Source organism: Gadus chalcogrammus, chromosome 19, assembly GCF_026213295.1.
Source record: "Gadus chalcogrammus isolate NIFS_2021 chromosome 19, NIFS_Gcha_1.0, whole genome shotgun sequence".
NCBI classification, from domain to species: Eukaryota; Metazoa; Chordata; class Actinopteri; order Gadiformes; family Gadidae; genus Gadus; species Gadus chalcogrammus.
The window spans coordinates 691039-763127 of record NC_079430.1 but is presented as its reverse complement, the minus strand read 5'-3'; positions in this window follow the sequence as shown (position 1 = coordinate 763127).

Below are 72089 nucleotides of genomic sequence, written 5' to 3'. Positions count from 1 at the left end.
TTTTAGTGTTGACAAACAAAGGCTAATTAGCCGCCCCTAGCCTCCAGTCAGGTGGGGTTTGTTTAAGTAGCCACTTGACTGCTTTTACAGCCGAAGCAATTCTGGCTCCCATAAATATTAATTGATATCTGATCATTGCCGGTTAATGTGGACTGGAATAAATCACTCTCGGCTCTCATCTTATTGGAAAATAATTTGGGAAAAAAGGGGCAACGCGGAGGTCGCTTTACACCAGAAAATGACATGGTGTGTTACTGTCGCTCATTCCTTACATATTCGGTTCTACTATAACTCTGCATCGTGATGCTGTGTCATATTCTACTACATTCTATCATTGGATGTTGTGTGACGTCATGGAATGTCATGTTTATTATATTCCATTCCATTCCATTCTGTTTTGCTCTATAATCTTGACCTCATGTGATGTGATGTGATGTCATGGTATGTGATGTCATCGAGCTGGCTGTTTAACCTCAGCCAATCAGTCTCAATCTCAGTCCGTGGGTTAGCATTGGTTATTCAATATGTTGAGTGGTTTCATGTTATCGTATGTTATGTTGCATAAGGGGCAGGTATGTCGCGTGCTGCTCTGTCATGGTACATTATGCTATGTGATGTTATGTTATGCTGTGCTGTGTCGTATCATACTTTGTTATGTAATGACTCTGTCCATCTCAGCCGATGTGTCAGTAGTACAGCTGGCTAGCACATCTCTGCCGTCGGTGTGTCGCTTTGTCTCAGTGTGTAGTTTTGTGTCAGTGTGTAGTTTTGTGTCAGTTTTGTGCCAGTGTGTCGTTTTTGTGCTTTCTGTTTGGCAGGGGCCAAGGATTACTGTCCCAGCAGGGGTCCCAGTCGCTGAGAGGACACACTGGAACTGTAATTGCCTGTCTCTGCCTGTCTCTGACTCTCTCTCTCTCTCTCTCTCTCTCTCTCTCTCTCTCTCTCTCTCTCTCTCTCTCTCTCTCTCTCTCTCTCTCTCTCTCTCTCTCTCTCTCTCTCTCTCTCTCTCTCTCTCTCTCTCTCTCTCTCTCTCTCTCTCTCTCTCTCTCTCTCTCTCTCTCTCTCTCTCTCTCTCTCTCTCTCTCTCTCTCTCTCTCTCTCTCTCTCTCTCTCTCCCTTCATCTCCCTCCCTCTCCCTCTCTTTCTCTCTCTCTATTTCCCTATCTCTTGCTTTCTCACAATCCCGCCTTTCGCTCCCTCCCCAGTCTCGCTGTCTCTCCAACCCCTCCCACTCTACCCCCCCACCCCCCTCTCGGTCTCTCTATATCTCTAACCCTCTCCTCTTCCTCCTCCTCCTGTCTTCCTCCTCCTGTCTTCCTCATCCTGTCCTCCTCTTCCTCTCCTCCCCTTCTCCTTCTCCTCCTTCTCCTGCTCATCCTCTCCGTTCAAAAGAGCTCCTCTGTCTTTCATCGGTCTGTGTGAAGATGAGACTCACATGGGGTTAGGCTTGGCGCAGAATCTATTAATTTATTCAGCCTGACACAAATATTGTTCAGAACATTTTTGTGTCATCACATATTGGTCCAGTCCATCAAGAATTTCTCTGTATCTCTCCCAGCATTCTGCCAAGGTTCCCATTGCTCTGTGTATGTGTGTGTGTGATTCTATATGTGCGTATGTGTGTGTGTGCCTGCGTCTGTGTGTGAGTGTGTGTGTGTGTGTGTGTGTGCCTGCCTGCCTTTCTACCTGTCTGTCTGTCTGTCTGTCTGTCTGTCTGTCTGTCTGTCTGTGTTTGTGTCTGTCTATCTGTGTGACTGTCTGTGTGTGTGTGGTTAAGTGTAATGTTGTATTAGTACTCATGTGCCATCCATCATGTCTTACAGCGTTTAACCGTTGAATTCTTGACCAGTTTAACCCTCATCACCGTTGAACTCCTTCAGTCAGACGCCCGTACTGATTTCGCCAGAGAGAAGCTGTCCACCTTCTACCATAATATTATTATTATTATTATTATTATTATTATTATTATATATTATCATCATGTTTTATTTCCAGAGAACCTAGCAGGTAGGTCAAAGTGGGAGTGCCTCGCCCTGATGTTTTCAGCTTTAGAAGATGGGCATAACCCACGTCGACGACCGCTACGCCCATGACTGGAAGCCCCGCCGCATTCCCACGGTGGTTGTTTTGCACCGGACCATCATCCACCACCCTGGGCCCCGTTTCCCGATAACGATGGATCCACGCTCGTATGATCATTCTCACGATGGATCTTGCGATCCATCGTCAATTTCTTTGGAGCGTTTCCCGAAACTCCTCTTAACGTGAACGCGCATTCGCTGCACTCACGACGTCGTAGGATTGTAACTGTCTACTGACACGGTGCTGAAATGGGCTCCGTAGGAGGGGGAGACGCAGGAATGTCGCAGGAAAATTGTGTTAAAAAGGGTTAAAATATATACCCATCAAGGACAACAGCAGAGTAGCCTACGAAAAAAATAGACTGCAATTATATTAATGCTAAAGACATTAAAACACAATTGATTAGGCTTAAACCGACATATATCAGTCCTAATCCTGAATGCACAGTGCGTTTCACAGCATTTTCCCCCCTTAAATAATTCCTCTTCACACCTGTGAATAACCCGGGAGACGTCCATGATGAGGAATACAACGAAGCCCAACGTCTGGCCCGGTGCATCGTTGAGTGCACGATCGGGAGGTGGAAGTTGCGCTTTAGATGCCTTCACAAGTCAGGCGGAGGGCTCCAGTTTTCTCCGGCCAAGTCATGCGCCGTGATATGTGTGACGGCTATGTTGCACAACATTGCAGCTAAGGCTGGGGTGGCATTGCTTGAACCGGAGGACGTTGAGGACGATGACGATGAGGAAGATCGGTGTGAGGACGGCCTCCCTCATAACTACGCGGCTGGTTTTCATGCGCGTCGAATAGTGATTGAGACTTTTTTTTAACCCCCTCCACCCTCCCTCATGTCACTAAACATTCCCGTCAACGTGACCAATCCCCACCATATCCCAGCCTTTTGCCTGCTCCTTTGCTTGTTTTTTATAATTTTTTTTATTTCTTTATTTTCTTATTTTTTTTAATTTCTTTTATTTCGTTATTTTTTTTTTTTTTTTATTTGTTTAATTTAATTTATTTTTTACATTATTTTATGCTACGTTTTATGAGTAGCCTATGTCAGTCTGCACAAATCCCCCCACTTTCTCTCACACATTTTGAGTGCCCTGCCTGCGCAAACATTTTCTGGACTGTCCCGTTTTATTTTGGCCATTTGAACATCTTTATTAATAAATTAATTAATAATCTTTATTAATTACCAAACTAAGAACATAAAGGCGCAATGCGTTTTAATAAAACGCATCCAATAGACGGAATGTCCGATGGTGTCGCCACTGAGGCTATAGCTGACGATGCTCTTAGCGTCCTACGAGTACCTACGAGCACCCCTGGAGTACTCGTTAGCTACGAGCGTTTTCAAGACGTTCGTTCCCCACGATGCTTTCGGGAAACGCGGTGAAAACTCTACGATGCCCTTTCGACGCACTTCACGATCCACTTAGGCTAACGACGCTTTCGGGAAACGGGGCCCTGGTCCAGACGCCGCCATCTGTAGTCAAAGGGGGGCCGTCAGGAAGGTTGCCGGGTCGCTCTATACCAATCCACCCTCTCTCTCCACCCATCCCCCCACCACTCACTCCTCCACCCCATCACTCACTCCTCCACCCCACCACTCACTCCTCCACCCCTCACTCCACCCCCATCTCTCTCTCTCCAACCATCCCCCCACCCCCACTCCTTCACCCCCCTCCACTCACTCCTTCAACCCCCCCCACCACTCTCTCTCCAGCCCCCCCACCCCTCACTCCTCCACGCGCCCACCCTTCACTCCTCCACCCCTCACTCCTGCACCCCACACCCCTCTCTCCAACTGCCCACCACAGACTCCTTTACCCCCCCACCCCTCACTCCTCCATCCCCCCAGCCGTCACTCCTCCTAACCCGAACCTTCAATCCTCCACCCCCTCCTCCCCCCAACCCTTCACCCCTAAAACCCCCCACCCCTCACTCCCCAAGCCCCCCACCCCTCACTAATTATTCATACATTCTAACCTCAAATCAAATAAAAACTAGCCTGCAAAAAAAAATTAACCCCCCTCAGTGTTGTCAAGGAGATATGAACAAAACATATTGACTAGAACGTTTTTTTGGACCTGGCTGTAAATAGGTTTAATAAGACGGTGAAAACGGCCTGTTTAACAAGTGAGTCAAAGAAAAATGGCTCACTTTTGGTACCACCAGAGCCCGTCTACGAAGAGCCTGGGCACTCCCTATACGCCCCATTGTACCGATCTTGGTTGTAGTTCCAGTAGACATCCACTGGGGGTGATCGCGGGCGAGTCCAGAATGAATGGGAGTCAATGGGGCTAGACGGCTAAATATGTCTCTTTCACCTGCTTGTCGTTGAAATATCGCAAATTTTATTGTAGATTCCGCAAGTTCAATATAGATTATAGGTCAAAAGTTGAATTAATGAGCACTTATGTCCTTTCGATTTCTTACAGTTTGGGCCGTTGTTAGCCGTACACGCTAGTATTCTGCTAATGAATGCTGATTGGTCAGGGACGGACTTGCGACTGATTACGACCAGAGACCCCTCTTGACGGCATCTGAAGCTGAAGAACGATCAGAAACATTCCGTCAAAGTTAATTTTTTGCGTACTGTATTTATATTTTCCTGCAGGCCCTTTTATTTTTTATGTAGTTATGTATGGTGAAAGTACATGGGCATAATGGAATTTCTTCCATTTCTTCTGTTCAATGTTCAATGTGTTATATACATGGTAGGTACGGTATGACCAACTTAAATAATACAGTCAATGTCTCGCTCAATATCATTTCATCTGTCATTGTCTATTTTTCGAAAATAAAGATAGTTTAAAAAAGAAATGCCTCGTAAATGGAGGAAACGGATTTTCCGTATTTTCGTTTCCCAAGGACAGAAAAGGGTAACGTTCTTGCTTGCTCCTGTATGAATGGTCCTAGGCTACCTGAGGCTGCACCTGGTAGGGAAAGTTGCACTGGAGCCCGGGTAAAATCTTGAGTGTCGAGACTCAAGCACTTAACTTACCTTAACTGATTGTTCCATACAAATTGTTTGTTAACGATTTAACAACTTCAACATCTGCTATTACTGTAGTTCTTTTTTTGTAGGACTTACTTGGGCTAATGACCTTGCACAGAGCGAAAACCATCTACACCACTGGTCATTGATTGCTATGCATTCACTGATCTTTACAGATGGGTTTGTTTTAAGTCATTGAATATAATTGCTCTGCCCTGCAACACATTATAAGCTACGCATGTTTGTTAAATGAGAAATATGGTCTGGGTCACATTGAAACAGTAACAGTTGTATGCCTATAACTGTTAGTAATTATACAAACATTATACCAACATTGCAACAGGCAAGTTTATTCAAACATCACAATAACAAGAACACAATAAGAACAGTAACTAATAGTATATAATGATAAAAAAGATAAATGATTTAACAACACTGAACATACAGAACAGAGGCAGGTAAAAAGGACAGAGGAAGAAGACTTGTCCGTTGTCACAGCATCAATGTCCAACTGTAGAGATCAAGAAAGGAAGAGGCATGAGGAGGAGTGTAACAGAAAACTGCTCTCTAGGAAATTGTTTACTGATTTAAACTTAATGGATGCAGTCTTAAAATTATGATTCTAATCCAGGTTTCTATTTCAGGAGAAAGAAATGGCTCATAATCGTTACTAAAAAAAAGCTTTATCATCGGCACTAGTGAGGATTAAAAAAAAACACTCTGTAAATTACATACATATGTAAAACATTCGCGCATTTCTTTTAGCTCACTAAAACTCTGTAACTAGTAAGCAAGAAAAAGCCTTACCTCCAACAGCTGGTATTATTGTTGCGGGAAGTCCTTCAGATACAGCCGTAAAGCAGTACCTCTGAAAGTATGACAATGTGTGACGTCATCGTATATTTTTAACACCTTTTTAGAACAGATACGTGACCTTAAAAAATGCAATATTCAGCTGAGTTTATTATTTTAGCCCCACCTTTTGAACGCAACTTTCAAATTACTTGACAAAAAATTACATCGTGAGAAAAGTGGATTCTGAGGATAAAACCCCGTTGCCTCCCATTCATTCTGGACTCGCCTACGAGCGCCCCGCGTTGTCAGAGATAATTACTGCAACCAGTCCAGAATACCGGAACTAACCCGCGAGTGCCCATTCTCCTCATATTAGACATTCTCTGGTACCACCTCGTAGTGGCCATCCGGTGCTACTGCAATGTTTGTCACTTCCGTATTGGATGCTGGTAGAACTCGCTGTGGTTGGGGCTGGTTCCATATCTATTTCTCTATCTACAGTATCAACTAGATTTACTCTATCCATGTGTTTGTCCCGCTGTATTTGTTCATCTTCATCATCTTATCCTTCAATATGTTTAGAGCTGTCAGTTAAACGCGTTATTAACGGCGTTAACGCAAACCAATTTTAACGGCGTTAAATTTTTATCGCGCGATTAACGCAAATATTACAAAATATATATATATATTTTTTCTTTGGCTCAAAACAAAGAAGCAGTAGCCTGACTGCTATGTTCAAATGACATTTGTTCAAAGCAGTCGTTTAATTGCACTATAGGCTCTTTTTTTGTATCGTCCTGTTTTGATCAGTATATGCCAATGTTGTTATCAATAAAAAATCATTTGCACAAGGCAAGCCGATGCACTTCACCATGTTGATAAGAGAATTAAAATTAGAAGAATTATGGGACAAAAAAATCAAGGGATATTTAGCATAGAAAAATAATTTGTGATTAATTGCGATTAATCGTGAGTTAACTATGACATTAATGCGATTAATCACCATTAAATATTTTAATCGCTTGACAGCTCTAGTTTCTATCTATCTGTGTATATCCATCTGCCTGTCCTCCACCATCTGTCTGTCAATCCATCCATCTGTCCATCTTGTATTGACATTGTGATTTACAGACCACAGCCGTCAGTGAGCTGGCTGTGATGCCTGGCAACATGCTCTATCAGAGTTCCTAATTGGCTGCCAGTTAGAAGAGTTGGCTCAACAAAATGTCACAGCCCCTCCGATAGGCTGCCAGTAGGCGAGGTTGGCTCATGCTTAGTTCATACATTTTTTTTACGGCTGGGATTAACAGCCCACCTGAGCTGTCACTCTGCCTGACAGGTGGGTGTGTAGAGAGTGTAGCCTGAGACCATTCCATTCTATATCAAAACCATTGATCTAAAGGCTTAAGGAACCAATAGTGTGCACCGAGGAACAATGGAGAGACACAATGGACGAAGGAACCACAGGTCGACATGGAAAGACAGAGAGATAGAGAAATAAAGAGGTATGGAAATAAAGGAAGTGAAACAAGTGAAGGAAGACAGGAAGGAAAGACAGACAGAATTTAAGAAGATTATAAATACATAATAATATATGAGGAATAAAGTAATAAACTAGAAAATGCATTTCCTGCAGAAAATGCGGTGAGTGCTGTAGTACAAAGTGAGGTTGGAAATATTTTTTAATAAAGACACATAGATTAAGACATAAAGAAACGTTAATAGGCATAAATCAAGTGAAGGGATTTGAACAAAAGTTCAAAAGTCTAAATGGAGTAAACAATGTAAACATGCTCACCATTTTAGAAAAGTAAATGGTTGGAAACAAATAAAGTGACAGCTGAATGAAAAGCGCAAAGCATTGCTACAAATGCAGAAATGTAAAAGGTCAAATGTATTGCCCTGCACTGCTGGTGTGTGTGTGTGTGTGTGTGCGTGCGTGCGTGCGTGCGTGTGTGCGTCTTTAAGAGAATAGCGAGCCGTGCGTGATTAAAAGTAGCTCAATAGAGTGAGGAAAACAGCCAATTTGGCAACAATGCCTGAACGTCCTCCAAAAGTAGCCCAATCCAGCGAGAAAAACCGCCCAATCTGGCAACACTGCTCCAGCGTCACGCTCCTCACGCTCCAGCGTCAACGTAAATCAATGAGACCAACTGAAAACGAAGCCGGTATGAAACTAAAACTGTGATTCTGAATAAAGTTTAAAGGCCTACGTGCAGGTTAACCAGAAGTTTTGATAAATGGGTACAAAAAAGACTCAAAATATGTGTTATCATTTATAAAATGTCTCCAAAATAGTGTTAAAGCCCAGTTTTGGGCGTTTTTGGCAGTAACGGGTGTTTTCTAAGCCATTCGGCGATGACGTCACGTTGGGGAGACGCGGTGGAAGGTAGCCTCCTCAGCCTAGTACTAGAACTACGGCGACTAAGAGGTGGCAAGAACCACAAATAACATTTATGATGGCCCACTGCCAGGGGTTGACACTGCCCGGGGCAACTAAAAGTAATATGTGGCCAAGTTGAGATTGATATCTGGTTGCCCGAACAGACAAGTGGATTTTGGGTGGATGTTAATATAAAGGCTATTTATTCAAGTGTAAAAACTGCAGAACAACCTTTTGTTCCGCAAAATCGCAGAAAATAGATGTATTTGCAATTGATCAGCGCGCTGTCTTCTCTTCTCTCGGACAGCGAGTTAACAGACACGCATCGCTTCAGCGCAAATATAGCCCCGCCTTCGGTCACTCACTCCCAGTGCGGTCTCTGGCAGTGATTCGACGGTGTTAGCTAAAGGTTAGCCAACACAGCTAGCATCTCAAGTGCAGCGCCTCCGCGACCGGTTTAGGAAGAGAAGGAAAATGGAGTAGTGATGGAGGAGTGCGGTTTGGAAGTACTTTAGATTGAGGCAATTTACCAAGGAAAGTCATATGCAAGAACACGGTTTTGGGTTTCATAACTGTGCACATGCACAGCAATAGCGATTTTTTTCACGAAATTGGACCCTCACAAACTATACATTATATGAAAGCTGAGCCTCCACTTATTCCGACAGTCCAGACCATATCATTCTGTGACTAAAACTCGCAAATAACTTAAGAAGAAACGTCCCCATTTATTTGAACAACTAAAAATGTTTTACCTTTGTGATTTTTGTCCACAAAGTTGATTCTGATCGCATAAAACAACCATAAACAGATAATCCAGTGTCTGGGCCTAATTTTGCAACTCAACATGGTGTTTACAATCAATGACTAAGAGAAGGTTTATTAGGAAAAAGGGAAATTACCTTTAATCAGAACATGTGTTCTTCAGCGCAATCTAGTGGCCATATGTGTATTTGCGAGTGTTTTGCTCGGTATCATTCGATTATATTCGCCCTGACCTTTAATGAATGAAGGATCTTTATTGTCAAAGTTCAGGTACAGGTACAGGTAAATCGAAATTTGGAAGAGCTCCCTCCTGGTGCTTAAAGTAAAAGAGAGGACAAGGAACATACATAAACTATGTTTACAGTATGATAAAAAAGACATATCTAACTAAAACTGATACATTTAATATAAATCTAACATCTAATATAAATCTAACTAACACTGATACATCTAATATAAATCTAATATAAATCTAACTAAAACTGACACATCGAATATAAATCTAACTAAAACTGAGTTAAAGTGCAGTTGAATGACTTGAAAAAACATGAAACCAAAAAAATTGCACAAGTCATTAGAAAAATAAATAAATATTTAATATAATAATATGAATAAATAGATAAATAAATAGATGGTTCGTAGGGAATTGCACAGTTCCCCAGTAGATGCCACATGTTATGTGCGTGTGCGTGATAGTACGAGGTCAGGTGTTGGCAACGTTCAACGCCTGTATGGCCCTGGGGTAGAAACTAGATATAAGTTTGTCCGTGCAGCTATAGTCCTGAACCACTTCCCTGAGCGTAGCAGCACAAAGTGTTCTTTACCCGGGTGGGTTGGATCCCTGGAGATCTTGGTAGCCTTCTTGAGGCAGCGGCTGTTGTACAGTTCCTCCAGAGAGGGGAGAGGGCAGCCGATGATCTTCTGGGCCGAGTTAACGACCCGCTGTAGTGCCTTCCTCTCTGCCGCTGTGTAACTGGAGAACCACACGCAGATACAGTAGGTGATGATGCCCTCAACTGAACAGCGGTAGAAGGTCACAAGCAACTCCTCCCTAAGGTGGTAGTTCCTGAGGACTCTCAGGAAATAGAGTCACGGTTGTGCCTTCTTAATGATGGCTGTGGTGTTGGTCCTCCAGGACAGGTCCTCCTGGATGTGCACCCCCAGGAAGCAGAATGCTGCGACCCCCTCCACGCAGCCACCGTCGATGAGCAGGGGCTGGATCGCGGTCTTCTTCCTCCTGAAGTCGATGGTGACCTCCCGGGTTTTGAGCTGGTTCAGTAGCAGGTTATTAGCCTTGCACTGCTTGCTCAGCTGCTACACCTCGTCCCGGAATGCAGTCTTGTCTCCCCCCAAGATGCGGCCCACCACGGTGGTGTTGTCCGCATACTTTATGATGTCATTGCTGGGGTGAACGGGGATAAAGTCGTGAGTATAGAGGGAGTAGAGCAGGGGGCTCAACACGCAGCCCTGAGGGGACCCGGTGTTGAGTCTGAGGGCTGTGGAGGTGTGGGAGCCTACCCGCACCCTCTGGGGGCGGTCAGACAGGAAGTCCTTAATCCAGGTGCAGGTGTCGAGTGGTAGTCCCAGGTCTGTCAGTTTAAACACCAGCCTGTCCGGAAGTATGGTGTTGAACGCCGAGCTGAAATCCACAAAGAGCATTCTGACGTAGCTACTCCTCTCCTCCAGGTGGGACAGGGGGGAGTGGAGAGCCGTCGCAATGGCATCTTCTGCGGACCTGTTGGCTCGGTAGGCAAACTGGTGTGGGTCTAGTCTGGGCGGCATGGATGAGATGATGCGACTACGGACTAGCTTCTCAAAGCACTTCATGTCACCGGGCGGTGGTCGTTGAGGCAGCTCACAGTGCTTTTCTTTAGGACTGGGATGATTGTAGAGGTTTTCAGGCAGGGTGGGACGATGGCCTGGGACAGGGACCGATTAAAGATCTGGGGGAGGACCCCGGTCAGCTGGTCAGCACCTCAGCACCCGTCCTGGGACCCCATCCGGCCCTGCTGCTTTTCTGGGGTTCACCGCCTTCAGCGTGCGTCTCACCTCGTGTTCTGTGAGGGTGAGGCTGGTGGGGGCAAGTGGGTGTGGGGGTTGTGATGTGGCTTCCCCTCCCCGGCCCCATCTCGAACCGTGCGTAGGAGTTACGACCAACTGATAATTATTTCAGTTGGAAATGTTATCTTTCACTTACGCTGTTTTCCATGGCTTTACTTACTTTAACCAAGTATTATCCACATTGAATATTTTACTTGCACAACAATCTTTCTTTTTGCACCAAGATGATATTATCGTCCTTGCAGTTGTACTCTTTGCACAAATTTGTTGGAAAATAAACCCTGCAACACAGCCTTTAAATGATATCGAAATTCCGTTAGGATATTATTGAAGATACAAGTGTGTAGATTTGTTTAACGGTTTGAATGACGGTAAACAGTTGAAATTTGACCGAGTTACGATGTCTTAGTAATTTTTGTGAAAGAATGGGCAGACGGCTTCAATGGGACCAACGGTAGAATATGACGGTTTGAAACTAAAACTGTGATTCTGAAGAAAGTTTAAATGATATCGAAATCCCGTTTGGATATTGTAACCGAGCGTTTTATTGTTGTGTCTATTTGGGCAATATATAAAAGAAGAATCAAACAACTCCACTCACTGAGCGGGGCGATCCTATTTATTATTTTCGCGCTCCCAACACACAGTCAAAACAGCGACCCACACGCAGACACTTCAGTTCTGCTCCTTCAAAATAAGAGTCCCTAACAGGAACTCGGTTACAATATTATTGAAGATACAATTGTGTAGGTTTGTTAAAGGCCCACTATGCAACTTTTTTAGCCAAAATTACATTAAGTATGCAGGTTGAGAGTTATGCTGATGGTTCTGCATCCATTTCTGGGTCGATTGGTGGGTGTGTCATTTACCCATGTCGCCTCTCCAGTGAAAAAGCGCATATGCAACTTGATCTGTTCGGACCGAGACAATCCGGATGTGACGCAGCGGAAGTATCCTCGAAAATTTAGTCCGATTGTAGTTTCGAAAATGCTTTACGGCACAGACACACACCCAAACATGGCACCGGCTAGATATAAACAGCCAGTTGCGAGGCAATTGTTGCATTCATCATGGATCAATCGACTGATAAGGGACCCAAGAGGCGACCGTCGGTGAAACAAAAGAAGAATGGACCAGAAAAGAGATCAGACACGAGTGAAAGGGGAACTATGCAACTTTTTTGGCTTGATTTACCTTAATATAACAGGCTAAGAGTCATTGCAATGGTTCTATTATAATTTTTTTTTCGATTGTTCGTTGTTTCGACTCACCCTTGCGCATCTTGGCGGAGAAAAGGAATATGTTTCTGCCGGCGACCCGCCGCCCTCTCTCGCGGGAGTCTCGGGTCTCGCGAAGTAACGAATTGCTTTACGGCACAGACCCCCAAACACGGAACCGGCTCGATAAAAACACAAGTCACTAAGGGATTGTTATATTCATCATGGATCAGCCGACTAAAAAGAGACAGAGAAACCCAATGTCGGAGGAACAGAAGAAGAGAAAAGGGAGACTGACCGACAGAGAGGCCAGACACGAGTAAACGTTGGGCAAGCTTTTCAGGAATAGCGTGAACTGAAAAAAAAAGAAGACTGCAAATCAGACGCCGACTCGGCCGTGTTGCTTTTGAAATTGAAAGTACCCTTGGGTGGCCTTTGTCTTCGTGGTATTCTTGATGTTGATAGTCTCTGTACAAATGTGTTTGCTCAACCATTTTGTTGTGAGCCCTGTAAAAATTGTTTTCTCGACCGTTTTGTTGTGAGCCCTGTATGTTTCTAGCTTGCTTGGTTGCAACCATATAAACACCTTTGTTTCCATGGGTGTTTTGCTGTTCGTCTGTCTCGTCCCCCAGATACAGACTGAATCCCCGAATCCAGGTTCTTGTTTATTTAGATTATTATGTTGGCCAAACCTCTTACACTGATTGTTCTGTTCAACCTAAGATAAAACAATTATAATCTAGGATATAAATTCTCCCCGTCAACTATAAAAAAGGATGGATTTATGTTTATTGCAATACAAATACACCCTTTTAAAAATGTATAACCTTGCCTACACTTTATGAACATCTACTTCGGACATGGCTCCACGCATTCGCCGGCTTCTTTGAAAACAAATGCACATGGCTCGCGTAGAAGTGCATGGGGAAGGGTCGTCAACGAGTTGTTACGACTGTGTTGTGAAATATCTACTACGAAGCTGTAGGGGGCGCTGTGTAGAGAAATGTGCGTGCCAAAACCAAGAAAACAGCGAAGAAATGCCCGAAGTTGCATAGTGGGCCTTTAAATGGTTTGAACGAAGATAAACGGTTGAAAATGTATTTAGTTACATCTTAAACAGTTTGAGGTACCAGAGAACGGCTCTGCCGTCCTCCCATTGAATCCCATGTTAAAAAAAAGATAATATTTTAAAAGTAGAATATCTTAATATTTAAAAACATAAATGGAGTCTCTGGTGAAAAATTTAGGAAGGAGATAGGTCCCAAAGTTTGTAGAGAATAATAAAGAAAGAAAAGAATAAAACTTATGAAGAACAATAGTTGAGCGCTGCATGCAGCACTCACCTAATGAGGCAAGAAGAGAGAGGAAGACCTTATATAGACCTTCAGACTGAGAGAGAGGATGGACAGAAAGGGTGAATGACCTTATAGACCAGGGGTGGCCAACCTGCGGCTCGTGAGCCGCATGCGGCTCTTTGCCTAGTTGCCTAGTTTTCTCTTCTCTTTTTGTATGTGTGCATGTTTTCAAACGTTTTAATTGATGACGCAAAATAACGTTCACAAACGTTTGGTGTGGATGCAACATAAAACGGCCTGCTCAGCTTGGAGGAGCTCCTTCCCATGAGTAAACAATTTGCGTCAAGTAGGCGACGCTCCAAAAATGGCAGGTAAAAAATGCACAGCAAAAAGAAAATATGAAGAGGAACACAGGACGTTTTTGACAGAGTGGGAGAGTTTACATTTTTTTGTTGAACGTAATGGGAAGCCATTCTGCCTTATATGCCAGGTGTCATTAGCGCAATTCAAGGCTTCAAATCTTCAGCGCCACTTCAGCTCACTCCATGCTAACGTCGACCAGGAATTTCGGAAAGGGACTGAACTTCGCAAGCACAAGTTAATCACTTTGAAAAGGCAGGCAGAAAAGCAGACACAGATGTTCCAAAAATCTACGACGAACTCAGAGACCCTAACACTGGCATCTTATCAACTGGCTTGGAACATTTCACAAGCTAAAAAGCCATACAATGAAGGGGAGTTTGTAAAAAAATGCCTCAGTGACGTTGTTAAAATCTTGTCTCCTGAAAACGACAAACAAAAACGAATGGTGTCAGACGTCCAACCGTCCCGCCACACTGTTGAACGCAGAATATCGGACATTAACACGGCTATTGAATCGCAGTTGCACTCCGATCTTCAAGAATGCGAATATTTTAGTGTCGCATTGGACGAGTCTTGCGACATTCAGGACAAGCCACAGTTGGCAATATTTGCACGGTCGGTATCAAGTGAGTGTCATATCAGAGAAGAACTCCTTGACATTGTGCCATTGAAGGACCGAACCCGTGGAATAGATGTAAAAGAAGCGATGGTGGCTGCATTTGCGAAAGCAAGTCTCCCAATACCAAAACTGACTGCAATGGCTACGGATGGAGCACCTGCCATGATCGGCTCTTTGAAAGGGCCTAAACGAAGCTACTCCACCCCATTACGTTAGCACCCATGTATCTAGAGAAGTTAAGAAAGGTGGTGGAGTAGCCCTGATATCTAATTCTAAGCTTAATTTAAAGCCAAAGAATAGATATATTTTCAGATCCTTTGAGGTGCTAGCGCTCTGCACCTCAGCTCCCCGAGAAGCGAAACGAGTTCCAGACTCTTTCGTTTAAGCTGTAGTATACCGTCCCCCAGGACCGTATTCAGTTTTTGTTGATGAGTTTTCTGACTTTGCAGCTGATCTGGCTACATACTCAGACAATATTTTTCTTATTGGGGATTTCAACATTCATGTGAATAACCCGTCTGATGCCCTCGCAAGGGCTTTTCTGTCCATTCCAGATACGCTTGGCTTCAAACAGCTCATCCAGCACCCAACCCACATCGGTGGAAACACGCTGGATCTCGTTCTGACCCGCGGTGTAGACATTTCACAGCTATTGGTCTCCTCCTACACCTCAGCTTTATCAGACCACATTTGCTCACTTTCCAGGTGGTGGTATCCTGCCCCTGCTACGATCAGCAAGCTACTTTCAGCTGTCGCTGCATCACACCTGCAACCATTACAGCTATGGCAGATAAGTTATCTGGTTCACTTGCACCTCTTTGTAACTATAGTGGTTCTGTGGAGTGCCTTACTGATGACCTCAACATTGCCTTGTCTGTTGCCATTGATTCAGTTGCTCCGAACGTAACTAAAAAACGAACATTGAAAAAACCAGCCCCCTGGTTTAATGCAGAAACGCGCATTCTGAAGCGAAACTGCAGGATCCTTGAACGCAAATGGCGCTCGACTAAACTTGAGGTCTTTCATCTTGCATGGCATAACAGTCTGCTCACCTATAAGGGTGTGCTGACTATTGCCAGGAACGCCTACTTTTCCAGTATTATCAACTTGAATAGAGAAACTTTTTCTTTTTGACACGGTGAGGAGTCTCACTCTGAAACAGACTCAGACCGTAGGCTCCTCGATCGTGGCAGGTGAATTCATGGATTTCTTTGAGAATAAGATTCAATCAATTAGAGAGGAAATTGATGCTTGTCCTACACATCCTGTGGGGCAGGATGGGGTCCTGCCAAGTAGGATGGTGAACTCTGACGCAACTCTCGTGGAGTTCGAGGCAATTCCTTTGGTGGAACTTGAAAGGGTGATAAAGGCATCAAAGCCAACAACTTGTATGTTGGATCCTCTCCCATCCAGGGTTCTGAAGGAACTTCTTCCAACGGTGGGGCCTGCAATCCTCTCGCTTATGAATCTCTTGTTTTCAACAGGAATTGTTCCCTCCAATTTCAAGGCTGCGGTGTTAAAACCGCTACTCAAAAAGCCTGGCCTAGATCCTGAATTAGTCAGGAACTATCGGCCTATATCGAATCTGCCCTTCCTGTCCAAGGTACAGGAAAGGATTGTAGCAAAGCAAATCGTTGATTATCTGACGAGGAACAATCTCTTCGAACCTTTCCAGTCGGGGTTCAGGAATTTCCACTCAACTGAAACTGCTATTACAAGAGTTGTAAATGACATCCTTCTTGCTTTGGATAAAAATACAAGCTCAATGCTTGTGCTGCTGGACCTGAGCGCTGCGTTCGACACGATCGACCACAGCACTCTTCTTCACCGTCTTGAGCACCATGTTGGTTTCGGGGGTACGGCTCTTGGTTGGCTTGAATCGTACCTCACATATAGAACCCAATTTGTGCTTCATGAGGGTTCAGAATCAAAGCACTGTAAATTACGCTTTGGCGTACCACACGGGTCGGTCCTTGGTCCATTACTTTTTGCAATTTACATGCTTCCCCTGGGCGATGTTATCCGCAGCTTCGGAATTAGTTTCCATTGCTATGCGGATGACACCCAGCTCTACATTCCTGTAGATTCCGGGGACTCGGCCCAGATTCAAAGGGCCGAGTCCTGTCTGGCTGCTGTGAAGGGCTGGATGTCACAAAACTTCCTACAGCTTAACACTGGGAAGACAGAGCTGATAATTATCGGCTCGAAGCAGGACCGGGAAGAGTTTGAAGATGTCTCTCTGTGGTTGGATGGCCTGTGGTTGGAAGTATAACTAGAATTGCCTTTTTCCATCTGAGAAACATTGCAAGAATCAGACCAATGTTATCTGCAGCGGATGCAGAGACACTGATTCATGCATTTGTTTCGTCAAGACCGGACTATTGCAATGCACTGTTCTTGGGATTACCGAACTCTACCACAAAAAGTCTGCAGCTGGTACACAATGCGGCAGCTAGACTGCTGACCAGAACGAGAAAGTTTGATCATATCACACCTATTCTCGCCTCTCTACACTGGCTACCAATAACTTTCAGATCAGACTTTAAGGTGCTATTGCTAACCTATAAAGCCTTGCATGGATTATCTCCATCCTACCTGAAGGACCTGATCATTCCTTATAGTCCTTCTCGGTCCCTCCGGTCTTCGGGAGCCGGCATTCTTTCATTGCCGAAGGTTAAAAAGAAATCAACAAACACAGAGAGTGTTTGTCTATCGAGCCTCCTTCCTATGGAATAGGCTACCATCAGCGATCAGGGAAGCTGACTCTGTGGAGCTATTCAAAGGAAAGCTCAAAACGCACCTCTACAATCTTGCATTTGGAATGTGAAATCGACAGATGCGAAGTGAAGACCACTCTGTTTGCTTGTGCTTTTCTTATTGCATTATACATTCCCACTATGTACTTTTCCATTCTAATTCACTATTCTGTCTCTAGCGTGTTGCGGGTACTGGACTGGATGCCTGGACTCTCCTCATAGATAACCGGCCAGAACCCCATCACCATTTTAATATGATGTGCATGTATTTACCTGTATGTCAATTGTGGCACCCATTGCACTCCTGTCCCATCCCTGGAAGATGGGATCCCCTACACTGCGTTTCTTCTCAAGATTTCGGTAACCCTTCCTTTTACAGTCCCCTAATTACTAGGTATTTACCCGGTACATGCATGGTAAATTATAGTGTATTACTGGGTAATTACCACTGGTAATAAGAAGGTAAATACAGAGGTAGTTACCCGGTAAATACATGGTAAATCATAGTGTATTACTGGGTAATTACCAATGGTAATAAGAAGGTAAATACGGAGGTAGTTACCCGGTAAATACATGGTAAATCATAGTGTATTACTGGGTAATTACCACTGGTAATAAGAAGGTAAATACAGAGGAATTATCCGGTAAATTATAGTGTATTACTGTGTAATTACCATTGGTAATAAGAAGGTAAATACAGGGGAATTACAGCTGATGTACCAAGTAAAACCTCCACTATTACCCATCAACTCAACTAAGTAGCGTGTAGTTGTAACTGTTTTAGGTTGGTAATAACTCCGATATTGTGTACTTCCTAGGAAATTAGGCAACCAATTCTTAGAAAAACCTATTATCCAAGGTTTATGTTGGTAACAGCCCAAATTTAATGATGTACTATCTAGAAATTAGCATAGTACTTTCCAATAAAATACTTTTTCTTAGTTATTATTCATAGCTACACCCATTTAGAAAGGGTTTATTCAATTTACCACTATGGAATTACTTACCTGGTAACAACCTCTGCAGGAAGTTTTCCTCGAGTGTCATGGTACATCTTCTTAAATACTGGGTACAAAGCCGTTTGTTTCCATGGTATTACCAGGTTCTTACCATATCATTTATAATAGATACATTCCATTGTCCATGCAGTCAACACAAACTTGTACCATGTACGTTCTGCGACGTTACCAAGTAAAACACGACAATTTACCCAGTAAGTAAGCTGAAACTGTACTGTAAAAGGAAGCCTCGTTTGTTTCCATGGTATTACCAGGTTCTTACCATATAATTTGTAATACATTATTCCCTTTTCCATGCAGTCAACACAAACTTGTACCATGTACGTTCTGCGACGTTACCAAGTAAAACACGACAATTTACCCAGTAATTAAGCTGAAACTGTACTGTAAAAGGAAGCCTCGTTTGTTTCCATGGTATTACCAGGTTCTTACCATATAATTTGTAATACATTATTCCCTTTTCCATGCAGTCAAGACAAACTTGTACCATGTACGTTCTGAGACGTTACCAAGTAAAACACACCAATTTACCCAGTAATTAAGCTGAAACTGTACTGTAAAAGGAAGCCTCGTTTGTTTCCATGGTATTACCAGGTTCTTACCATATAATTTGTAATACATAATTCCCTTTTCCATTCAGTCAACACAAACTTGTACCATGTACGTTCTGCGACGTTACCAAGTAAAACACGACAATTTACCCAGTAATTAAGCTGAAACTGTACTGTAAAAGGAAGCCTTGTTTGTTTCCATGGTATTACCAGGTTCTTACCATATAATTTGTAATACATTATTCCCTTTTCCATGCAGTCAACACAAACTTGTACCATGTACGTTCTGCGACGTTACCAAGTAAAACACACCAATTTACCCAGTAATTAAGCTGAAACTGTACTGTAAAAGGAAGCCTCGTTTGTTTCCATGGTATTACCAGGTTCTTACCATATAATTTGTAATACATTATTCCCTTTTCCATGCAGTCAACACAAACTTGTACCATGTACGTTCTGCGACGTTACCAAGTAAAACACGACAATTTACCCAGTAATTAAGCTGAAACTGTACTGTAAAAGGAAGCCTCGTTTGTTTCCATGGTATTACCAGGTTCTTACCATATAATTTGTAATACATTATTCCCTTTTCCATGCAGTCAAGACAAACTTGTACCATGTACGTTCTGCGACGTTACCAAGTAAAACACACCAATTTACCCAGTAATTAAGCTGAAACTGTACTGTAAAAGGAAGCCTCGTTTGTTTCCATGGTATTACCAGGTTCTTACCATATCATTTGTAATACATTATTCCCTTTTCCATGCAGTCAACACAAACTTGTACCATGTACGTTCTGCGACGTTACCAAGTAAAACACGACAATTTACCCAGTAATTAAGCTGAAACTGTACTGTAAAAGGAAGCCTTGTTTGTTTCCATGGTATTACCAGGCTCTTACCATACAAGTTGTAACTGGTTATTCCCTTTTCCATGCAATCAACACAAACCATATATGTTCTGCAACATCGTTCACCAGTAGTTAAGCACTTTAATTGTTGTTATAAAACCCCAAACCACTGTTGATGAAAGACATATTAAAATTAAACAAAATCAAAGGCTTATCTTTCAAACAATGCATATCCCACAAACAGGCACTGAACACTGAAGAAATCGGACAAACAAAAGAGCCGTCCACATCAACTCAATTTAAATGTTACTGATGGTGTTTTCATAAAACACATGACAGTGTTATGGCAAGTGACCACAAGGAAGACTGCTTCAACCTCTACAGTTTGAATAAGTGGTGAATGCCATGCAGCAATCTGCCTATGGGAGCATCTTTGTGGTCATTCGCAAACCAATGAGTCCACTCGATGAATGAGAGATGACTCTTTAGTGTCTTCTCTGTGAGGTATCCCTGCAGTCTCCACTTCTGGGATTTGAAGGCTGACCAAGACCTGACCAGGTACCTCCAAATCTCCCCTTCAAGAATCAGAAGACAATAAAATAAACATTAGGACTGTCAATTAATGAACATTTCTAGAACATGTAGAAGTCAAGGATTATTTTGTTTATCAGTTAAGAAAGGATGCTGGTCCTCTGGCCATTGTGTTTGGTCATATTGAAAAGAGAAAAAGGCATAGCCATAAATACAATTAATAGGACGGGAGGGGACAGGCAGTTAGCTCCGGTTAGCCCTTTAGCATCGAGCTAGCGGAGCTTCTGTCATTCAAATAACTCGGACATGTTTTTTTAATTAAAATATCCGGATTTAATCGGGCTCTCTCCCATAAGTACAGTTAATAGGACGGGAAGAGACAGGCTCTGTTAGCCCCGGTTAGCGCGATGCTAAAGAGCAGCTCTACCGGAGCATGCCACCTCAACAGGTGCAAGTTAGCCTCCGGTTTGATATTCGCCGGATATTCGGTTTACCACCCAATCGGATTCATCAACATAAGTGCAATACATTACGGGCTTAGTATGTTGAGGACGGTTTAGGACACCGTATCGCGAAAAATCACAAACACATGTTGTCGCCATCGATGTCTGTGCAACTACGTCATTTACGTTCTCTGGCTGCTACCTGTTTTAGGGACCGTCAACAAGTTACACTCACCGACTGGTGGCAGAGACGTTACCATGGAATTGTTTCTGGAAATAAATCATATAAAATAACATAAAAATCACAAAAAAATACATTTTGTCACCTGATTGTAGTAGTAGTTGCCAATGGTGGGCTGCTACTTACTGCAGGTAACTTTGCTAATATATTGCATTATTGTTAAACGGGATGCAATTAATAATTTCAAATATAGTTTGGTCGATTTTTGTCGAATATTAAACTATTAACTGCATTATGATTAACTATATTGCAATATATTTGTGTGATTCATTTCCTGAAACAATTCCATGGTAACGTCTCTGCCAACAGTCGGTGAGTGTAATTTGTTGACGGTCCCTAAAACAGGTAGCAGCCAGAACGTAAATGACGTTGTTGCACAGACATTGATGGCGACAACATGTGTTTGTGATTTTTCGCGATACGGTGTCCTAAACCGTCCTCAACATACTAAGCCCGTAATGTATTGCACTTATGTTGATGAATCCGATTGGGTGGTAAACCGAATATCCGGCGAATATCAAACCGGAGGCTAACTTGCACCTGTTGAGGTGGCATGCTCCGGTAGAGCAGCTCTTTAGCATCGCGCTAACCGGGGCTAACAGAGCCTGTCTCTTCCCGTCCTATTAACTGTACTTATGGGAGAGAGCCCGATTAAATCCGGATATTTTAATTAAAAAAACATGTCCGAGTTATTTGAATGACAGAAGCTCCGCTAGCTCGATGCTAAAGGGCTAACCGGAGCTAACTGCCTGTCCCCTCCCGTCCTATTAATTGTATTTATGGCTATGCCTTTTTCTCTTTTCAATATGACCAAACACAATGGCCAGAGGACCAGCATCCTTTCTTAACTGATAAACAAAATAATCCTTGACTTCTACATGTTCTAGAAATGTTCATTAATTGACAGTCCTAATGTTTATTTTATTGTCTTCTGATTCTTGAAGGGGAGATTTGGAGGTACCTGGTCAGGTCTTGGTCAGCCTTCAAATCCCAGATGTGGAGACTGCAGGGATACCTCACAGAGAAGACACTAAAGAGTCATCTCTCATTCATCGAGTGGACTCATTGGTTTGCGAATGACCACGAAGATGCTCCCATAGGCAGATTGCTGCATGGCATTCACCACTTATTCAAATTGTAGAGGTTGAAGCAGTCTTCCTTGTGGTCACTTGCCATAACACTGTCATGTGTTTTATGAAAACACCATCAGTAACATTTAAATTGAGTTGATGTGGACTGCTCTTTTGTTTGTCCGATTTCTTCAGTGTTCAGTGCCTGTTTGTGAGATATGCATTGTTTGAAAGATAAGCCTTTGATTTTGTTTAATTTTAATGTCTTTCATCAACAGTGGTTTGGGGTTTTATAAAAACAATTAAAGTGCTTAACTACTGGTGAACGATGTTGCAGAACATATATGGTTTGTGTTGATTGCATGGAAAAGGGAATAACCAGTTACAACTTGTATGGTAAGAGCCTGGTAATACCATGGAAACAAACAAGGCTTCCTTTTACAGTACAGTTTCAGCTTAATTACTGGGTAAATTGTCGTGTTTTACTTGGTAACGTCGCAGAACGTACATGGTACAAGTTTGTGTTGACTGCATGGAAAAGGGAATAATGTATTACAAATTATATGGTAAGAACCTGGTAATACCATGGAAACAAACGAGGCTTCCTTTTACAGTACAGTTTCAGCTTAATTACTGGGTAAATTGTCGTGTTTTACTTGGTAACGTCGCAGAACGTACATGGTACAAGTTTGTGTTGACTGCATGGAAAAGGGAATAATGTATTACAAATTATATGGTAAGAACCTGGTAATACCATGGAAACAAACGAGGCTTCCTTTTACAGTACAGTTTCAGCTTAATTACTGGGTAAATTGTCGTGTTTTACTTGGTAACGTCGCAGAACGTACATGGTACAAGTTTGTGTTGACTGCATGGAAAAGGGAATAATGTATTACAAATTATATGGTAAGAACCTGGTAATACCATGGAAACAAACGAGGCTTCCTTTTACAGTACAGTTTCAGCTTAATTACTGGGTAAATTGTCGTGTTTTACTTGGTAACGTCGCAGAACGTACATGGTACAAGTTTGTGTTGACTGCATGGAAAAGGGAATAATGTATTACAAATTATATGGTAAGAACCTGGTAATACCATGGAAACAAACAAGGCTTCCTTTTACAGTACAGTTTCAGCTTAATTACTGGGTAAATTGTCGTGTTTTACTTGGTAACGTCGCAGAACGTACATGGTACAAGTTTGTGTTGACTGCATGGAAAAGGGAATAATGTATTACAAATTATATGGTAAGAACCTGGTAATACCATGGAAACAAACGAGGCTTCCTTTTACAGTACAGTTTCAGCTTACTTACTGGGTAAATTGTCGTGTTTTACTTGGTAACGTCGCAGAACGTACATGGTACAAGTTTGTGTTGACTGCATGGACAATGGAATGTATCTATTATAAATGATATGGTAAGAACCTGGTAATACCATGGAAACAAACGGCTTTGTACCCAGTATTTAAGAAGATGTACCATGACACTAGAGGAAAACTTCCTGCAGAGGTTGTTACCAGGTAACTAATTCCATAGTGGTAAACTGAATAAACCCTTTCTAAATGGGTGTAGCTATGAATAATAACTAAGAAAAAGTATTTTATTGGAAAGTACTATGCTAATTTCTAGATACATCATTAAATTTGGGCTGTTACCAACATAAACCTTGGATAATGGGTGTTTCTAAGAATTGGTTGCCTAATTTCCTAGGAAGTACACAATATCGGAGTTATTACCAACCTAAAACAGTTACAACTACACGCTACTTAGTTGAGTTGATGGGTAATAGTGGAGGTTTTACTTGGTACATCAGCTGTAATTCCTCTGTATTTACCTATTTATTACCAGTGGTAATTACACAGTAATACACTATAATTTATCCGATAATTCCTCTGTATTTACCTTCTTATTACCAGTGGTAATTACCCAGTAATACACTATGATTTACCCTGTATTTACCGGGTAACTACCTCTGTATTTACCTTCTTATTACCATTGGTAATTACCCAGTAATACACTATGATTTACCATGTATTTACCGGGTAACTACCTCTGTATTTACCTTCTTATTACCAGTGGTAATTACCCAGTAATACACTATAATTTACCATGTATGTACCGGGTAAATACCTAGTAATTAGGGGACTGTAAAAGGAAGGGTTACCAAGATTTCTTCCTTGCTGATTCAAGGGAGTTTTTTCTTGCCCGTGTGGGGGCATGGGTGGAGTGTCACAAATATATGGCCTGTAAAGCCCTTTGAGACTGTAATGGTGATTAAGGGCTATACAAATAAAATTGAATTGAATTGAATTGTGGGGCTGTGCAAAGCTGACCACACATTTCCAGAGTTTTGGAATTTCCATTGTATAATCCACAGGGAGCAACTCATCTCTAAATCACTGAATTTAGACAACGTCATGAGGCCTGTGATGAAAATCGTCAACTACATCCGCACACATAGCTTAACCACAGGCAATTCAAGAATCTCATCGCTGAGCTGGACCAAGGGCTTCCAGGTGACCTGCCGCTGCACTGCACTGTGAGGTGGCTGTCAAAAGGCAAGGTACTTTCTCGCTTCTTTGAGCTTTTGGATGCCGTGAAACTGAGAAGGACAAGGACTATCCCGAGCTCTCAGACCCCAAGTGGATTATGGATCTGGCCTTTTTCGTCGACATGCTGTGTCACTTGTAAAGACTGAACCTGACCCTGCAGGGTAAGTTACACATGCTGCCTGACCTGGTGCAAAGTGTGCTTGCATTTGTCAACAAACTGAAGCTGTTCGAGACGCAAATTCAAAGGGGAGATTTAGCGCATTTTCCCGCTCTGCTAAAAGCCAACGGGCAAGACACCTGCTGCGCCGCCCTGAAAGAGCAAAAAGACAGATAGGCAACACTGGTTGAAAACCTGCACGAGAGCTTTGTGACCCGGTTCTGTGATCTACAACTGAAAAGTCCACAGATTACGTTCCTCGTCGACCCGTTCAATGCGGAGACAGACTGTTTGAAAGCCCCACTAGTCACAGATGAGGCTGCGGCCGAGTTGGAGATGATCGATCTTTGTGAGGAGGACCAACTTAAACCTGCTTTAAGGGAAGGGACCATTGAGTTCTGGAAAAGTGTGCCAATGGAAAAATATCCCAATGTCAAACGGGCTGCGCTCAAGATAATGTCAATGTTTGGGTCAACATGTCTGCGAGTCTGTGTTCTCTACCCTTAAACACGTGAAATCAAAGCATCGCTCTGTTCTGACTGACACACATGTGAGAGAATTGCTTCGAGTGGCAACAACGGAATACAAGCCAGATTTGAAGAGAATTGTTCAAGGCAAGGAATGCCAGAAGTCCCACTAAGCAACATGCAAAGTAAGAGAAAAACGCTATTTTAAATGTTTATATTTTTGTTTTTGGACTTGGTTGAACTAAGAGTTTGTGTGTGAGGCAGTGCACACAATGTCCATTGTTGAAAAGCAGTTTTTATTCCAGTCATGTCACCATGTCACACACACACACACACACACACACACACACACACACACACACACACACACACACACACACACACACACACACACACACACACACACACACACACACACACACACACACACAACTTCACATACACACCATACTACTATAGACACATGCTTAGAACAAAGTAGCACAACTTGAAGTTTTTGTTACTATACCTTAAACACATGTAACCATACCTTAAACAGAAGCGCTGCTTTGAACTTTACTTGCAATTGTGTAACACTTGCACCTGCACACTATTTCATACATAATACATTCAAAAATTAAATATCATTGTACCATTGGGAAAACACATCTATTCAGAATACAAATCACTTCCTCACAAAATTGAACATCAATAAGCCAGCTACAAAAAGGCCAAAGGTCAATTGTGCACGTCCCGGGGCAGCACGGGGGGAAATATATCAATGTTTGCCTCCATAAGCCTTTGAGGGTAACTGCACCATCATGCAAGAATTGGTCCCTACAATACCCAACCAATCATCACATTTCTAGATGCACTTCATGATGCAACTGAACAGGACAGAACAGAGCAGCCCAGGTTTGTTGTTGTCTGGGATAATGTTAGTTTCCATCGGGCTGTTTTGTTCCGGAACTGGTACACCAACCATAAACAAATTGAAGTTGTATACTCGCCATTTCTAAACCCTATAGAAGTTGTTTTTTCGGCTACTGGATGGCCTGTTTATGACCGCCAACCACATGCCCGCATGCCTCTTCTGCAGGAAATGGAACAGGCCTACGGAGATATTGAGGTAAGGTCAATCCATTGATGGATTTGGCACAGAAGGCGAGGATCCATTAGCCCACCCACGCACAATTGCAGTGTTTTTCCGTGTTTACAGTACAGTTGTGTATTTTTGGTTTTTTATGCTTTGGTAAACTGAATTTACTGCACTGTAAAGTACTGTACTACAATGTACAGTATTTTTTTTGGTTGTTGTGAGAAACGTGCCTTCTGTGGAACTGAATAAAAACAGTGAATATGGAAGACTGCAGTACTCTATATAAAGTAGACTAGTGTGTTGCTGCTGATCTGAAAGTGTATTCATATGATACAAGTGTGCATCATTTTGTCATCAGAGTGACATTTTGACAAAGGATTGTTAGGTTTCGATAGAAGAGTTTCAATTTGACATAGATGTGAATGGTATATTTCTCAGTGTTGTGTCTCATTTGCTTGTGTGTTGAGTTTTGCACAATGAGCCAAGTCATGCAAAATGTGTTTAAGCAATTGAAAAAAACTGTAAAATGTCTGCATGTAATACTACGTGTCCATTATGGTTCCCATTGCCCCCTGAACCATCCCTGGTAGGAGGGATCCCTCACTCTGCGTTTCAGGGGTCGCTGTGTTAATTATAATACTGCCTCAAACTGGTGTTTCTAGGAAGATGGCTGGCTATAAATTCGAACAGTATTCCTTTAGGTCATCGTCGCCATGTGTTGAGCAGAGGTGATCACGTTGAGTTATACCCTCTTCATCATGGAGGGTTCACCATATAGTTTTGCAACCATTATGAATGCTGTGGCAACCCAGTCGCCAAGAAAAAACGTTGACAGTGTACGCTTCCATGAACACTGGATACGTCGCATTTCAACGTAAAATAGCGTGTTATACCTACATTATCCACGTGTGCCGCTGTGGAGGCGGGTTTCGGGGTTTGGGTTTCACGGGGTTCACGCCAAATTGTGGACACGATTGTTGAGGGGGGGGGGGAGGTAGACTGTTGTTGACCGGGGAGGGGGGGGGAAGACACATTTGTTGAGGGGGGGGGGGAGACACGTTTGTAGGGGGGGGGGAACACGTTAGTCGAGGGGGGGGGGAGACACATTTGTTGAGGGGGGGGGGGGACAGACACGTTTGTAGGGGGGGGGGAACACGTTAGTCGAGGGGGGGGGGAGACATGTTTGTTGAGGGGGGGGGGGGACAGACACGTTTGTAGGGGGGGGGGAACACGTTAGTTGAGGGGGGGGGGAGACACGTTTGTTGAGGGAGAGTTGGTTTTTATTGAACGAGACATCAACACGTAACAGCTGCCCAAAACAATGGACACGTCACTCTTGGTGACGGTGTCGACAACAATGAACACATGAACAATGAACATGTTAATAGAACAACACACAACCACATAACATCCCGAACCCATTAACCCCACTTAAACCTAACAACAAAACAAGTTAAAGGCCCACTATGCAACTTTTTTAGCCAAAATTACATTAAGTATGCAGGTTGAGAGTTATGCTGATGGTTCTGCATCCATTTCTGGGTCGATTGGTGGGTGTGTCATTTTCCCATGTCGCCTCTACAGTGAAAAAGCGCATATGCAACTTGATGTGTTCGGACCGAGCGCACCCGGATGTGACGCGGCGGAAGTATCCTCGAAAATGTAGTCAGATTGTAGTTTCGAAAATGCTTTACGGCACAGACACACACCCAAACATGGCACCGGCTAGATATAAACAGCCAGTTGCGAGGCAATTGTTGCATTCATCATGGATCAATCGACTAATGATACGGCCACACCAACCTCGTTACACGCGTTGGATAACGCGAGTAACGCGCCTAACCTTGATCATTGTGTGTCACAAAAATGGTTCAACGCGCCCAACGCGCCTGTGGCTGCGCTAGAGTCCGAGGTAGGAAACCCAAACGCCGCCGTGTTTGGGTGCATGATAGAGTTTAGATCGGGTTAGATTAAATAATCTCGGATATAAATAACGATCTCATCTCATCGTCATCCGTTTTTTCCGGGGTCGGGTCGCGGGGGAGCAGCTCAAGCAGGGGGCTCCAGACTTCCCTTTCCCGGGCCACATTGACCAGCTCTGACGGGGGGATCCCGAGGCATTCCCAGGCCAGTGTTGACATATAATCTCTCCACCTAGTCCTGGGTCTTCCCCGAGGTTTCCTCCCCACTGGACGTGCCTGAAACACCTCCCAATGGAGGCGCCCAGTAGGCAACCTTGCCAGATGCCCGAACCACCTCAGCTGACTCCTTTCTAAGTAAAGGAGCAGCGGCTCTAATCCGAGTTCCTCACAGATGACTGAGCTTCTCACCCTATTGCGAGACGCCAGCCACCCTTCTGAGAAAACTCATCTCGGCCGCTTGTGCCCGCGATCTCGTCCTTTCGGCCATCACCCAACCCTCATGACCATAGGTGAGGATAGGAACGAAGATCGACCGGTAGATCGAGGGCTCAGCTCTCTTTTCATAACAACGGTGCGGTAAAGCGAACGCAATACCGCCCCCGCTGCTCCGATTCTCCGGCCAATCTCACGCTCCATAGTACCCTCACTCGCGAACAAGATAATCGGGTTAAATAACTTCACATGGTGTGTCTCTCAACCATTTTGTTGTGAGCCCTGTAAAAATTGTTTTCTCGACCGTTTTGTTGTGAACCCTGTATGTTTCTAGCTTGCTTGGTTGCAACCAAGTTTCCATGGGTGTTTTGCTGTTCGTCCGTCTCGTCCCCCAGATACAGACTGAATCCCCGAATCCCTTGTTTATTTAGATTATTATGTTGGCCAAACCTCTTACACTGATTGTTCTGTTCAACCTAAGATATAACAATTATAATCTAGGATATAAATTCTCCCCGTCAACTATAAAAAATGATGGATTTATGTTTATTGCAATACAAATACACCATTTAAAAAATGTATAACCTTGCCTACACTTTATGAACATCTACTTCGGACATGGCTCCACGCATTCGCCGGCTTCTTTGAAAACAAATGCACATGGCTCGCGTAGAAGTGCATGGGGAAGGGTCGTCAACGAGTTGTTACGACAGTGTTGTGAAATATCTACTACGAAGCTGTAGGGGGCGCTGTGTAGAGAAATGTGCGTGCCAAAACCAAGAAAACAACGAAGAAATTCCCGAAGTTGCATAGTGGGCCTTTAACAAAAGCCCCTTTTGTCAACTGACAACCCCAACCCCCAGAATCCCCCGCGGCTCCGTAACACGGCGTCCACACCCATGGTCGCCACAATATATATATTTTTTCATTTTACATTCCCCTCTGCCTTGGAGTGACCCTGAACACGTTTTCTTCTCCATTCAAAATGAATGGGGGAATAGCACCAACAGGGGGCCATACGTTCTCCTATGATTTGGTGAAATTGTTACGTAGCCTATATTAATCTTTATTTTCTGAATGGGAAATGCAATATTTTAGGACAGATACACCTTTAAACGTGTTTCTAATGAGATTTCTAGCGAGAAATGTACATTTTCCTTGCATAATCTTCAGTCAGTGAATGTGTATGATCTTTATTAATCTTTATTATCTGAATGGGAAATGCAATATTTTAGGACCGATTCACCGTTAAACGTGTTTCTAATAACATTTCTAGCGAGAAATATACTTTTTACTTGCATAATCTTCAGTCAGTGATTGTGTCTGATCTTTAGTTTTATAGTTATTAGGACGATTTTATCGGCTCGCTCGCATGTTTCAACGACGTTGCTAGGGGCGCTGCTTTCGCTAAACTAGCAGCTCAAGTGTTTCATGCGTTTGTGTTATTAAACCGTTACTTTATGTAACTTTTAATGATATCATCTTGTTAGAAACACTTATATCTGAGAGCCAACCCAGTCGCCAAAAGCATACGTTGACAGTGTACGTTTTCGTGAACACTGGATTACGTCGCATTTCAACAAAAATAGCGTGTTATACACCCACACACGCACACACATGCACACACAGACACACAGACACACACACGCACACGCATGCATTTCGCTGCTAAAACAAAAAAATAAAAAATTCCCTCAAATATTATTACTTTCAAAACATTGGTCAAAATGGAATATCTTTTTTTATTTGGGATGGTTCTAGGACATTTTGGGTGGATTTTGAACGGTATGTGGGCACCAAGTTTTTTGCAGGACCTGGCAACCCTGCATTGTTACTCGAGGTGCTGAAATGCTCCGGAACAGATCTGGATCCACCATCCCCCCCCCCCCCCCCCCCTAAATAAATACTATGGCAGAATAAAGAATAAATTCATGCATTATCATTAAACTTGAACATTTGTTTTTACAGTAGAGTGGTGGAGGGATGACGTATGTTGGCTAACCCGGAAGTGAGCGTCGCCCTGGGTTCCCTTGACAAATAGCCAACGGGTTTTCCATTGGATTTTTTCAGAAAAATGTGCATCTTTGAAGCACCTCCTCAAAAACTGAAAATAAATAAATAAATAAAAATAACCGTGCTCCAAAGAACGAAATGTAAACCAATGCATTCTGAATAGGAGTGTTTCTCCGATTTTTCCATGCTACACATAACGAAATGTAAACCCATGCAAATAAAGGCTTCATGGTCATAATAATTTAAATATCATTAATCTCCTGAGTGTGTAGGGTGGTATTCTATTTTTTTCAACGGGGCTGCATCCAGTCACTTGACCGTCATGGTTGCTATGGTGGTTGCTATCGACCGCCCCCTCTAATCCTTACATGGCTCTAAAAACCACGCGGCAAAGGAGCTGCCGTCAATTGTGTTGTTTTTGTCGTAAACTGGGGTCCGACGGTTAAAAAATAGACAGATATTCCGAGGTATCCTTAAAAGGCAGCTTGGATGTTTTTATTTTCTGCAGTTTAGACTTCTTCTATAACCTATTTTTGAAAGTAAAACACCAAGCTCATTGATTTAACGAGGCAGGGTTATTTGAAACAATTTATTCAATAAATATTTGTGAGAGGTCATTCCTTCTCCTGAGTTTGCTTCCTATTTATGTCTAGTGTACATCCCTACTGTCCAAAAGCATCCCCCCCCCATGGACCCCGAGGGCAGGAAGGGGGGGCCTGCTCTCGGGGTCCGACCGGGCCAGTCTATAGTTTTTATTACATTATATAAGATGTACCTTAATCCCAGAAGGGATAAATACATTGTAAAAATATATAAGAAATAAATGTAGTTACAGTAGTTATATAGTAGAGTTATGTAATCTGTAAACATTTTTACACTGACAAATATGCCCGTCTCATGCCTGCCTTTTTCATGGTCCGCGCGTTCAAACTGACCGAGGTTATTTACCGGCTTGATTTTGCACCCCAATTTACCCTCTCGGCCTTACACATATTGGGGGTTTAATTTTGCAGACGGCTTTGCGGTTACAGGAGTGGGACTATGGTAGAATTGTTGCTGTGTTGTCTCTACAACAGAGACACGCAACAATATCCACATGAGCAGTTCTAACTGGAGAGACGGTGAAATCCGCGAGCTGCTAACCATCATGGGAGAGAAGGTCATGCAGTTTCATTTAACGAAGAATGTGGAATGATGGTGCGATCTACAAGAGAGTACCAGAGGAACTTTATTTATGAGGCACTTATTGTAAATAGTTAATCGCGTTTGTAGCCTGCACGCGATATATACTCGTTCTTGCATGCGAGTGTCTTGAATAATAAAAAATATAAACATTCAGAGTATGCAAATTATTCTAATGAGGTCTACTCTCTGTGCGGTTCACCTTCTCCAGTGAACCAAAAAAGCCGGCTCCTTGACAAAGGCGGATTATACACCCGTACTGGCCTGGCAGTGTAAAAATGCCTAGCATTGCATTAATATAGTTTAGTTATGATGTTCATGATAAAGTTATGAATAAACAGAACAGAATATGTTAAATTGTGGAGCCGTAGTTCTACATCTCTGCCAACTCATTCCCTTCTCTCTTATATCAAAAAGTAAACCACCAACACAATCAAATGAAACGCTGGCCATCTCACGGATCCCCAGGCTCCGAAGAGACAAACTGGTCCTCAAACAAGGCGTGGAAAGACTCCAGTGTTCTGAGGGTAAACTTTACCCTACACACAGGGGTGGACTGGCCATCTGGCATACCGGGCATCGTCCCGGTGGGCCGTTGACCCAATGTAGGCCGGTCCGGTCCGCTATGTTTTTTTTTTTTCTCTCTCTCTAAATTCCATCCAATTGGGCCGGCCAATGGGCAACAGAGGGCTAGCAGTGTGTGGCCAGCATCGACACAGATTATTGGTCTATGTTTGTCATTGTCAATCAATCATGGGCTGACAGGCTCAGAGAGCCCTGGCAGTGCTGTCAATCACAACAGAAACCAGGGTGGGCTGGACCTCATGGCATGGGCCGGAGTCGTGGGAGTCCGTGACTCCCACGAGTAAGTAATTCATGTCTTAGACTTTTTCTTGCAGCTACAGATTAAAAAAATGTAATTCTCTATTTATGGTTTCACAATGACTGAGTCACAGATGAAACAAATGCCTTTCAGCTCTAATGCTGCTACTGTCTGTAATATGTTTCTATTTAGATTATTTGTCAGGATATTTTGTTATTATTGTCCGAGTCTGGTTTTAACTAATGCTGGGCTTACACAAAAAGATTTTCCCATTCACAGACTAAAAACTGCAAGAGAGAAATTAGCGTTGGATCAAGTGTGATATTTAACAAGCGTTTTGTAGCTATGTAGATATGGAGGATGGAGATGCAGCGACCACAGGATGTCTGTTAACTTCCTGTTCAGGTTTCACACATTTCTTGTCAGCAGCACAAGAGACAAAAACTTGAAAAACAAAAAAAAGCTATTTGCACTGCTATTTGCAGTGCAAATAGCAGGATGTATGTACTTGATTCAATTGTTTTAATAAAGTACATACAGGGTTCTTCCCGTTAGTCTCGTCCCACCCCTAGTGCTGATAATGTAGTGGGCTGGTCTGGACAGAAAATGCCAGGGCTGAATTTTTGTCCCAGTCCACCCCTGCCTACACAGAGACATTAACATTCAGAGGCAGCGACGCAGGCTCCTGTACCAGGGAGGGCTAAGCTATCAGCCCTCAGCAGACAGCCCAGGTACATTCAAGGACAGAGGAGGTGTTTGTCTACATGCAGGAGCAGCTGGAGGTCTGCAGGGAGAGGAGGAGGTCTGTGGAGACCAGGTTCACAGGAAGAGGTTCCCAGCTTTAAGGAGCCACCCAGACACCAGCTAGTGCATCGCTGGTGAACATGGCTCGATGTGCGCAGAGGGGTTCAAGGGATTAGTTCATGGGAAATTAAGTTATTAACTAAATCTGAAGAATAAATAAAATTAATGAAGTGTCTTACTGACAGAGGTAGGAAAGGAGAGGAGATGTCTTGTCTGAACATGCAGTGATAGAGCGTAGAGAGATGGAGGGATAGAGGATAAAGGGATGGAGGGATAGAGGATAGAGGGATGGAGGGTGGAGAGATAGAGGATAGAGGGTGGTGGGATAGATTGACGGCGGGTGGAGGGATAGAGTGATGGCGGGTGGAGGGATAGAGGATGGAGGGATAGAGGATAGAGTGATGGCGGTTGGAGGGAAGAGGAAAGAGGGATAGAGTATAGAGGGATGGAGGGTGGAGAGATAGAGGATAGAGGGATGGAGGATGGAGGGTGGAGGCAGTAGCGATTTGAGAGTCCAAAAAAAAATTCCTAGGGTGCCCCTCCAACCAACGTTCATCACCATTATGGTATTAATAATCTGACCAAAACAGTAAGGGCCCTATCTTGCATCCGGCGCAAGTGACTTAGTCACTGGCGCACGTGTCGTTGCTAGTTTACAACTGGCGCAGAGCGTTCTTTTCCCACCACCGCCACTCGCCCGTAAATTAGGGATTAATCATGCGCCCCAAGGGGCGGTTCGGCGGAAGGAGGAGGCGTGTTCTGGCGCAAACGGTATTTTGCCGTTCCTGAATACCATTGTGCTACTGACCAGGAAATACCTGGTTTAAAGTCAGTGGCGCGTTGTTCAGATGCTATTTTAAGGGCGCATGCATACATGCGCATGCGATGCATACGGATTGCTTGTGCACCTCGCGCATACACTTTGCTTCTCCCATCTACCTAGCCGCACATTCTTGGTAAATTATTTGGGAAAGAACAGCTGATGCAGCGGTAATAAGTTGTACTTTTAAATCAATGCATCTGCAAACACCGTACAGCAAACACATATTTTCTTGACACAGACATCGTGTAGGCCTATGTGGCATTAGGGGAAAAACAAGCTAACCGACAACGCCACCCTAGGGATTGCACCCAGGGATATACTAATCAATTAAATCCAAACAATTATATAGCACACACGTTCGTTGACTGACGGCACCAGAGACGAAGTTCCAAAAATAGGTTGTTTTTATTAACTAAAACATGTGTGTTCCACATGTAACAAACAGGATAAATGAAATCAATTGGTATGTAGGGGATAGACAGGATGGTTAGGGCTGAGGCTTACCAGCAGGGGGCAAGATACCAGGAGACGGAGGGGGGAGACACATAAACACCAACCAGTCACTCGTGCTCGCACATACACACAGCAACACAGGATCAAAATGATAAAAGAGAAATTCCAAGAGGACACACGTGAAACCACACTCGGGAAGGGGGCACCACCACCTAAAGGATCTAGTTGCCTCCCTGCGGTGGGCACTCACATAATTCTAAAAACAATAGCGATATAAAATAAGGGATACCTACCAGGAAGTTGGCAACTTCCTACTTAAGCCAGCGGCTCACAGCGCACCGCTGAATGTTAGCATTCGGTTGGAATCCACACCGAGACTGTTACGCGATCAACAACCTGCACGCATCACCAACCAAGGCAGGGCACCAGCAGGCACCAGCAAGCAACAGGCACAAGCGCTGCAAAGCGACCAGTGTGAAAAAGTAAATCACCATGCCAAACAAATCAGCTAGAGCGTCCATAGGGAAAGCACGCGTACATACCGGTAGCAAGTTGCCTGGAGGGGCGTAGCAGGAAATAACGAGGAGACAAATTGTGGCACCTCCCGACACAAAAAGCTACCTCAGAATAAATAAGGTGGAGACGCAAGCCATTGGCTGTGACGGCCCTGATCATTACAAAGGGCTCTGCCCCTGCGTCTCACCACACCTACATGCCCATAACTTTTAGGATTGATGAGTATTTGATCGTGAAAAACATTGTTTTACCGCGAGTGAGTGTTAAAAAGAATGAATGAATGCGGGCGCGCGTGTGTGCTCTGTTTAAACACACGCAAACTAAACACGTAACGCATAATACAATCAATGGCAATGTCTATTACCGCAGGGACACATGCATATTAGGATAGCATACAATACTGATAAGAAACAATGTTTATAATGTATTGCGTATATCATTAAATAGAACCACAGTTACCGCATATCATATGTTATATCATATACGTTTTCTTTGCCGAAATTTATTTGAGGACTCAGTATTTCTGAAGTTCTGGAAGAAAACCCCTTATTCCATGTGTGATATGGCCTAATGTGAATTAGGCCATATTATTTGGCAATAAACTGAGCCATTTGCAGTTTGAAATTCATGTACATCTGTCTCACCGGAGACTGCAGACGCGCTGTCAAAATATCCACTCGTCCGATTCAAATGCGCTCATGGCTCTTAAAGGGGATGGGAGCTGGCACTCTCATTGGTTTGTTGGACGTTACGCCCAAACCACACCTACGGGTAACTAGGCTGCTTCAGATCAACCCTTTTGACACTTGCGCCGCGACGCAAGTGTCATTTATCCGCCTGTAAAATAGCGATAGCGCCGTAGAACCGCCCACAAAGCTACTTGCGCTTTGCGCTTCCCACTTGCGTTTCAGACCGTTAAAATAGGGCCCTAAGTGTTCATCTACGCATAAAGCCTTTATTGTGCATATGCTGTTTCACATGCCATGGCTAGTGCTGCTATGTACTCACATCAAAAGACATTGAATATTGCCACTGAAAACTGCACTCACTCCACTGAAAATGTGTGCAATGTGTTCACATTAATTTGATAGTACTACATTAATACAAGGTCATTAAACCCACATGACAATTCCAGTGCTCATCAAAACCCTTAAAGGAGCTAGATATGATATTCTGAACATTAATATAACAGCAAACAAACTACCAGTGGTGTATAAAGTACTCAAAAGCCATACTTAAGTAAAAGTACAGATACCTTACTGGAAAATTACTTAAGTAAAAGTAAAAGTCACCTTTTAGAATAGTACTTAAGTAAAAGTATTAAAGTATCTGATCTTACTGTACTTAAGTATCAAAAGTACTTTTCTGATATTAAATGTACTTAAGTACTGAAAGTAAAAGTACAAGTAACCGTTATCGAAACTCCTCCCTATAACTTCCCTCGTCCAATCATGCCTTAGCACTAACTGGCTAGATAGATACCTCGCCAGAGATGGAATAAGAATAATAATCTTTATAGGTTATTAGCTAGCTTGAAATATTATATACAAATATTACCCAGCGGTGAAAGAACCTTACTAGTTTAAAATGTTGTGCTGGTGGTATTTATTTTGAGGTCGTGAAGTTTCTAATTTTTTGATTGAGACCTGTATGATTTTGCTTCGATTATTGTTGTTTCCCTTCGTTGTTGATCTTTTTTGAAAACATCCTTCCACTGCATATTGCAGTCCATTTTGCCATGATCTGGATGCTGTCGCGGAGTTACTCCAAAAAAAAATCACTGACACTGACAGATATCGTAGCCCGACCTATTATCCCGCAAGCGCTGGTACACGTTACTTAATATTGATTTTGGTGTCATCCAGGATCGCGGATTTTCGGAAAACTTAAGTCCTGCCCAAAAAGGGTATTTAAATTAGCTTTGTAGCAAAAATGGCACATATACAGCGTATTGAAGTGTATAAGATAGTGTTGTAATACTGCGTGTACAAACCAGCCTGATACAAATAGTAGAATTTTGATAGCCCTTGCCCTCGTCCTAGCCATGCATTTGTGTGTTGACAGTCGTAGGAGTTTTGATCGACAAATGCTGTTTGCGGGCCTTTTCTAGGGAAAATGCTTGCCCTAGCTCAGGGGTGCCAGCACCTTTTCGGCCTGCGATCTACTTTCAAAATGACCAGGTCAAAATGATCTCCTTACATGAAAAAGTGCTATAGATAAACATATATTTATTTATTTAAATATTGAGTACATACTCTGATGACTTGCACTGGATGGAGTCAGCCAGGGTTGTATAGTCGGGACAGAAGCTGCTGGAAGCTAGTCTCAAGCAGGCTTCCAAATGACCATCAGTGATGGTGGAACGGTATTTTGACTTACATTAGTAAGTCAAAATACCGTATGAGGGAAAAGGCGGACTGGCATTGATGAGTGAAGCCAAATAATGCAGTCAGGCTGGTAGCACATTTCCTCATGTTTGGATAATTTTCCTTTGTGAGTAGGTTCCCAAATTGTCCATGAGCCCTTGACTTAAGCTAATTATCAGCTTGTTCTGTCAAAATCGTATCTTCCACAGCATACGTGTTCAGATGAAGCAATGTTGAATTATTTATTTTTTTAGCACATCAATTTAGCGATTGGCTCGACTAAAGCAAAGTCTTGAACCTTTTGTCAAAGTCTGGGGGATAATTTTCATCAATTAGGTGGTAAATGCCATTGTGATGATGCATTTTTTTCTTTCTTGGGGGCCCCAAGCAGTTGCCTGCCTTGCCCGTTCACAAGCTGCGCCTCTGGGTGGAGGAGGGGGGAGCTCTGTTGGGATCAGGAGTGTATCCCCTTCAATCCTGCTCTATAAAGAGTAGTCTAACATGTTTTTGCTGCTCAGGTCTTCGTTCGACGCACCTCCATCCACCCCACCACCACCAGGTCGGCCTCAGTCTACTTGTCCAGGGGAAGGCTCCGCCCCTGCTAGTCCTGGCAGGATACGCCGAGTCCGCACGTCACCCTGGATCAGTGACGGGGCTCATGCCAAAGATTTACCATGCAAAATATTCCCATGTCGTTATTTAAATAAATCCTGTTCATACTTATCGGTGATCGAGTCTTTATGGGAGAACTGGGCTAAGGCGTACTTCCACCCACCGTTGGAAGTACGCAATTACTGGCTGTGTGGAGGTTTGAAGGTTGTGGGCGTGTCCACAATAAGATGAGACACGCCCCCATTGCAAGACCATCTAAACCAGGGGTCTCAAACTCGCGGACCGGGGGCCAATTGAGGCCCGCAAGATGATATTTTGTGGCCCCCTACTTGACACGCAATTTTAGTCCCAATTTTGTCCAGACAAAAGCCAAAGGACGCTAAAATGTCCCGGTTTTCCACCAACCACTATGAAATGTCCCCTGTTGTCAGTGATTACATAGCCAACGTGATCTTATTATAGCCCGATCATTAACTTAGATTGGGTCAGTTGTGCTATTTTTTTTTGTGGAATACTTGAAGTGGCCCAGCCTGGCCCAGACTCTACTTCCAGCGGCCCCCAGGTAAGTTGAGTTTGAGCCCCCTGATCTAAACAGAGAGAGAGGGGCGGGCTAGCCAGCATTTATTAGTTGTTAATTATATCAGTGATAGAGCGTGACAGTGACCGCCCCTTTTTTCACAAAGAAGACAATTTCCCATTCATTTTCTCCATTGACTTTTCGTAAAATCTTTATGGAAAGATTTTTAAGCATGGAACCAAACCAATCATCGGTCAGGCTAGTCCTGACCATAAAACATTTGATTCAGGGCAAGAAATAATTTGGAAAGCTGATGAAACGGCAAATGTACAAGACTGCGTACTTTATATTTTGTGAACGAGTGAAGGAACTACTCATCCCATAAACCGTTGAAAACTTTTTCGCAATGTTACTTTTTAAACCACACCCTATTCAGAAGTCAATGGCTCCTGGATGCTATAGCCTGTATAGTGTGTGTGTATAGCGTTGCATCAACATCAGTTTAGTTAAGTTAAGTTATCCATTACTGTCCCTTTTTTGGGGGAAATTCTTTCTCTGCTTTTGACCCATCCAGTAGCCGGTGAACACATACACACTTGCACATAGAGAGAAGTGACCTTATCAGAGGTCCACACATATGGGGGAACACCGGCACACCCGCAGCAGTGGGCTGCCGCAGTGCAGTGCCCAGGGAGCATGTGGGGGTTTCAGGTGCCTTGCTCAAGGGCACCTAATCCATGGATGAGGACGTAGGAGAGTGTTGTACAACTACTCCCCCTGTCCTAATTTTTGCAACCGGCCGGGATTCGAACCGGCCACCCTCCGGTTACCGGTCCAACTCCTTAACCACGTTCCTCACTACAATCACTGCATAATAACATACTGTTCAACCAACCACACTGCGCTCTATAGGATGTGATTCTATTGATAACTTTAGTGAAACCATTATGATCATTATGATTAGTGCCACGAAGCATACCCAGTCCGACGTGCAACAGCTGCAAACACAGCTAAAGTGCTAGTCAAAGATTTCATTCCACACTACGGGCTGCCTGATCAGATCTGCTCAGACAATGGAACCCATTTCACCGGAGCGGTCTGCGCCGAGGTGAGCCGTATGCTGAACATAACATGGTCCTTCCATTGTCCGTATCACCCCCAATCGTCAGGGCAGGTGGAACGAGCCAAGCGGACACTGAAGGAGCGATTGGCGAAGATGCACCAAGAAGGGACTCCATGGGTGGATGCGATGCCCATCGCCTTGTGCAGCATGAGAGCTACATTCAACAAAGACGTGGGACTCTCCCCCTACGAGGTCGTGTTTGGCCGATGCTTCAGTTTCCCAGGCTCTGTTGACTTGCGGACTGCAGACGTCCATCTGACATCGGACGCACTGATGAACTACTGCATCCAACTCTCCGAGACTCTCCAGGTGACATCAAACCAGGTCAAGGAAGCTTGGGCAGAGCCCCCAGAAGGAGGACCCTCGTTAGTGCCAGGGCAATGGGTTAGGATCCACAAACCACAACGATTAGCATTAGAGGCTAAATATGAGGGGCCATACCAAATTCTATTAGTTACTCGATCCGCTGTTCGTGTAGCTAAGAAGACAAAGTGGATACATGCAAGCCACTGCAAATTAGTTGATTCACCAACTTGGGACAACTTGTTAGATTTGGCACGCAAAATGACTGATATGGGGTGAAGAGGAGGGAGTGTTTGTTATTTTCATTCCTTTATTTTCACGAGAGGTTAGTCTTCGAAAGATGCTAGGACTTTTGTCACCGCCTATCTAAGTGAGAATTCATGTTGGTTCCTTCTTGACACAACTGCTCAGCTTTAGAACATTTTATTTGTTTTGTTTTATTTCTGAACAAAGGTTCAATCATTCATTCAAACAAGGTTTATTGAGAACTATGATGACTGATTACTGATTACTGATATAACCATTTTCGAATCAAGCGATTTATTTTTGTATGATCATTTTTTTCATTGTTTATCGAATCATTAAGACAATTACAAACATAGTTGATCATCATTACTGTTGGAGGCTGTGACAATGCCTCCCCCATGACTGATACTGCACTTTTTCTTTGTCCAGGAGACACGGACACTTGTTGAGTCATCGAGATAGCAGAGGCGTCTATCTGTTCTTGAACTGAACGGTGTCCCAGGGTTTGTCCTGACGCCCTACTACGAACTTTCATCCTCATCCCCCATCACACCTGCGGTGGCCATCAACTGGAAAAGAACTCTGTTGCAACTGCTACTCAAAACCAACTGAGTCATGCAGTATTGTCTGTGATGTTGTTGTGCCAAGCAGAGGGAGGTGTCTGGACAGTTGACTTTCTTGATTCTTTAAATTTTTTATCTGTTTTGGTCTAATCTTGAGTAACCTAATGAGTTTGTTATTTTCTTTATTATAGTAGCCTACACCTGGTTTACTTGTGTATGTTTTGAATTTACTTGTCTATTGCCTTTTATGCTTTCTTTTATTGATCTAGTTGATTGTTAATTGTTTACCAGTAGATACACTGAATTCTCATTTTGTGGGTGATCTTTAAACTACGTTTAGTATGATCAAGAGGGAGGAATGTAGAATGTTGGTGTATTTTAGTGTCTCTCTTTTGTTCACATTTCTAGTCTAGGAACAGGCCAGGGCCTCTCATACTGATACAAGGTGTTCTGCCATTGTTATGTTCAACCAGGTTGAACCGACCTGGTCCTCCGGGACATAGCCAGGGCCAGATACCTTATCAATGCTGAGAGTGCGTCTGTTCTCTTGTTATTCATATATCCCCTTTTGTATAATACTCGCCCCAACCCTTTGGTTCGACGAGAAGAGGGTTCGACAGCCAAGGAACAAGTCATCGACCACCGGGTCCACTATAGATTATTCAACCTAAGTCTGTATCTCGCTGTATTCCTGGAAAATAAACCATCTATTCAACCCTCTAATCCAACCTGTCAAGCTGCTTTGATTTCGACTTCACGAATTACTACTACGACTGAAAATACACAACGCAGAGTCTGTCCGAACAGTTTAGAAATAAGCTGAAATCTAACAAATGAAAACTTTGTTGGCATTATCTTTGACCAGGACGGATGGAATACTGAGCCGTGAACAACACTTTAAAGGTCCCATGGCATGAAATGTTCACTTTATGAGGTTTTCTAACTATTCTGCTCTTGCTCTCGATTAGGTTAGCTAAGCAGATAGCTAATATGAAGTTGGTCCCTTGAAAGAAAATCCAAGGAAACGTGGAACGGTTTAGGCCTTTTATAAACTTCCTTGTTTACTTCCAAACTTGTATAACTGTAAAAACTGTAAAAACATGAATTTACAATCTGCTCATGTAAATGGATATAGAATATTCAAAGCTACGATAAGCTAAGCAATAGCATTAAACAAAAGAGTATCCATTAACATCAGACGTTGTAATCCCGCTAGCTTCAATGCTAATTTTACACGGTAAATCAATGAGAAATGCTACCGCAATTATAATTGACGATTGGCGAAACCTAATCATTCCGAAATTAAACAAACATAATTGTTAAGTCACTGAAATGATTTGAATGCTTTGAACATTAACACTCACGGACTAAGACTTTCTCTGGGCAACCAAAAAGAGAAGGAACTGACATGCTGTGCTCTCTGGAATGTTGCATTAAACTAGGTAACATGGTAACTATGGTAACACAGGAGAGCCAAAACACAACTCACTCATGCAATGCCATTATCAACCACGAGCCGTCTAGAGCAAAAACAAATTGTGGGGGCAGAACATTCCCCGCCTGATATTTTATAATGTCACTAAGTCTCCTTACTGAGGAGCAGTACCACTTCAGTAACAGGTCTCAAATACACCTTAGGGGTACCCTGTCGGATGATCTTGACATCAACCTTCTGAATTCTTCCATCACGGCTGGGAATGGTTCCCACGATAGTTCCCATTGGCCACTCATTCCTCGTAACTTGAGTGTCCTTCAGGAGTACAACATCTCCTGTTTGCAGGTTTTATCTGTCTGATGTCCACTTGTTACGAGACTGAAGAGTTGCCACCAGCGTCTCCAGAACATCTCAGCAAGAGCTTGGACCATTGTTTGGTATAAAGATCCTTGAGATCCATGTCCCCTTGTGGAGCAGAAACGGTGTCTTCTGAGTGAGCAGCATGGCAGGTGTAAAGACACCTGCCATATATGGATCAGAAGAGACTGGAACTAGAGGTCTCGCGTTCATAATTGCCATAGTTTCTGCCATGAGTGTCACAAGAACCTCATGGGTGAGGCGACAGTCTTCCTTGAGCAACATTGCATCCAAAATGCAACGAGCTACACCGATCATCCTCTCCCACACTCCAGCCATGTGAGAGAAATGTGGTGGGTTGAACGACCAGGTGCAGCCTTTGTCTTGCAGATTCACATTCAACTCAGGATGTTCTGTGTTTATCTGCAGTTCTTTGCACGCTCCAATAAAGTAAGTGCCTCTATCAGAGCGCAATAGTCTCATAGGTCCTCTGATAGCAGCGAATCTTCTCAGTGCGTTGATGAAACTGGAGGTTGTCATACTCTCTATAACCTCAATGTGCACTGCTCGTGTACACAGACATGTGAACAAGACTGCCCACTGTCTGTCCACTTGGCCACCTCTTGTCCGGGTCCGAGTCCAAGGTCTGAAGACATCGAGTCCGACGTGAGTGAACGGAGGATCCAGGCTAAGTCTTTCCACAGGTAAGTCAGACATATTTTGCTCTTCTAATTTCTAGTTGTTTGCAGGTCACACACTTGTGTAGTACCCTCGACACAAACCCCTTACTTCCTTGAATCCAGCTGTAGAAACTACACCTTCTGTTAAGTGTCGACCTTGGTGAGCAACCTTTTCATGGTATTGTCTTACCAGCAGAGTGGAAACATGATGGTTCTTGGGGAGAATGACAGGATGCTTTTCTTCCCAAGACATGTCTGCTGACGATAAACGTCGTCTGACTCTCAGCAAACCATTATCATCTAAAATGGGATCCAAACTCTTCAGTGGACTTCTTCTTGAGACTTCTTCCGCCTTAGCCAGGTTTTTTATTTCCTCTTTGAAGGAGTCGTGTTGTGCACTTTTCAGGATGATGAGTCTTGCTTGAAGAAGTTCATCTTTTTTCTGACTAGTGTCAGATGTTTTGGTGAATGCTCTGGCCTTCTGGATGAGCCTGGCTGTTGTACAGGTTATTGATTTCCAATTGAAGAATCTTTCGAACCAATGTGATCCAAGAAGTTCACCAGTAACATTGGTAGCGTAGGTTGTAACTTCAGGGCAAACTTCTACATCGGTTTCCTGATGTTGAAGGTAATGCATCGCTGGCTGTTCAAACTCTTCTTCCTCAGGTTCGGTAAGAAAAGCTGGACCGGTAAACCAGTTCGAATCTTGAAGGAGGTTGGCTTGAACTAACCTTGATCCGTGGTCTGCTGGATTATGTTTGGTATTGATGCAGTTCCACTGATCTGGCCGAGAAGATTTCCTGATTCTTGTCACTCTGTTTGCCACGTAGACATAGAAGTTCCTCGACGTGTTGTAGATGTACTATCAGGAAAGCCGTACTCTCTTGCTGTCCGTGTAGATCTTGACCTCATGAATCTCTACATCAATTTCCTCCATTATCAGGTCTGCCATTTCCGTTGCAAGAACTGCTGCAAATAGTTCCAAACGAGGAACAGTGTGCGCAGGACGTGGCGCCAGCTTAGCCTTTCCTATGATGAAGCCAACGTGGCTCTGTCCTTCCGTGTCGGCTACTCGAAGGTAAGCTACAGCTGATATGGCTAGAGTTGATGCGTCGGAGAAGATACAGATTTCTCTGTGGACAATGGTGAGCAGAGAAACAGGCACGTATGTCCTTTGCATCTGATGCTGTAAAAGCTCCGCTAGGGAGTCTCTCCAAGCGTTCCACTGTATTTCCTTCTCTTTTGGCAGTGGAGTGTCCCAGTCATGCTCTGCTGTGGATATCTCTCTCATAAGTGCCTTGCCTTGTATCGTGATTGGTGATACAAAACCCAATGGATCCACGAGACTGTTTACAGTTGAGAGTATGCCCTTTCTAGTTATCCTTGTTGGACACAGAGAAGAAGAAGCTTTCTGTTTGTAGGTCCTATCTGAGGCCAAGACTGCATTGGGGAGGCAGCGGATCAGTTTTAAGGTCAAGATCTTTCAAACCTTTCGCATGGTCTTCTGTTGGGAATGCGTCCATAACGGTGCTGCTGTTAGATGCCATCTTACGTAGCATGATGCTTGACTCTGCTAACATCTCCCTTGTTCTTTTCAGAACATCGACAGCTTTTCCTGCAGTGGGGAAAGAGGTAAGTCCATCATCACTCTCATTCGGTACTCGGTCACTGGTTTTGTGAGGTCGTTATCTATGAACCACAGGAATCTGAGAAAGTCACGGTGGTCCTCACAGACAGTGAAACAGTAAAACATCTGTTGGATGTCTGCCGAGACTGCAGCCTGCTATCTGCGGAAGCGGATGAGGACACCGAGAAGAGTGTTATTTAGGTATGGTCCCTTTAAGAGGACATCGTTTAAGGAGACACCTTCTTGTTTGGCGCTAGAGTTGAATACCACCCGTATTTGGTCTGGCTTCTGGGGATGGTAGACGCCAAATGTTGGTACCAACACTCTTGATCATTCTTCAATGGTGGAGCTAGCTCTGCCTGGCCTGACTCAAATGTCTGACGCAACGGGGCACCACCACCACACGGGGCTCCACCACCACCACGGGGCTCCACCACCACGGGGCTCCACCGCCACGAGGCACCACCACCACAGGGCACCACCACCACGGGGCACCATCGCCATGGGGCTCAACCACCGCCACGGTGCTCCATCACCGCCACGGGGCACCACCACCGCCGCCCGGCATGGGGCACCACCACCGCCAGAGGGCTCCACCACTGCCACGGGGCTCCACCAACGCCACCCGGCAGCGGGGCTCCGGCGGTAGACAATCCCGGGCAACTATCCCTTTCTCCTCCATTTCACAGTTCAATCTGGACTTCAGGGAGTCAAAACCAAAGTTCCTTTCCCCCAATTCCTTCTCTATCATGGACGCGATAACCCCAACTACGATACTCGTTGTTGAAGTACCGGGAGTCCACAAACGGCCACAATCCCTTTCTCCTCCATGTCGCCGCTCAGTCTGTAGCCTACTTCAGAGTTCAGATTGACATGGAAGTGGAAGAACCAGAGACCGGAGAACCCAGCGCAGTCGTTTGAGATTAATAATATCATCCGGAGGCGCACACAGCTTTTGGCCGGGATAATATATATATATATATATATATATATACCAGTGGAGGCTTCTCCATTGAGGAGAGGGAGGAAGATCCTCCCCAACATTGTTGATAATAAAAAATGTAGATTGCCCAGACTATTGTAATGAATTAATGCCCTTAAATATGACTACTTTATTGCCTTTGAATATATAATGTTCGTTTCCCTGGGTAAAGGGACATTAGCACCCCCTATCGCATATTGACAATTACTTCAGGGAGGAAGGTCCTCCCTCTGCCGCCGTTCACTCCCATTCATTTTACCGAAAGTACTGGCGGCTGGTGGATAACATGGGTTTCAATGGGAGAGAGGAGGAAAATCCTCCTCTGAGTGGGTGGGACCTTAAGGGGTCTGATTCGCGCAAAAATCTATCCGTCTGTGCTATGAACCAATGATCAGGATCCCTGGATGTTGAGCAGTGTTGCCAGATTGGTCTGATTTCCCACCCAATTGGGCTACTTTTAACCATATTAGGCTGGAAAAATTATCATTGGGCGGGAAATCTGCCCAATCTGGCAACGCTGTCAATAACAAACTCGGTCTGCATTGCCGCGGTGCTCAGTCTGAGAGACGCAGAGCAAGTGAAATCTGCGATAGCGAGATCCTAAATGCACAATGGAAACATTGGAAACGGAGGACATTGTTAACGTCTTATTACAAAAAGCATTCCATTCATTCAGTTACAGTGCTAAGTTTGCGACCAAAGAAAGAGGTAGACCACTTCCCAAAATCAAGGTCACCAGAAGTAATGGCAACGTCAGTGTTGTGAGTGCTACATGGTTTGCTAGGTACGCATGACTTACTGGTAGCATTACAAGCAATTGTAACTGAAAATAAACATAGCTAAATAACTTCAGTCAGTGAGGGCAATAATAGGCTCAGATTTTTTTATTTACTTTTACAAATCAATAGTAGGCCTGATTTGACTAATATGCTTTGCATCCTTTCCTTCTCAAATTACAGTGATGCCACTGGTGGCTTTGTATAAATTGTGTTCACATAACTCCCTCCCTGCTATTTTGTAGTTCACCAAAACACCCTGAAACAACTTGAGTCTCACATTCTTATGCCACCATACACCAACAGTGCAAGCAGGCCAATGGCAACCAAGCGCGCAGTCCTTCCTCCCTCACTTTAAAAACCACCAGCCGCCAATGATATATACATATATATTATATTATTTTAATTAGATATAGAGCTCCAGGACTCCCTCTGGAGCATCCAGAGTGTTACAATATTTTTAATCTGAGCCATTTCGATACATCCACTGTAAACACTAAGCATGGTACCGTGGCCACAAGCTGCTCAGGGCCACACCCCCACCCTCCACCTTGACCCGCCTCTAAAAAACGGCACGTTTGTGGAAAGCATTGTGGGAGGGGGGGGGTGCGTGCGTGTATGTGTGTGTGTGTGTGTGGGGGGGGGGGGTCGGGTACAACAGGTAGGTGCGTCTATCAGGATTGGATTTGTCTGGCAAGACATTACAAGTTTATCAGTGTGTTACACAAACAAACACACAAACACACACAACTTTGCACAAACACACACACACACACACTCACAAACACAACCTTTACACACACGCGCACACACACACACACAACCATACACACACAAAACACACACACTCACACATTCACACACACACTTGTGCCTGCGGTTCCCGTGAAGACCTATTTCTTTGAAAAAACCATGGGTAGACAACATCCTCCGTTATTTCCTGAAGGAACTCAACGCTGCATACGATAACGGGGCTTGTGACGACTAGAGCCGCTGCATACGACCAAGAGGATTGGGGACAGGGGGGCAGGGGCAGGGCTCCAGAGTGCGCCTAATTTGGGCGCACATGCGCCTAGAATTCGGGGTAGTGCGACCAAATATTTTATTTGGGCGCACCGGTGCGACTGAAAATGTATCTGGTATAATTATTATTATTTATTTTTTTACAGAGCAGTCTATTCATAATATTGTAATAACCACGGAAGAGGCAGTGAATGAAGTATTGATTAGGCAGTGAATGAAGTATTGATTAGGTCTTGCGTGTTCCGTTGGAACACGCAAGACCGGTAACAATAGAAACGCCGGTAAACAAACCCGCGAAGCCCAATCCAGGGGCCTGTACTACGAAGCTCGATTAGAGGGTTAGCGAGGTATGTTGAGCTGAAAGCCTGGGTTAGCTGTACCATGAAAGTCGATCTCTTTAAGCGTTGCTGTATCACCATGGTGACTTACGCTCGCAACCAAACCTGGTCGGGAGCAGCTTTTCAGCGAGTCTACCCGGAGATCGGCTACTTATATCGGCGTGCGTAGCTTCCTAGCCCCTCCTCCGATAATGGCGTCACCATTTGTGGGTGTTCCCATGGACCTCGCCGCACTTATCGTTTAGGCGTCTCTCCGGAGACAGAGGGTTTTTCGGGACAGAAGTTGAACCGATCCCTTGGCATTGTCTGACGATATTCTTTATGAGAGATACAGATTCGGCATTTATTTAAGGCATTTATTTAATGGTCAAGATATTATTAATCAATGGCGTAAATATCGACGGTGCAACAGGTGCAGCTGCCCAGGTTGCCCCCCCCCCCCCGTCAACAACTCAGCGCAAGGCAGGCACGGTCCAACCCCCCCCCCCCCCCCCTCAACAACTCAAAACGTGGGTGCACCATAAATACGTGCTGGTGCACCCAAATTAAAAATGTAGGCGCACCAGTGCACCCAAGGAAAAAGTTAGTCTGGAGCCCTGGGCAGGGGGGACAAGTGGATTCGCTCCACCGATAGGGGACACAAGACACGTCTGGTGAGGCATGAGGACTAGGACAGACTGCAAAGGAACCCCCCCTTCCGGTTTGCGGTGACATCCCCCCCCCAAGGTGTGCGGTGACGCAGGGTCCTCTTATGTATCTGGTATCATTATTATTATTTATTTTTTTACAGAGCAGTCTATTCATAATATTGTAATAACCACGGAAGAGGCAGTGAATGAAGTATTGATTAGGCAGTGAATGAAGTATTAATTAGGTCTTGCGTGTTCCGTTGGAACACGCTCATGTGGAGAGTCTACCTCCAGCCAGATGGCTCCTGGAGGGGGACGATGCCAGCGCCCATCACACTCACACTCCCAAACCGACTCTATCAGTAACTCACACACACTCTGTGAGGGACCGGCGTGGTCGCCCCACGTATCTGGGATACGGCCAACTGGAAATTGCGAGTGTGGGCAAAAATGAGGGCAATGGACTCAGGACTAAGAAAAAGTTTTAATCTCTCAAATATTCACACAAAAATATAGCAACGTTCCAAATTAAAAGGAAATGACTGCATCGGTCAGCAAACAAAAACTAAGATAACATAACATAGGATATCATTACCAAAACATACGTCTTTCGTACTGGCCTCCCGTCAAGCCAGCACCACCTTCAGCCTCCAAACACCAAATGAGCAGCCCTTAAATAGGGAAATGCCAATTGGCCCAATCAAGGCCGTATGGGCCAGACCATTAGTTGGGGGAACATTTACCTAAAGCTACCTTACACTGCCCCCTACCGGGACGGAAGACTAACTTCACACCAGCCCAATCTAATATATATATATATATAATATATAATATATATATAATATATATATATATATATATTTATACAACGGGGGACCTAAATCCTGCGATCTGATTGGTTCCCAACTGTTGTATAATGGGCGTATACATAACTGCTATGACACCTGATCATTTTGTGAAAGTTTGCATATCACTCCGCGCCTGAAAGTAGAAACAGTTACAAAGTAAAACATATGTTGGATGATGGAGAGCGTGTAAATGTTGTTACTCCGGGAGTGAGCAAGGCGATGGAGAGACTAATAAAGCTTAGGCACACGGCGAGTGAACTGCTCCATAGGATAAATTGCCGGCGAACCGCTCTATCGGAGCCTTCTCTCGGAGGGACGCTAAAGTGTGTTGCATAGCGACCGTTGATGCATAGCGGCAGCCAGGAGGGACTACTTTGTATTCTTTAATTAAACGGCTATTTTGACTTTCTTGGTTTCTTTTTAAATGTAGTGTGTCTATGACTTTCGGAGCCTTCTCTCGGAGGGACGCTAAAGTGTGTTGCATAGCGACCGTTGATGCATAGCGGCAGCCAGGAGGGACTACTTTTTTGTATTCTTTAATTAAACGGCTATTTTGACTTTCTTGGTTTCTTTTAAATGTAGTGTGTCTATGACTTTCGTTTCGCCATAATAGTAACCGTTGTATAAAAGCAATAGATCACTTCAGTCAGTGGCATGTGCTCATTATACCACTGTGAAGAGGGTCGCCGGCCCTCCGCTGCGCGTCGGGGCCGGACAACGCCCCTTAACAGTGGTATAATGAGCACATACCACAGCCTGGCATGATCTATTGCTTAAATATACACACACACAATATTATAATAATAATAATAATTACTCTAATGCGAGACAGTGAGAAGGGGGAGGATTTCACCTTCTCACATTTCCCACCACCTCTGGAGTTTCGCCAACAGGATGGCGAGACAAACAGTCTGCCACAGTATTCTGCCTTCCCGCTCGTTACTGCACCGTGAAACTAAATGGTTGCAGTGCCAAGAACCAGCGGGTGATGCAAGCATTTGAGTCCTTCATGCTACCCAGCCACTGTGAGGCGCGGTGATCCACAACGAAGGGCTCATGCCCCCTGTCTCCCCCTTAGCAGCCTCTGTTACACAATCACAGTAAAGGCCGCTTTACCAAGGGGATCAGTGGCATGACCCATGTTCATCGCCACATAGGTGCTGCGTGCTTTGCCGGCGAGGTAGGCTACTATAAAGACGGCCCAATCTTCTCTTAGCCAGCCAAAGCCATTGCTAACCTCACAAATTTCATGAGGTACTGCTCAAATGTCGTCATCCTCTTCCAGCCTGGGAATGGCCGCCCTGGGTCAGGTCACAGGCACTACTGGTGCAGTTGCTGGGGCAGGTGCTGGTGCATGTGCCAATGCCGGAGATGGTGCTGGATCTGGTGCAGGTGAAGGCCTCCGGTCAGCCTCGATATCCTCCTTGAGTTGGTTCAGCTGCATTTGGACACTCCTCCAGCGCTGCCCCGGCTTGGACGCCTCCCGCTCCAAGAGCCTACGCACCGCGGCAAGGTCAGACCCCTCAAGCGGGTCTCCGCCGGATGCCTGGTCCTCTCCATGGCCGTCTTCCTCCTCCATCTCCAGTAGAACCCCTCGGGACAGCCTCTGCTCCATTCGCCGCCAGATTCGTCCTCGCTGTCCACCGAGTCCTTGTCTTCCCCCTCGTCTCTCCAGTTTCTCAGATGGCGTCGAAAAAAAGATCCCACCACTGCCACCAAATGTGAGGGACCGGCGTGGTCGCCCCACGTATCTGGGATACGGCCAACTGGAAATTGCGAGTGTGGGCAAAAATGAGGGCAATGGACTCAGGACTAAGAAAAAGTGAAGTTTTAATCTCTCCAAAATATTCACACAAAAATATAGCAACGTTCCAAATGAAGAGGAAATGACTGCATCGGTCAGCAAACAAAAACTAAGATAACATAATAGGATATCATAACCAAAACATACGTCTTTCGTACTGGCCTCACGTCAAGCCAGCACCACCTTCAGCCTCTAAACACCAAATGAGCAGCCCTTAAATAGGGAAATGCCAATTGGCCCAATCAAGGCCGTATGGGCCAGACCATTAGTTACCTAAAGCTACCCTACCACACTGCCCCCTACCGGGACGGAAGACTAACTTCACACCAGCCAAATCTAATATATATATATACACACACAATATAATAATAATAATAATAAATAATAATTACTCTAATGCGAGACAGTGAGAAGGGGAGGATTTCACCTTCTCACACACTCCTTCATTCTCTCTGTGTCTGGGATTCTGTTCCAATTAGGGATATTACTAGTTGAATGAATTAAATGACATGTTTATTACCATCCAACCTCTACAGTTGGACAGTAGTTTTGTGGAGTTGATGGTATGAGACAGATTTAGTTTGGTAAGCTGTGTTGTTGCTGCCATCGCTCTTCAAACACAGAGCATTAGGATTCAGATGAAGGAAGCTGTGAAAATGTGGTAACCCTTCCTTTTACAGTCCCCTAATTACTAGGTATTTACCCGGTACATACATGGTAAATCATAGTGTATTACTGGGTATTTACCACTGGTAATAAGAAGGTAAATACAGAGGTAGTTACCCGGCAAATACATGGTAAATCATAGTGTATTACTGGGTAATTACCACTGGTAATAAGAAGGTAAATACAGAGGAATTATCCAGTAAATTATAGTGTATTACTGTGTAATTACCACTGGTAATAAGAAGGTAAATACAGAGGAATTACAGCTGAAGTACTAAGTAAAACCTCCACTATTACCCATCACCTCAACTAAGTAGCGTGTAGTTGTAACTGTTTTAGGTTGGTAATAACTCAGATATTGTGTACTTCCTAGGAAATTAGGCAACCAATTCTTAGAAACACTTATTATCCATGGTTTATGTTCTTAACAGCCGAAGTTTAATGTTGTACTATCTAGAAATTAGCATAGTACTTTCCAATAAAATACTTTTTCTTAGTTATTATTCGTAGCTACACCCATTTAGAAAGGGTTTATTCGATTTACCACTATGGAATTACTTACCTGGTAACAACCTCTGCAGGAACAGTTTTCCTCTAGTGTTATGGTACAGCTTCTTAAATACAGGGTACAAAGCCGTTTGTTTCCATGGTATGACCAGGTTCTTACCATATAATTTATAATGGATACATTCCATTATCCATGCAGTCAACACAAACTTGTACCATGTACGTTCTGCGACGTTACCAAGTAAAACACACCAATTTACCCAGTAATCAAGCTGAAACTGTACTGTAAAAGGAAGCCTCGTTTGTTTCCATGGTATTACCAGGTTCTTACCATATAATTTGTAATACATTATTCCCTTTTCCATGCAGTCAACACAAACTTGTACCATGTACGTTCTGCGACGTCACCAAGTAAAACACGACAATTTACCCAGTAATTAAGCTGAAACTGTAATGTAAAAGGAAGCCTCGTTTGTTTCCATGGTATTACCAGGTTCTTACCATATAATTTGTAATACATTATTCCCTTTTCCATGCAGTCAACACAAACTTGTACCATGTACGTTCTGCGACGTTACCAAGTAAAACACGACAATTTACCCAGTAATTAAGCTGAAACTGTACTGTAAAAGGAAGCCTCGTTTGTTTCCATGGTATTACCAGGTTCGTACCATATAATTTGTAATACATTATTCCCTTTTCCATGCAGTCAACACAAACTTGTACCATGTACGTTCTGCGACGTCACCAAGTAAAACACGACAATTTACCCAGTAATTAAGCTGAAACTGTACTGTAAAAGGGAGCCTCGTTTGTTTCCATGGTATTACCAGGTTCTTACCATATAATTTGTAATACATTATTCCCTTTTCCATGCAGTCAACACAAACTTGTACCATGTACGTTCTGCGACGTTACCAAGTAAAACACGACAATTTACCCAGTAATTAAGCTGAAAGTGTACTGTAAAAGGAAGCCTCGTTTGTTTCCATGGTATTACCAGGTTCTTACCATATAATTTGTAATACATTATTCCCTTTTCCATGCAGTCAACACAAACTTGTACCATGTACGTTCTGCGACGTCACCAAGTAAAACACGACAATTTACCCAGTAATTAAGCTGAAACTGTACTGTAAAAGGAAGCCTTGTTTGTTTCCATGGTATTACCAGGTTCTTACCATATAATTTGTTACATTATTCCCTCCCTGAAACAATTCCATGGTAACGTCTCTGCCAACAGTCGGTGAGTGTAATTTGTTGACGGTCCCTAAAACAGGTAGCAGCCAGAACGTAAATGACGTTGTTGCACAGACATTGATGGCGACAACATGTGTTTGTGATTTTTCGCGATACAGCGTCCTAAACCGTCCTCAACATTGTAAGCCCGTAATGTATTGCACTTATGTTGATGAATCCGATTGGGTGGTCAACCGAATATCCGGCAGATATCAAACCGGAGGCTAACTTGCACCTGTTGAGGTGGCATGCTCCGGTAGAGCTGCTCTTTAGCATCGCGCTAACCGGGGCTAAGAGAGCCTGTCTCTTCCCGTCCTATTAACTGTACTTATGGGAGAGAGCCCGATTAAATCCGGATATTTTAATAAATGGGTGTTACAGGTTTTAAACAACATGTCCCGAGTTATTTGAATGACAGAAGCTCTGCTAGCTCGATGCTAAAGGGCTAACCGGAGCTAACAGCCAGTCCCCTCCCGTCCTATTAACTGTATTTATGGCTATGTTTTTCTCTTTTCAATATGACCAAACACAATGGCCAGAGGACCAGCATCCTTTCTTAACTGATAAACAAAATAATCTTTGAGTTCTACATGTTCTAGAAATGTTCATTAATTGACAGTCCTAATGTTTATTTTCTTGTCTTCTGATTCTTGAAGGGGAGATTTGGAGGTACCTGGTCAGGTCTTGGTCAGCCTTCAAATCCCAGATGTGGAGACTGCAGGGATACCTCACAGAGAAGACACTAAAGAGTCATCTCTCATTCATCGAGTGGACTCATTGGTTTGCGAATGACCACAAAGATGCTCCCATAGGCAGATTGCTGCATGGCATTCACCACTTATTCAAATTGTAGAGGTTGAAGCAGTCTTCCTTGTGGTCACTTGCCATAACACTGTCATGTGTTTTATGAAAACACCATCAGTAACATTTAAATTTAGTTGATGTGGACGGCTCTTTTTTTTGTCCTATTTCTTCAGTGTTCAGTGCCTGTTTGTGAGATATGCATTGTTTGAAAGATAAGCCTTTGATTTTGTTTAATTTTAATATGTCTTTCATCAACAGTGGTTTGGGGTTTTATAACAACAATTAAAGTGCTTAACTACTGGTGAACGATGTTGCAGAACATATATGGTTTGTGTTGATTGCATGGAAAAGGGAATAACCAGTTACAACTTATATGGTAAGAGCCTGGTAATACAATGGAAACAAACGAGGCTTCCTTTTACAGTACAGTTTCAGCTTACTTACCGGGTAAATTGTCGTGTTTTACTTGGTAACGTCGCAGAACGTACATGGTACAAGTTTGTGTTGACTGCATGGAAAAGGGAATAATGTATTACAAATTATATGGTAAGAACCTGGTAATACCATGGAAACAAACGAGGCTTCCTTTTACAGTACAGTTTCAGCTTAATTACTGGGTAAATTGTCGTGTTTTACTTGGTAACGTCGCAGAACGTACATGGTACAAGTTTGTGTTGACTGCATGGAAAAGGGAATAATGTATTACAAATTATATGGTAAGAACCTGGTAATACCATGGAAACAAACGAGGCTTCCTTTTACAGTACAGTTTCAGCTTAATTACTGGGTAAATTGTCGTGTTTTACTTGGTAACGTCGCAGAACGTCCATGATACAAGTTTGTGTTGACTGCATGGAAAAGGGAATAATGTATTACAAATTATATGGTAAGAACCTGGTAATACCATGGAAACAAACGAGGCTTCCTTTTACAGTACAGTTTCAGCTTAATTACTGGGTAAATTGGTGTGTTTTACTTGGTGACGTCGCAGAACGTACATGGTACAAGTTTGTGTTGACTGCATGGATAATGGAATGTATCTATTATAAATTATATGGTAAGAACCTGGTAATACCATGGAAACAAACGGCTTCGTACCCAGTATTTAAGAAGATGTACCATGACACTAGAGGAAAACTTCCTGCAGAGGTTGTTACCAGGTAAGTAATTCCATAGTGGTAAATTGAATAAACCCTTTCTAAATGGGTGTAGCTATGAATAATAACTAAGATTGGAAATTGGATTTATTGGAAAGTACTATGCTAATTTCTAGATAGTACATCATTAAATTTGGGCTGTTACCAACATAAACCTTGGATAATAGGTGTTTCTAAGAATTGGTTGCCTAATTTCCTAGGAAGTACACATTATCTGAGTTATTACCAACCTAAAACAGTTACAACTACACGCTACTTAGTTGAGTTGATGGGTAATAGTGGAGGTTTTACTTGGTACATCAGCTGTAATTCCTCTGTATTTACCTTCTTATTACCAGTGGTAATTACACAGTAATACACTATAATTTACCGGATAATTCCTCTGTATTTACCTTCTTTTACCAGTGGTAATTACCCAGTAATACACTATGATTTACCATGTATTTACCGGGTAACTACCTCTGTATTTTCCTTCTTATTACCAGTGGTAATTACCCAGTAATACACTATAATTGACCATGTATGTACCGGGTAAATACCTAGTAATTAGGGGACTGTAAAAGGAAGGGTTACCGAAAATGTTTCTGAGTATTGTAGCCAAATCAGGTAGATAGACGGCCAGGTTATCCTGGATCTCTGGAAAGCTGTTCTAAGGAACGTCGATTTGGTGGCAAGGGGCGAAACCGTGAACCTGCTTGGTTAAATAACCACAAGGTGTGACGTGGTCGAGCCGTTTCAAACCCTTTGAAAACATCAGCCATCATAGTTGGGGTTTTCCACCCCGATGTATGATGGAGAGATCAACCTGCCAGTCTGGTGACTGTACCAACTGGTAAAGGCTGATCTAACAGACTTTCATATGTTCTATACATCTGGGTGGACAACTTTGACGTCAGAAGAGGGTTGGTTTCATAATGTCTAGCCCTTTAGGTTTAGGTGAAGCATGCTGTTTAATTTGGCAAACATCATTAAAGCGCCAACCCTTCAGACCAGGCTGGTTTGGGGAGTTAATAGAACAAGTGGTCTCAATGTGTGTGGTCTGTGGTGGTATGGGGAGCTGCAGCCTCCACTGACCCAGTGAGGACGTATGCATGTTATTAAATAGCTTGTGTGTTAGTGCTGAGTGTGAATATCTAGGTGTTGGGTTTCCCATTCATGTAGAAGACTGTACCAACCCACCACAATGAAAACGTCTCTGCCTTATCTCTGTATCCTTGATAAATATCCACCATGTTGTTTCTTGCTGGTGTGGGTGAAGCCGTGCAACTACCGAAAGGGTAGTCCACTGTCCACACGAAGAAGACGACTAATGCTAATGTGGGACCTACTACAGTATGGGGGCTTTGGTGTATTCTAGTTATTTATTGGCCTGGGTGTGTGTTATTGCATGAGCGTGCGTGTGCATTTGTGCGTCTGTCTGTGCATAATGGCAAATAGGTGTGTTTGTGTGGGGGGGGGTGTGTGTGTGTGTGTGTGTGCGCGCACGCACGCGGATGTTTATGTGTGATACTCTTAGCACAGTGCCGACAGTATGTGGTGTCAGCGCTTATATGAGAGGGAGGAGATCCAGCTCTAAAAGGTTTAATTAAAGAAGACATAAAACATCTTCAACTCTCTCTCTCTCTCTCTCTCTCTCTCTCTCTCTCTCTCTCTCTCTCTCTCTCTCTCTCTCTCTCTCTCTCTCTCTCTCTCTCTCTCTCTCTCTCTCTCTCTCTCTCTCTCTCTCTCTCTCTCTCTCTCTCTCTCTCTCTCTCTCTCTCTCTCTCTCTCTGTCCAGAAAAGTAAAAAGAGTATCTCACTAGACTTCTTCACCCTAGAGACAGAAACACAGAAAGACAGACGGACAGACACACACCTGCCACACACACACACACACACACACACACACACACACACACACACACACACACACACACACACACACACACACACACACACACACACACACAACAGACCTATCCCACACAGCAATCATGAGAAACAGATCAACTGCAAAACATTTAAAGTTTTCTAACCAAGGGTAAAATCATCCACAAAAGGTTGCTGTCAGCAATACTCTACTACGTTTATAAAATCCTCCAAACACACACACATACAACACACACACACACACACATACACCCCGCTCACCACTGTCTGGTCGGATGTTATCGGCAGCAGATATGCCGATGATGAGCCCGTCAGTACCTCCAGGGAACTCATCTGATAACACAGCCATCATCGACTTTTCATTCACAAATCCTTCAGCCATATTTCTAGCATGCAGTCGCAAAAGACAATACTGCATCGTACAACTGTAGCATTAGGTGGTGGCCAAAAGTAAATATGTTAGAGGTTCCTGAATCAACATTGCTGAGAGACATTCAACCATCCTCTGTCTCTACCATTCAGTTATACCAATGATTGCTAACATATTCCAATTTCTATGTCCAGCAATGTGGACTGTGATATATGATTAAATAATATTGATTAATATGATTCTATGATTGACTCTAGTTCAGCTGTGGGTCACGCTATGAATATGAATGGAGATGAAGGCTCTGTGTGCTTTGGGCTTAACTTCCTTCTACACACTGTGAAGTGTGTGTTTGTGTAGCAGTGTGTTCCACCATGGATTTCATCTGTGGATCATAGCGCTGGCTTGTGACCACACGCGTTTATGTAAAAGCAGCCCCTTTCAATCCCTCAACAGAAAAAAAAAAAACCTTGGAGACAATTATGGATTTCAGAATGTACTCAAATGGGTGGTGAATAAATATGGAAACCAGAACAAACCGACACAGTGACAGAGCTTTGGATGGATACATACCAAACACCCTCATAACTTGTACCAGGCCGGGAGGTCAATGTGTGTTAATGTGAGAGGGGCCTTGGGCGCCATGGTAACCTCTCTACCCGGGCCATCAGTGAGACGCACGACCCTGAGAGCACAGCGGTAAAGGGAAGTCACTCCAGGTAAAACAATCTGTGGGTGTGCTTGTGAGTCATTATGTTATACATGTGTGTGTGTGTGTGTGTGTGTGTGTGTGTGTGTGTGTGGGTGCGCGTGTGTGCTGTTTGAGTATGGTATACGTGTGTGTGTATGTGTTTGTGGTGGGTGAGTTTTTATGGTATTCATGTGTTTGTGTGTGTTGTTTGTGTTTGTTGTATGACACTGTATGTGTGTGTGGGGTGGTGGTGGGTGTGTGTGTGTGGTTGGTTTTGGGTGGGGTGTGTGTATGTTATTAATGTTTGTGTGTGCAGAGGCCATAGAAAATATAACTATGTGGGGAGCAGGATAATTGAGGTCAGGGAAATGGGAGAGGAAGGAGGGAGCTGAAGGAGGGAGGGAGGGGAGGGAGGGAGAGGAAGGAAGGAGGAAGGGAGACGAAGAAGGAACGATGGAAGCCGAACGAGCAGAGAGGGGAGAGGAGGGAGGGAGACGAAGTGAAGGAGGGAGGGAGGGAGACGAAGGAGGGAGGGAGGGAGATGAAGGAGGGAGGGAGGGAAAGGAATGAGGGAGGGAGGGAGGGAGGGAGAGGAAGGAGGGAGGGAGGGAGATGACGGAGGAAGGGAGAGGAAGGAGGGAGGGCGGGATGGAGGGAGGATGAAGGAGGGGGGAGACTTGACCTGAATCCAACAGAACCGCATGTTTCCCAAGAACATTCAGAGACAATAAACGGATTAGTTCAGGACGGCAAATGGAAATAGATAAAAGACAATGCTTAATTATTACACAAAGTGGGCTCTGATAGTTAGTTTGCGGTTAGTGGTTTGACTGGCAGTACAAGGTCCCGGGTTCAACCCTGGTGTCATCAGTTGACCTGTAGGCCTCCTGTACTGAAAGATGACCCCAACGTCCTACCTGCTCCTTTAATGACATGCGTCTGAATTCAGTCTTCTCAATATAAAATGTTGTAGCTAGTAATAATTAATAATTATCTTTCATTTTGATTGAATTTAATTGAGGTTTTTTTATACATTCGAGCAATTGGTGTCAAACGAAGATAAGTCCCAAACTCTTTAAAATATATAATATATTGAGGGCATTTTGCAGACGCTTTTGACCAAATCGACCTACAACCATTCATACACACATTCACTCACCGATGGCTGAGTCAACTATGCAAGGGGACAGCCAGCTCGTCGGGAGCAGTTAGGCTGAGGTTTCAGGTGCTCAGGGACACAGCGACACTCAGCTAGGCATAGGTTTTAGAGCGCAAACACTAACGGCTCCAACATATCTCTTTTGATTATCGATAATCACCAAGAAAGTGTAACATGTTATTACATCAGAGATAGGGAAACACACATGCACAAACGCATGCACAAACAGTTGACCAATCTTTTCATTATCTTCTGTCACACACCACAGCGACGAGCAGTCATCAAACAGCTGTGGTTCATCAATCAGAGTCGGAGCTGAAGACCAGCAGTGCACAGAGGCTTATGTATTGCTGTTAATGCCATGCTCTACCAGTTGTGCTCCACAGGGCTGTGCTGTGGTATTCACCAAGATTAAAACCCAGATCAGATCCCTTGTTATGGATGGGGTCTTCTAAGGTGTTCCCAACCTGTGGGCATTATTTAGGAAGAAACCTGCATCTTAAAGAGCTGTATCTGAATTCCCCACGACTCCATCTGTATGGCAGCAGCTGAAGGAACACAGTCTTTATTTAATTTTATGTATGTATGTATGTATTGCACATTTTTGTATTGTACTTTATACACTTTATTTTATTATTGCATCTTTTTATATTCCATAAGCATGACATTTCTCATGTATGGGATGAAATAAAGTTCTTATCTATCTTATCTTATCTACTGTTAAACACAAGCCTGGTCCAGCCTGTTTCAGACAGCCAGCAGACTGTCGATGCAACCTGGTCTCACAGGAATCCGTGAAATGACCACGGACGTCGGACGCTTAACTCAAAATCTGTGGAATCCTCACGCAAACACGCCAATTTCCGTGACATGGCCGCGGATTTTGCTCCAATGCAAGTTGATGTCAACTCCGATTCTGTGGCACACACACAGATCCCTGTTTCTATGAACGAGTCGACCACGGGCGCTTAACTCAAAATCCGTGGTGGCCTCACGGAATCACTTAAATTGTCCGTGATATGCCAACGGAATTTGCTCCAATGCAAATTGATGTCACTCATATTCCATGGCACACACACACAGGGCCGTAGCACCAAATCCTGGGCCCCTATCATAGGCGTCGATTACGGGGGGGACGGGGGGGACATGTCCCCCCCACTATTTGAAAAACTAATTTTGTCCCCACCACTTTTAAAAAAGGAAAAAAATAAATAAAAAATTAAAAATCCCCACATACTCAACCGAAATCGTCGAGTCTAAAATCATGTGATAGGCGCACTCGAAGACATCATTTATTAGATAGGCCTACCTAATAAACCGTTGGAACACACAAGACCGGAACCCATGGCAACGCCGGTAAACAAACCCCGACTCCCGAGAAGCCCAATCCCTATGAGCTCCCTGCGCTACGGCCATCCGGAGGCCACAGAGTTTTTGGCCGTGATATTATATATACAATTATATTATATTATATACTGTTATATATAGAGCTCCGAGAGTCGCAAACGGCAACAATCACTTTCTCCTCCATGCTGCAGTACACCCCGGACTGCACTGCGCTGAGTTTGACGGTTGAACGCTGATTGGCTGTTACGTTACACATGTCACTAAGTGGCCACGGTTGAACGCTGATTGGCTGTCATCAGTGTGTTTTAGGCAGGCATTTTTTAGATTTAGTTTTAGTCTTAGTCTTTTTGGACTAAATGCTTCTTAGTTTTAGTCCCATTTTAGTCCTTTCGATCTTTGAAAGTTTAGTCAGCTTTAGTTATGACGAAACTCAAATGTTTAGTCTAGTTTTAGTCCGACGAAAACTCGTCCACCAGCCTCTCTCTGTAGTTAGTACGTTCAGTGGTATTGAGTTGTGTTACAGTTTTTGTTTGATATTGTATAGTGTTGTTAGTTAGTGTGTAGGTATGAGTGTTATTTGTTTGGTATGAGTAACATGAGTGTGCTGTGTGCCCCTGGTGCTTTCGTCAGGAGCAGTTGCGCGCGCGCGGAGCACACGAGCCATAGTCAGTTTCCCAGTAGTGTAGTGGTTTGCGGGGGGGATGGTTGTAAGGTAGGGTGGAGTGGGGGGGTGGAGGTGGGGTGGATGGTGGATGGATAAAGGGGTGGAAGGGGGGGGGGGGGGTGGAAAGGTAGGGGGTTGTTGGAGGGGGGTGGAAGGGGGGGTGCTGGAAAGAGGGGGGGTGTGGAAAAAAGGAAAGGAAGGAAGGGAAGGGTTCCACTGACGCGTTTTATCCAATCAGTTGCTTGGATGCTCCTCCCATTGAAAACCATTCTATTCTACGGACCACCTACTTAAAGCCGGCTAGAACCAAGTTGTTTTTTAAAATCTGAGCGGACTAGGAGCGGACCTGGAGCGTGAGTGAATCAAGCTACGGCCTTGGAATTTTAAAAACCGCTCTATCACGCGAAATTCGTGTCAAAGTTGAAATTTTTCGCGCCACAAATCCTCTGTGAACGCCGCTTGCCTGTGCACGGCGAAAGTGTGGCGCGACAAATCAAAAATATTCGCCCGATACGCGTCTATACGTTCACTTTGTATGGGATCTTGTCGTCCCGTTGCATTTTGGGGTGAACTCACTGGAGAAGTTTCAAGACAGACAGCCAAAATTGACATTTTTATTCAGACAATAGCTGGTCCTTTTGCTTCCTATAAAAAGCATGTTTGTGACACTGGATATCGATATGGATACGTCATCTAGCCTGCATGTAGAGGGCCACATAAGGTAAGAAATTGGTTTACGTAAACTTTGCTGCTGGTTCTGTTTGCTCGTGAATCGTGATGACCTGGCCAAAGGTTACCAACGGTCCCAAGCGATTTTGATCTGATTCTGGTTGGTGCTCCAGTTAGTATGCGTTGTATATATAGATTGCAGCTAGTAGCAGCTACACACGGTGCGATTGCTATGCCAATGTGGTTATAGTTGGTTTTGTCTGATTGAGATATGTGACGACTTGGAGCCTGGTAGGCCTATCCTGACATAAATATGTTAAATGTTCTCGCATAACCTGTGTGATTATCCAAAACTGAAGGGGATTTTATTTGCTGACAATTTTCTTATGATGTTGTAACGAGTGAAGTCTACATTGGTCCTTCGCAAGTGTTTACTGGTGGTCAGGATTTGGCAGATGCAATTCTCCTCTGGGTGCTTGTATTTTTCTTTTTTTAATGAAGCATAACATATGCTATCAGCAGCCCTTGCGCGTCTTCAAAAGGCTGATGCTCAGTACCTCGTTTCAATTCGTACCCCCTTTACAGTCTGGCCTTGTTTGTCTGGTAAACTCTGTCGATGTCAAGATAAGTGTTAAATTGCCAACACTGTTCTTTGTCCTGTGTGTATTAGTATTAGGCCTACATATCCCCAGCCAATACCCTGGTGTTTCCAACGCTGTTTTGCAAAACAAGCCAAAACACAAACTGTGGTTTTCAACTTTTATTGTTCGAATAGGATCTTCATAGGGCTGGCCCGAATGCCATTTTTCAGGCTTCGAATACTCGTTGGTTTTTCCGAGCGAATATTCGAATACTCGTTCCAGAAAAAAACACCATCAAAAACAACATTAATAATCCTTATATACTCCCTGGAACCGATTTTGACAGTATCTGCATATTTTGTTTAATAGCTTTTTGAACGTTAATTAGTAGGCCTAAGTAGGTTGAAGTTCCTTAGTTTTTCCCTGTGAAAGCGAACAGCTGTTGCTCCGTTCCAAATCAGCTGTTCTCTGTCATCTCAGCCCTTACGGGAGCTTTTCAATTCATCCTGGAACGTGCATCTTTTCAGGGAATTTGTACAATAAATCCATAACAAATACTGAATATTGATTGTCTTATGTGTCCATATTATATCCATTATATTGACCGGGTATTCCCAAGACGCTCACGCTCTGCAGCAAGCCAGTCACAGCTTATAGTTTGCCTCCCTCGCTCTGGTAAAGTCACCTACGTGGAAAAAAAAAATAACGAAGCTCCGAATACTGATTTAAGCTTCAAATACTAATTTTTCCGAACCAGTATTCGAATATTTGAATAATTTCAACACCTGACAATACACTGTAGAGCATATTGTAATGCAGCGTTGAATGGATGAATAGCCTTACATAAGGGTACCCAGCACTTTTCAGACCACACTCAAGCTTATGGTTATTGTCCCCACCACTTCTAAAAACAAACTGACGCCCTTGGCCCCTATACTATAGCTACTGATGGGCCCCCCTGCGCCAGTTTGTTGACGGGACGGGACGGGGGTGGGGGAGGGACGGGGGGGGGTCCGGAGCGATTGTTGAGGGGGGGGGGGGGGGTGCGGAGCGATTGTTGACGGGGGGGGGGGGGGGGTACGGAGCGATTGTTGTTGACGGGGGGGGGGGGGGGGGGGCTGGCCGAGAGGTAAAAATATATATATATATTTTTTTTTTTTGGTCATGGGCCCCCCCTCTCCCTTGGGCCCCCCCACAACTGTCCCCTTTGTCCCCGCAGTCCGACGGCCCTGCACACACAGATCCCCGTCTCAACGACCGAGTCAAGCTGGTCTCACAGAGATCCGTGAAATGACCATAGCCTATATATATATATATATATGAATGAAATTCATATTGACGGTATGGCACTATATCACTGTTATCGCCCATGCATCCATCTTGAATTTAATAGACCAATTTGTTGCTTTGAGGAGATCTGGTGGTCTCCGTATATAATAAATAAATGAATAAATATCTATATATAACGAAATAAATAAATATCTATAAATATGTGTATTGTGGCAGTACACATACATATGGTAGCGTGGAAACCCCACACCCAATGGCACAAGTGGAATAGATGGACCAACACACAGAAAAGATGGAAGCATTGTTAAGGAGCTATTGGAGGCAAACATGGCACAGATAGCCAGTAGCCGGGAGCAGCTGGGAGTGCTGACAGCCGGTCATGTCGGCAGGGCTGCAGGTGCGGCAGTGCCCTGTCCTGGGCCCCAGCAGGTTTTTTCTCACCGTGGCAAGAGACGCCGCCGCTGCCGTAAGAGACGCCGCCGTCGCCGCAAGAGACGCCGCCGCCGTCGCCGCAAGAGACGCAGCCGCCGCCGCCACCGCCGCAAGAGAGGCAGCCGCCGCCGCCGCAAGAGACACAGCCTCCGCCGCCGCAGAAAGGGACGCCACCGCAGAAAGGGACGCCGCCGCAGAAAGTGACGCGGGAGTCGAGGCTGCAGCGGGAGACGGAGACGACGCAGCGGGAGACGACGCAGTAGGAGACGACGCAGTGCGAGACGACGCGGCCCAGGGGATGGCAGAGGCCCTGACCAGGAGGGATGCTCTAGGGAGCTGGTCCGCCCCTCCCTCTCAGTCGGAGCTGACGCCAGGGAGGAATGAGGGGAGTGGTAGGTCTGGCAAACTGCTGGCTCCACCCCCAAGCCATATATGGACTTCCTCCCGTTAACGAGGCAAGCCTGAGGATCGTTAACCAGGGGTGCTTGGGCTTAAGAGGGCTAGCAAACAGACATGTGGGGGGGAAGTTGGAACTGGAGCTAGAGCTGACGCTAGGGCTAGCAAAGGACAGGCAGGATCTGTGTGATCGCCTGGAAGAACGGAATGGCCTAAAGGAAAGAGATAGGTGGAAAGTGTTGGACGGACATTGGACTGGAGGATAAAGGAGGTGGATGACCCTTTTCCCACCCTGGTTTTGTTTACAAGGTGAATAAACCATTCGGCATTTGAACTGCTCTCTGTGTGTCGTGTCGTTTTATCTGTTTATCTATAGCGTGGAAACCCCACACCCACTGGCCCGCTACAGTGTATATATATATATATATATATATATATATATATATATATACACATGCCAAAGCAAAGTGATGCAATAGGTGACGAGGACATTAACAAGTAAGCTATAGACCTGGGATCGCTTTTATATCAAAGAGGGTCTCAAAGGACGCATACGATTATCAACTGGGGGGCTCCAGCCCTAGAGGAAAGGCTCACACAGCATCATCAAATGCTCCATTGAAACGCATTGGCAACAAGCCATTGCTAGAAATTAATCTAAATTAGTTGACAAGTGATAGAAACTTCACCCAGGGTGTATCTTGGGATTACTCTGTGAAAATTGTGAATCTCTGGAAAAAAGCCAGCCCTAACCCTAACCATAACCCAAAACCTCAGACACCCCCCCCCCCCCCCCGCGTGACCTCCAACAGTAAGGTAAATGTGCATAAGAGGTTAGATTCTGGTCCCCATTTTTGGTGGGATGGAGGTATAAATGTGTGCCTAAAGGTGTGTAGATACAGCTGGCCTGTGGACAAGATTTTAAAATCTGGAGTCAAAAGGTCAAAGGGAGCCGGCACCACGCACCTTATGAGATAACAAAAGGTTAATGTGAATTTCTCTCATAACTTTTTTTCATTATTAAAGAGTCCTGATTCTCAGATATGCATGTTGGAGGGCTAGGGTGTAGGTCTGGAAAGAACTTCAGGCCAAAATTTTGCAAGAGTGCCACTGGGTGAGGTGCAACGAGATGGAGCACTTGCTGAGTAATTTCTTGTAGAGCTGGAATCCCTAAATCGATGATCATATGCGTCCTTTGAGACCCCTCAAAGGAACCCCAGGTCTATAGCTTACTTGTTACTGTCCTTAACTCAGAAGCTACCTATTGCATCACTTCCTTTAGGGCTTCGGCCACCTAATTGATCATTGATCACCTACAAAGCTCTCCACAACCTAGCCCCCAGTTACCTCTGCGACCTCCTCCAAGAACACACTCCCTCCCGCTCCCTCCGCTCAACCTCTGCTGGACTACTATGTATCCCCACATCACGACTCACTACAATGGGTGCCCGGTCATTCAGCTGTTCAGCACCCAGGCTCTGGAACTCCCTCCCCCCACACATAAAACAGTCAGACACCATTACAACCTTCAAGTCACAACTCAAAACTCACCTGTTCAAACTTGCACACAAAGTCTAACTGATCACTGTTTTGATTGTTTGTTTCTTTTGTTTTGTCTTGTTTTTTATTTATTATGTTTATTTTTTTATTTTTTTCCACAATGTCTTTTTTTTTTAACGATTTATGATGACTATATGCTCTGTAAGGTGACCTTGGGTGTCTTGAAAGGCGCCTCTAAATGAAATGTATTATTATTATTATTGTAATATATTTGAATGCCCTCTTTCATAGATATGACACCACCACCACTGGGAAATGGCAACAATTCTCCATATCCATATGGGGAGAGGGGGGGTACTTGTGGACAGTAGGGGTACACTAGACATAAATAGGAAGCTTGCAATGAGCATTTCAATCACCAGAAATAGTCAATACACACTCAGGGGGAGGAATGACCTCTCACACATGATATCTTAATGAATTATTTCAAATAACCCTGCCTTGTTCAATCAATGAGCTTGATGTTCTGCTTTCACAAATAGGTTTTAGGCTGTGTCACTACCAAATATGTCCGTGCGCATCTCTCAGAGTGACGTAACTAGCCACCAGACAGTGATTAAAAAAAATTAGTCAAGTTGATTTCAAAAGTAACTTATTAATTACAAGTCTAAACTGTGGAAAATTGAAATACATGGGGGGTGGTCGATTATGTGTTAGAAAATAACCGAGTTCTATCACTTCAACTAACTAAGAGAGCGTGAGGAATCAGGCAGTCCGGATCAAGTATTGACAGAGACTTTATTGTTACCCGCAAACAAGCAACAACAAAGCCGAGTGAGGTTTGCAAAGACACTGCCGGGTTATCTGATCCCGGTCTTTTTTATTCTCTCAAACTGAACTGTTTTGCATTATGGTATGACCGCCCTCGGTATATGCTCAAAATTGCCTTATATTATATAATTGCCACAACTAGATTGTCTCGTTATACGCTTTATAAGTTAATTATATTTAAATCATTGTAACCATGTAGCCTTTATTTTCTTGGCGTTATCATTGCATCCTTTCTCATTACATCAATATAAATTATTGTTATAATGAGATCTGTACCTCACCATTGACCATCCTCTCGGAAATTCTTTGAATGAAATTCATATTGACGGTATGGCACTATATCCCTATTCTCGCCGGCCCTCCTTGAATTTAATAAACCACTTTCGTTGCTTTGAGGTGGTCTGGTGTTCTCCATATAAATAAATATGTATGTATGTAAATAGGTATATAAATTAGTGCTGTCAAGCGATTCAAATATTAAATTGCGATTAATCGCATTAATGCCATAGTTAACTCCCGATTATAAGAAATCAAGGGATACACTTGATTTCTTATAATCAAGTGTATGCTAAATATCCCTTGATTTCTTTGTCCCATTAATTTTTCTCATTTTAATGCTCTTATCAACGTGGAGAAGTGCATCGGCTTGCCTTGTGCAAATGTTTTTTTATTGATAACAACATTGGCATATACTGATCAAACAGGACGATACAAAAAAAAGCCTATAGTGCAATTAAACGATGAAAATACAAACATACTGCCTTGAACATAGCAGTCAGGCTACTGCTTCTTTGTTTTGAGCCAAAGAAAAAAAAAGAAAGAATTGCGCTAATCGCGCGATAAAAAAATGAACACCGGTAAAATTGGTTTGCGTTAACGCCGTTAATAACGCGTTTAACTGACGGCACTAATATAAATACCAATTTATTTATATATATTAATTTATTTATTATATACGGAGACCACCAGACCTCCTTGAAGCAACGAAAATGTTCTATTATATTCAAGATGGGTGCATGGGTGAGAACAGGAATATAGTGCCATACCGTCAATATGAATTTCATCCATATACATAGGCTATGGTCATTTCACGGATCCCTGGGAGACCAGGTTGACTTGGTCGTTGAGACGGGGATCTGTGTGTGTGTGCCACGGAATATGGGTGTCATTAACTTGCATTGGAGCAAATTCCGTTGGCATATCCCGGACAATTTAAGTGATTCCGTGAGGCCACCACGGATTTTGAGTTAAGCGCCCATGGTCGACTCGTTCATTGAAACGGGGATCTGGGTGTGTGTGCAATGGAATGTGAGTATCATCAACTTGCATTGGGGCAAAATCCGCGGCCATATCACGGAAATTGACGTGTTTCCGTGAGGATTCCACGGATTTTGAGTTAAGGGTCCGTGGTAATTTCACAGATTCCTGTGAGATCAGGTTGGTCGATGAGATGATTCGAGGAGCTTGAGTTCATCGCAGGCATTGAGAGACGTCCATCTATCACACACAGAAATGGGATTGATTTTGTGACTCCGAGGTTATTGTAACAGATTAGGGCGTTGCCTTCAGCAGGAGGTTGTCATGACGACAGGTGATGTCAAAGTGTTTTTGTTAACACTTGTATTTGTTAAAACACAGCATTAATTCCTTGTGCTTCGGAAATCGTTACTGGCGCTCGTGTGTTTTATTTCTCTGTTCGATTCGTATTTATTTGGAAGTAACATATTTTTACACACAACTGAATATTCATGGACCTAAAGTGGTTTTCCCTGCTCTGACTTCCTTGGGCTGTTCGTGTGGTCTTCTAAAGGGCATGAGTAATGTCACACTGGTGCTGGCTTCCCTTGAACCAATTCATTTAAAACATCTTAAGGGTTCAACGCTCCAAGACATTTCCCCTTTATTTCTTTGAGTTCTTTCACTCACATTTATATGATTTGTATGTTTTTTTTGTTGGATGAGATATGCCAACTTCCTGTAATAATGCAACCCATTTTTCTTTATTTTATTATTTCGTTTTGTTTTGATGTAATCCTTTCCTTTGATGCTTCTAGGAAACACAACATTACCTTCTGAGCTGCGGCTGCTGCCCTCGCTTGGTTTGGGGTCCTTTGGGGTCCCGACCTGTCAATGTAAAGGCTTTGGAGGGGGGGGGCTTTGGTTTCAGTCTCTGGGTCAAGGTATAGAGGCGTGAGTCCTCCCAAAACCCAAACCCCCAGCCCCCCGGTCGGAGCAGGGTATCAAACGGCCGGTGGTTCACCTCGTTTTCCCTCTCTGTCCATCTGGACAGCCTGGGACTCTGCTCCCTGCTGTTTACCAACGGCCTTCAACCATCAGCGGGCAGGAAGTACATAACACTGCTGACTAACAAGCAGCCCACATCAACACCTGCAAGGACTAATGTGAGGGACGAACTCCGGAGTCTGAACGGGAAGACTTGTTTGTGTGTGTGTTTTTGTGGCTGTCATTATGTGTGTGGGTTACATATATAGTAGTTTACCTCCCTTATCTCTGTGCCTTTCATATCTCGATCATGATTTTATACCCCTCTCTATCTGTCTCCTCTCCCCTCCCCTCCTCCCTTCCCTTCTCCTCTCCTCTGCTCTCCATTCCTCCCCTCCCTCTCCTCATTTCCTCTCCTCTCCTCCCCTCCCCTCTCTCCTCTCCTTCTCCTTTCCTCTTCTTTTCTTCGCTGATCTGCTGATTATTCCCCAAAGCCATTCCAAGGACACACACACACTGAAAACACAAGCACACAAACACACACACTAATTTTGTAAACAATTACTAAATGTGCCCGGATTACTTATTCTAAGGCTAAGTGATTACACAAACTTTGTGTGTGTGTGTGTGTGTGTGTGTGTGTGTGTGTGTGTGTGTGTGTGTGTGTGTGTGTGTGTGTGTGTGTGTGTTGTGTTTCTGTGCAGTTTTTGTGTGTTTCTGTAAGCCTTTGTTGGATGGCATGTGTGTCTTTATGTGTGCATGTGGCTACGTCTCGTTGCGTGTGAGTCCATGTGTGTGTGTGCACACCCGTCTGAATGAGCGTGTCTTCCAGAATGTTTTAAATAATCTGGAGCCGGAGGCTGTCCTGGTCCCAGGGGGTGGGGCTGTCCTGGTCCCAGGGGGCGGGGCTGTCCTGGACCCAGGGGGCTGGGCTGTCCTGGTCCCAGGGGGCGGGGCTGTCCTGGTCCCAGGGGGCGGGGCTGTCCTGGTCCCAGGGGGCGGGGCTGTCCTGGTCCCAGGCTTTATAGCGCCAGGCAACGCATCCCATTCAATTTTTATTGCAAGCGCTACGCAAAGAATCATGGGCAGCTTGCATTGGAGGATGGGCTTTCAACGGGGGAAAATCTCTCTCTCTCTCTCTCTCTCTCTCTCTCTCTCCTCCTCTCTCATCTCTCATTCTCTCTCTCTCTCTCTCTCTCTCTCTCTCTCTCGAGAGAGAGAGAGAGAGAGAGAGAGAGAGAGAGAGAGAGAGAGAGAGAGAGAGAGCATAACAGAGCATAAACTAATTACTGTGCGCTGTGAGTTAGTTTTGCTGTGTGTGTGTTTGTATGCATGAGCAACAATAGAGTTTGAATGTAGCACTATTTTGAAACATCGCTAACTCTTGTAGCTTGTTACTGTCTCCCTCAATAATGTTTAATTATATATTTCATATTTTTAAGCCTGTCTCTAATCAGGCTTTTGGCTTCATCTATTTAATGCATTTAAGTTTATCCTCACTCTGAGATTGCTTTGGCTTCTTCCTAAAGAGTAAATAGTTATTCAATTATGTATGTAATGCATTTAAGTTCCTACACGCTCTATTCATTTATCGTCGTCTTCTTCCTAAAGCATAAGTATTCATAACATGATTTAATATATATAAGCCTGTCTCACTCTAATGCTTTACTCCACAGAAACACAGCTGCTGACAGATCACACTTCTCCTGAGCCAACGCCACTATGAGGACTAAGTCTACAAACCAGGCTGTAGATCTGCTCTATGAGCAGGACAGCTGCTAAAGGGGATTCATTAGCCATTACGACTTTTTGATCTACCAAACAGTGGCCATGGAGTGTGTGTGGATGATGGCTGCTTTTATGCTTCACCTGGCCAGAGTGCACTCAACCCTGGCTCGGGTCAGGTGAGGGTGCATGAACCAGCCATCAACCACACACTCTCCACGGTGACATCACAAGTGAAGGTGGTATAATAGATACAGATGTCACTTGTGATCGCTAGTGGGATTCTTTCTTGTGATGGCTAATCAACAGCAAAGCAGGTGGTGAAATAGGGTCCCTTCAAGATGTCTTACTATGACAGATTGTTGGGATATACAGATATAGATTACTTTACATTAGATAAAGTAATCTCATGGAGTAAATACAGTTACAGTTGCTCATAGAAGGAAATAAATAAGAATAAAACCACTAGCATACAA